Source organism: Anomaloglossus baeobatrachus, chromosome 1 (genome assembly GCF_048569485.1).
Source record: "Anomaloglossus baeobatrachus isolate aAnoBae1 chromosome 1, aAnoBae1.hap1, whole genome shotgun sequence".
In the NCBI taxonomy this organism is placed as follows: domain Eukaryota; kingdom Metazoa; phylum Chordata; class Amphibia; order Anura; family Aromobatidae; genus Anomaloglossus; species Anomaloglossus baeobatrachus.
In genome coordinates, this window is record NC_134353.1 from 706777337 (window position 1) to 706849425 (window position 72089).

General features: G+C 42.7%; 1 protein-coding gene across 1 annotated transcript; it reads right to left on the reverse strand.

Annotated features, from left to right (window-relative positions):
- Positions 1 to 26233: 26233 nt before the first annotated feature.
- On the reverse strand, positions 26234 to 51598 carry SDF2L1 (stromal cell derived factor 2 like 1). The gene is made up of 3 exons (XM_075341782.1): positions 51373 to 51598; positions 29825 to 30021; positions 26234 to 26964 (listed from the first exon to the last, which is right to left on the reverse strand). Exons 1-3 carry the CDS (start codon positions 51536 to 51538, stop codon positions 26680 to 26682), a joined length of 648 nt encoding a protein of 215 aa, XP_075197897.1. The 5' UTR covers positions 51539 to 51598; the 3' UTR covers positions 26234 to 26679.
- Between the last annotated feature and the right edge of the window lie 20491 nt (positions 51599 to 72089).

The following is a 72089-nucleotide window of genomic DNA, read 5'->3' on the forward strand; positions in this document are numbered from 1 at the left end:
CTTGACAGCATATAATCTTGTATAAACAGTGCTGCAAAAATCATGTGCAAAGAATGATCTTTTACTGATCTATTACAGATCATACTGTGCTGTGAAAACAGGTTATTAAATGACCACTGATTGGCTTGAATGTAGTTGATCAGTAGTCACTTAACACCGCAAGTTGTACGGTACAACCCTGCCCTGTTGCTAATATTATGTGTTTTACTTTCTTTATGCCATTTACACATTTCTTTTTAATAGTATAGTAAAGGGAGACAAAAAACAAACAAAAAAAAATGAGCTAGACCATATGTTGGTATACGTGCAAAGTGTAGGTGCATGTTCACACTGTGGCCAATTATCATAGAAAACCTGAGATAAAATCAAAATAAAAAAATACCCCATTGTAAGAAAATAAATAATAATAGTAAATGTAAAAATAATAGGGTACTTAGTTAATACCATTTTGATCTAAAGCATAAAAGCCATCCTACCACGACAAGGTGTACCCAATCGGGACAGTAATATCTCTAATATTAAATCTGGAAAAATAGGAAAACCAGCTCAACTGTTTAACTGCTCTAGATCAACACCCGACAGCAAAGTCCAATCCAAAGAAAAAACAATCCAGCCCTATACAGTGCTGGCCAAAAGTATTGGCACCCCTGCAAGTCTGTCAGATAATAATCAGTTTCTTCTTGAAAATGATTGCATTCACAAATTCTTTGGTATTATTATCTTCATTTAATTTGTCTTCAATCAAAAAAAAATAAAATTGTCATAAAGCCAAATTGGATATAATTCCACACCAAACATAAAAGGGGTGGACAAAAGTATTGGCACTGTTTGAAAAATCATGTGATGCTTCTCTAATTTGTGTAATTAACAGCACCTGTAACTTACCTGTGGCACCTAAAAGGTGTTGGCAATAACTAAATCACACTTGCAGCCAGTTGACATGGATTAAAGTTGACTCAACCTCTGTCCTGTGTCCTTGTGTGTACAACATTGAGCATGGAGAAAAGAAAGAAGACCAAAGAAGTGTCTGAGGACTTGAGAATCCAAATTGTGAGGAAGCATGAGCAATCTCAAGGCTACAAGTCCATCTCCAAAGACCTGAAAGTTCCTGTGTCTACGGTGCGCAGTGTCATCAAGAAGTTTAAAGCCCATGGCACTGTGGCTAACCTACCTAGATGTGGAAGGAAAAGAAAAATTGACGAGATATTTCAACGTAAGATTGTGCGGATGGTGGATAAAGAACCTCGACTAACATCCAAACAAGTTCAAGCTGCCCTGCAGTCCAACGGTACAACAGTGTCAACCCATACTATCCGTCGGCATCTGAATAAAAAGGGACTGTATGGTAGGATACCCAGGAAGACCCCACTTCTTACCCCGAGACATAAAAAATCCAGGCTGGAGTTTGCCAAAACTTACCTGAGAAAGCCTAAAACGTTTTGGAAGAATGTTCTCTGGGCAGATGAGACAAAAGTAGAGCTTTTTGGGAAAAGCCATCAACATAGAGTTTACAGGAAAAAAAAAGAGGCATTCAAAGAAAAGAACACGGTCCCTAGAGTCAAACATGGTGGAGGTTCCCTGATGTTTTGGGGTTGCTTTGCTGCCTCTGGCATTGGACTGCTTGACCGTGTGCATGGCATTATGAAGTCTGAAGACTACCAACACATTTTGCAGCATAATGTAGGGCCCAGTGTAAGAAAGCTGGGTCTTCCTCAGAGGTCATGGGTCTTCCAGCAGGACAATGACCCAAAACACACTTCAAAAAGCACTAGAAAATGGTTTGATAGAAAGCACTGGAGACTACTAAAGTGGCCAGCAATGAGTCCAGACCTGAATCCCATAGAACACCTGTGGAGAGATCTCAAAATGGCAGTTTGGAGAAGGCTCCCTTCAAATCTCAGGGACCTGGAGCAGTTTGACAAAGAAGAATGGTCTAAAATTCCAGCAGAGCATTTTAAGAAACTCATTGATGGTTACCGGAAGCGGTTGTTCGCAGTTATTTTGGCTAAAGGTTGTGCAACCAAGTATTAGGCTAAGGGTGCCAATACTTTTGTTTGGCCCATTTTTGAAGTTTTGTGTGAAATGATCAATGATTTGGTTTTTGTTTCATTCTCTTTTGTGTTTTTTCATTGCAAGCAAAATAAATGAAGATAATAATACCAAAGAATTTGTGATTGCAATCATTTTCAAGAAGAAACTGAGTATTATCTGACAGAATTGCAGGGGTGCCAATACTTTTGGCCAGCACTGTAAAAGGCTCATTTAATTTTTTCATTACAAAAAATGCCTACAAGGAGAGTACAAAAAAGTTCATATTGTGGTTTACGCGTTTTGAGGTGTTGTCCTCTTAATCATTACCTGAAACAATTAACATGGCATCATCAGAATTTAAGAACACACTCCTATCACATGATCATATACATCATAATCTTTCATAAAAATGCATAATAAAAAAACAGACAATATATGAAAAACATGACAAATATCACAATCAATAATACCATACAGATCACATGTTTATTTAATCCTTTTGGATATGATTTTTTTAACAAAAGGATTCAATACACTTCCTGGTAGAGAAGGACACACCTCTGATCCCCACCTCTTTTAGGTAAAAACAAAAAATCTTTCCAGAGCAAAAAATTCGAATCCACTACGGTTTCCCCCGTGCTCCTGGAGAAAATGCTTGGACACATTAGATGGGTTGTTAGCTTCATTTAGCTTCATGGTTATGAGAATCTCTCAAATGCTCACCTATCCTTTGTCTTAATTTTCTTGTAGTGCAACCCATATATCTATTATTACACAGTTTACAATAAATACAGTAAAGTACAAAATTGCTACTGCAATTAATTAATTGTATTTAATTAATTGTAATTATTTATAGGAACCACATTTCTCTCCTCTACGTTTGTGGAAATCTGAAGATGCGAGCCATGTCCTATTTGTTTCTCGTTTATCCTGATACATCAAACTTGGGGATAAAATTTGAAATGGGGTAGGACATTTTTTTTGCTGTAAAAAGGCACCTTTTTTATGATATCCAACAGATAATTATCATTTTGTAGTGTAGGTAAGAATTTATTAATTACATTTTTATATTTAATTTTATTAAACTCTTTACTGCTAAGAAGTTACAAACATTAGTTTATCTATTTTTTTTATAGTTATGTTTGCCATGGAATAATTTTTCTCTAGGTTTTTTATCCACTAATTTCATAGCTCTATTCAAAATGTGGTTATTGTAGCCCCTCTTAGACAACCTATTACAAATATCCTCTTTCTTTAATAAAGTGAATTTGAGATGAACAATTATGTTTAGATCGTCTTATTTCACCGGCTGGGATGTTCATTTTAATGTGTTTAGGGTGACATGAGCCCACTCTTTGAATTGTATTCCCTGCTTTAGCTTTGTAATATGTTTGTGTAACGATCCTTCATTTTTCTTCATCAGTACTGAGAGACAAATCAAGAAAATTAACCGAAAATCTATCCCAACTAAAAGTGAAAAACAAATAATATGAATTGTCATTAAAAGAAGTAATCAAGGATGATATGGCAGATACAAAGGATAACCAGATAATCAAGATATCATCCATGTATCTTCCATACCATAAAATAGACCCCAGAAAGGATTAGACGATGAAAAAATATTTAAATCCTCCCACCAAAAAAAATAAATGGACAAAAGACGGGAACACGTTAGTCCACATGGAAGCTCCCTTTCGCTGTAAATAATACCTATCATCAAACATAAAAAAATATGTTTAAGCAGGTAGCTTACTGCCAATAAAATGAAAGAACACAAATCACTACTATAACATGTATATTTCTTTAACATGTCAGTCAACGCCCCCAAACCTAAATTGTGTGGGATGCAGGTGTAGAACGATGTTGCATGTGATCCAAAAACACCTGTCATCCCACACGACCAATTCCAGTGTCTAGTGTCCTTCAAAAACCAGGGCACTTACCATTGGATGAAACAATGAGTTTACCCATGCAAAAAGATGTTCATTAAGAGAACTGTTTCCGGCAACTGTCCATCTTGTGGGCTGGGGAAATTTATTTTTATGTAGTTTGAGTAATGAGTGAAAGATAGGCTTGACTTCCTTTTTAGACAAAATATTCATGGACAAAACATAATCTAAAAGATCCAGAAGAACAGGTTTAAATTTAATGGTGGGATTCAGTGCAATTATTTCATATGTAGATACATCCTTAGGGTCTTCTGATTTTCTTGGAGATATAGGGTTTTATTGAGCAAGACAACACTTCCTCCTTTACCTTCCTTTCAACGCTTTACTTCCTGTAAGTTATTCAATGATTTTTCAAAAACTATCATTTTGACTATTTGAGTATTAATTTCTGACATTCATCATGTAAAACTTTTAGTTCCATCTGCACTTTTTCTTGAAATTTATCTAACACTGGAACCCTCACTTTTATAGTGTAAACAAATTGGTTATGCATGACAAAATGATCAGCTTTACTCATATTATTAGATACATGCTCTGATTCTACCTGTAACTGTAGCGGATCCTTATAGGCAATTTATTCTTTTAACATAGTTAGAGGAGTATTAAAAACAGCACATTCTGCGAGAAAATCTGAATCATCAACATCATTAGAGCCCATAGAAAAATTTCTCTTTACTGTTAAAGATCTAACGAACTCATTAACACCCAAAGTGGTTTGGAAAAAATAAAAATGAAAATCAGGGAAAAAAGCTCAAACTTGTAGATAACTAGATAACAATGACATTTGATCTTTACTAAGAACAAAAAGTAAAAAGGTTGACGACATCTAGGAAAGTGTTCAGAACTTTCGATTCCTCTTGGTCCTCCACCGTCATCCTATTTATGTTCCATACCTTCTTTGATCACTTCTTTTAATGATAACCCATATGATTTGTTTTTCACTTTTAGTTGGGATAGAATTTCAGTTAATTTTCTTGATATGACTCTTAAGCCGATGTAGAAAATGGAAGGATCGTTCGTTACACAAACATATCGCAAAGCAACAGCAGGGAATACAATTCATAGAGCGGGCTCATGTCACCCCAAGCACATTAAAATGAACATCCTAGCAGGTGAAATAAGAAGATCTAAACATAATTGTTAATCTAATATTCACTTTATTAAAGAAAGAGAGGATATTCGTAATAGTTTGTCTAAGAGAGGATACAATAACTAAATTTTGAATAGAGCTATTCAATTAGTGGATAAAGAACCTAGAGAAAAATAAATTCATGGCAAACTCAACTATAAAGACAATAGAGATAAACCTATTTTTGTAACTACTTACATTAAAGAGATTAATAAAATAAAAAATATAATTAACAAATTCTTACCTATATTACAAAATGATAATTATTTGTAGGATATCATAAAAAGGGTGCCTTTTTCAGCAAAAAAATCCCCTACTCTATTTCAAATTTTATCTCCACGTTTGATATATCAGGATAAACGAGAATCAAGTAGGACATGGCTTACACCTTGAGGTTTCCACAATATGGAGGAGAGAAATATGGTTCCTGTAAATATGCTAAAAAAAAGCAAATAAAGTAAAAATGGATACTCAAGATAAACAATATGAGATTAAACAATTACTTGCAGTAGCAATTTTGTAGTTTGCTGTATTTGTTGCAACTTGTGTAATATGATATATGTGGGTTGTACTACGAGAAACTTAAAACAAAGGAAAGGTGAGCATTTGACAGATTAAAACAAACATGAAGCTAACACAACCCATCTAATGTGTCCAAGCATTTTCACAGGGGAAACCTTAGTGGATTTGAATTTTTTTCTCTGGAAAGGTGTTTTTTTTTTGTCTAAAAAAGGTGGGGATCAGAGGCATGCCCTTCTCACCGGGAAGCTTATTAGAGCCTTATGTTAGAACCATCATAACCACAGAGATTAAATAAACATATGAATCTAATTTTGCATTATTGATTTTGATATTTGTCTTGTTTTTGATATTTTCTCTGTTTTATGAAAGATTATGATGTTTTAAGGGTTAAAAAAAAATTCTGATCATGTGATAGAGGGTGTACCTTCTGTAAGTTCTTAAATTCTGTTGATTCCATATTAGTTTTCAGGTTATGATTAACAGGGCAAAATTTTGAAAAGTGTATGGCCTTTTTTTGTACTCTCCTTGTAGGCATTTTTTTAATGAAAAAATAAAATGAGCCTTTTGTAGTGCTGGATTGTTTTTTTTTTCTAATATTAAACCTATCTATGTGTCAACAGACCTCAATATATATATCTAGCTATATGGATTAAATGCCAACTCAGAAAATGGGAGCCATGCCCCGGTTTGTACAAAGTACAAGAAATTGAAGCGAAAGCTAAGAAATGAACCAGACCATCTGAAGGCATCTTCTCAAGGCTTCAGCGTCTTCCATCTTACAGGCCGCCAGTGTTGTAATATTGTTGATGCACTGCAGAGCTGTGAGAGCTGCAGCACGTGTGTAAGAAGACACAGTTCAGTTCTACCGTTCTTTGCTAGATACACACACTGGTAACGCCCCCTTTTATTAAAAATAATTACCGGACGCAAATTCTCATGCAGATCAGTCTCTGATCCATAGCCTGGAACAGGTCATTTACTTATGAGAAATATATGGATTAATCTGGAATAAGATATTGGATTGTAGATATCAAGGAATCATTATATCCAGCTTCCTATGACCTGTGTGCACATATAGGCGGCTTAGTAGGGTTGATTCAATGTAAAATTTCACTCAAATAATCTGTTCTACGAAATGTTTCAAGATCTCTCCTAATAGAAAATTGCATTGGTAATGCATGTAAAATGTATGTATTTTTTATTATTACAGAGAAGTGCCTGGGGTTTTAGAACAATCCTGCATGCTCATATCTGCAAAACTGAAGCGAAGCAAACTACAGTGTTTAAATGGAAAGGTTGGTGCTTGATAGTTTCTGAATAAATTAGACCTAAAATTACATCAGGTTGTCACTCAAGTCCTAAAAATAGAGGAAAAAGAGACAAATAAAGCATATGAGTCAAAAATACTTGTCATAGTCAGTTTTTTTTAAATAAGGAAAATGATCCAATAAAATTCTGTCAGTGACAAAAGTATGTGAACCCTTGCTTTCAGTATCTGGTGTGACCCCTTGTGCAGCAATAACTGCATCTAAATGTTTCTGGAAATTGATAATTAGTCCTGCACATCGGCTTGGAGGAATTTTAGACCATTCCTCCGTACAAAACAGCTTCAACTCTGATATGTTGATGTTTTTTCTCCCATGAACAGTGTCTTCCACAACATTTCTATAGGATTAAAGTCAGGACTTTGACTTGGCCTGGATTTAGTTTTTTTATGCATTTTTACAGGACTGAATACACAAGACAGGAGAAATATCAGTCTTTCCTTTATACATTTTCTTGTATTTGCATCTGCTCCTGGCTTTGGTGAAAAGAAACTACATTAAAAAGTACATCAAAAGCTACAATTGTAAATGCTGCCTTATAACACTTTTGGATGGGTGGATTTTTGGTTAGTCTTTTACATTAGTTTTTGTATGTCAAATCTAGTAATCTAATTTTTTTCAGTATTTCATACCCACTCCTGGCGGCTTAGGCTGGTTTCAGATTAGATGCAAACTGCATGTGACTGGATCCTGTTGAATTTGAGTTGAACGCATGCAAACGCAAGTGTTATTTACTGGATCCTGTGACTTGCAGTTTATGAGTCATGTGGTCGGGAATGAGCTGAAAGGGGCTGGGCGGGCATTAAAGTTATGGGATCGAGAGTGAGCTGAATCTGCCCTGACAGCGTGGATGCAGCTCTGGAAGAGAGAGAGCGTGAGTGAGAGTGTGTGTGAGTAAGAGTGTGTGTGAGTCTGTGTGTGTGTGAGAGTGATATTCAGGCCATGTTCTGTACAGCAAACAGGATCCTTCCTGCCGCAACTGTTAAAACCGCATCTGGCGCCCATTGAAATACATTGCAGCTACTGCCACAATGTCCAGGATCCGGTGACATGCAGTTTGTGGACGGAGGTGAAAAGCGCAACAAGTTGCGTTTTTGATAAAAGGTAAAAAACTGCAACTCACGGATCCTGACACTACCACATGCAAACGCATGCAAACACATGTTGCCGCAAGTCCATTGACATTGCATTGTTCTCTTTCTCTCTCTCGCTTTCTCTCTCTTTCTCTCTCTTTTTCTCCTCATAAACTGCAAGTCACAGGATCCAGTAAATAACACTTGAGTTTGCATGCGTTCAAGTCAAATTCAACAGGATCCGCTAACATGCGTTTTGCATTTTTTTGCCAACCGGCAGAAAAACGCTGATGTGAAACCAGCCTTAGGCATACAAATAATGAACAAAATGTGAAACGTGCCTTTAAAATAATGACTTAACACCAAAATAATGATTATTCAAATTATTTCTAAATATATTCGTACAGGTAAATGAGAATTTCGCATAGTGTATGGACATATTTTGTAGGTGAACCTAAACCATTGTGAATGATTTTCCTTCCCAAGTGTTAAATTATTCAATTTATAACAACATAAAAAAAGAAACTATTTCAGATAAAATGACTATGGAGTCACCATGGAGGATCTGGGCTAAAAAGAAGACACAAAAGGTACAGATTATACTGAAACAAGGTAGAAGGGGTAGCCAGCTCACCACAATAACCTGCAATCCTCCGAAGCTTGGAACAGCATCACTGCCAGAGACAGAAGAAAATGCGGGAGAGTAAAGAGTTCATCTGGCTCCATGGAGTTAAATCTTTCATTTTTAATGGTTTATAATAAAATCTCAATAAACATTAGGATAATGTCCATGTAGATAAACACCAACATGTTTCTGGTGCATGTAGCACCATAAAGAGGTTGGCCACTACTTTATCATTGATGGTCTATCCTGAGGATAGGTCATCAATGTCTGATCGACTGGGGTCCGACACCTGGCACCCCCGACAATCAGCTGTTCTCGGTGATCACTGGCGGTAGCAGGCAGCCGGAAATGCTCAATACTGAAGCGGCCCTTCTTTAGATAGCAGCGGCAGCCAGGTAATGCACATCCGCCTCCTATTGATTTGAATGGGACGCAGATGTGCGGTTCATTTCCGTCACCACTATCAGTTGATGGGGCAGTTCTGCAACTGAGCATTTCCAGATGCCTGCTTACGCCGGCACCAAGAACAGCTGATCGGCTCGGGTGAGGGGTGTTGGACCCCGTCGATCAGACATTGATGATCTATTCTAAGTATAGGTTATCAGTGTAATAATAGTGGATAACCTCTTTAATTATTGGTGTCTACTACAAACATTTGGTGTTTTTCCACAAGGACATTATCTGGATCTTTATCTTGATTTTAATATGATCCAATAAAAAGCTAACCCGCAAACTAGTCTAACCCTATTCTGTTAGGTGGTCCTATCCACCCTATATCTTTGTCATGCATTCACCGAGGGCAGGAAACTTGGATGGTTTATTCTTGGCAGATGGAATGCCTTCTTTATTTTGCTACATAAAGGGAGAGTGAAAACTTCCAACTCAACACTTCCTTTCATAGAATTACATTTATACGGTCTCATAAACACAGGAAAAATGCCTTTTATGATCCGCATGTTAAATTATTTTATTGGAAAAGAAAGTTGTGACTAGAACATCCGCTGTCAGTTTTTGAAAACTAAAGACTTAACAGAGATGAATAAAACTCATATTGTTACATCAAATATCAAAGTATGAAAGGGTTACTGCTTGCGCAGCAGGTAAACAATATAAAATAAATACTGCAAAATATCTGTTCTTAGTTTATCCATCCAGTTGTTAGAAGTGTTGATAAACACTGTGCTGTCTGCCCTGTTTCGGAGTCCTTACAACCGCTGACCCCATGTATGTTCCACTGCTCCCTGGATCAGATTAGAATTCTCTACATTCTAGTGTCTGTCCTATAAAGTGTTTGCATGTGCTTGGCAGTATATAAATACAAATGTACATTACCTAAAAAGGACACTGCTATAAATCACAGCAGACTGAATGTGAACATACGTTTTCAATACAATGTTAACTCTATTCAAAAACATTTTATATTGTTCATTTTCACCATCAGATGTAAGAATGAATGACTTTGCCTCCAAATCCTGGATTTTCCACTTTATCTGATGCTTCTGATGTCACTGAATTTAAAGGAAAAAAAATACCAAGCCAATGGAATAAAAATAATTAAAAAATCTAAAGTGTTGTGTCTTGTTCATTCTATAGAACTAAGATTATTTGTTTGCAATAAGTACATTTGTTTTATCATATGTGGATTACTATATAATTATAGCCTTTTGGATAGTTTATCACTGACATACAGGAATTCCAGAATAAGTCTAATATGTAATACATACAATTGTATTCGGCTATTAACCACAAAGCAATTTATATGAATCTAATTTTAAATTTTTATGTGACGGTTATATTTTCATTGGCAGAAGACAGAAAATGGTTATAGCCCTTGGGATGCCTGTGTCGTAACGATTATATTTGGATATCGTTTCATATATTCATATTAAACTTCTTATAAATTGTTACCTAGATGGTGAAAAGATACTGCCCACTCAGGATATGGTCACACTTGACACATTTGTTTCAGAAATGTTTGTGGCTGTTCCCTACATTCCCTAAATCCATGCACGTTCTGCAGAATCAACCCCATTAAGATTTGTGGAATTCATTTTCTAGGTTGCAGAAAAATCTGACGCATATGAAGATATGATTCAGCTTTTCAGGAAAAGACATAGAGAGTATAGAGTACAAGATTGTGGGCTGTGTCAGCACTAAATAAATAATGGGCAATAGATGTATAGATGTTTCAGGCTGAATATTTCCACTGTGCTCTCTAAGCAAGGTGGTTCTGTAAACAAGGTAAAATAACAGAACATAAATAGTGTGTGTGTATATATATATATATATATATATATATATACATATACTGTATATGCAGTATATATATATACATATATATATATAGATATAGATACTGTATATGCAGTAGTTGTCACCATCAACAACCAGACAACCTAGAGATAAAGTTCTGAAAGTGTGTGTGTGTATATATATATATATATATATATATATATATACACACACACACATATGTATATACCGTATATATCATTTCAGAAATTTAATTTAGCTCCAGGTTGCTGATAATGTCCACTACTGCAGAGGAGGATTGTTTTGTTTACAAGGTTTGCTGCATTCCAATATAAGCTGCTTAATCAATACATCCATAAAGCAGTCTGTGGAGAAGGCATTTGTATAGAAAGCATGATTTCACCTGCCATAGCGATCTTACTATTCTGTATACCAGAGCACAAAAAAATGCAATAGAATTCAAGCTCTGAATTGAAAAGGATATATAGCACCTATGCATTGTATTACAGAAGCCTTATGGTTTTCTCTGATTATATTTTAGATGTTCTGTTATACAGGTGTGATCACAAAAGACAATTCTGTATGAGGTTATTGTGGATTGTGAAACACAGTTTAGAGGATTGGAAACTCAGGAAATATTGGGAAAGGAAGATAATCATGTGTGTAAAGAGCTGTGGAATTAATAGCACTATATAAGTGTGTAAAATAAATAAAAAAAATAAAAAGGAAGGTAGAATTTTCAAGGGCATCCAGCTGTCTTCCATAATAGGGATAAAAAGCCGAATATCTAGAAAAGCCTTGTGTATAAAAATGTGTGTATATATATATATATATATATATATATATATATATTAATAATTTTATTCATTTATATAGCGCTATTAATTCCACAGCGCTTTATATATATATATATATATATATATATATATATGTATATGTATATATATATATATATATATATATATATGTATATATATACTTTTCTAGATATTCATCTTTTTATATTTAATATGGACCTATATATATATATATTGAGAGGTCATGTACAGTAAACTCATGCCTTGCGTCTCTGTGAATCTGAGTTACCCTGGATGTGTGGCAGACAACTAATTAGAGATCCTAATGCTCCCTGGCCGGGCAGGCAGGCAGGTCCCTCTTCTTGTTCTGGAACAAAGCGTGTGTGGGGCAGGAGTAATGTGCTGCTCAGAGCATCCTCTGCCTGGGAGGAGGGGGAGGAGTGATAGGAAGGGAGGGGGCGATTGGGAGGGGGTTGTAGACTGGTCCTGCAGGAGGAATTCCTTTCCCAGGAGCTTTATGTTGGGGGAAGGGGTCCCTGAGCAGGGAACTCTGGGAAATCCCACTCTCTAGTCATATGATATGTGATGGACGGATTGTATGGCCAATGTATATGTTAACATTCCACATGCAATACATAACTGCATGTTTTGTTCCCTCTAGTGTCTGCACAGCTTGTTTCATAATATAGACACACATAGCACGTCATTGTGTATCTATAGACATATTCAGCATCAATACATATTACACAAAATGCCGATTGTTCTTTGTCATTCCACAAAACCCATAGAAGCAATGTTCAGCAATGGCAATAAATAAAAGGAGAACAAGCGATCCATCAGTTTGCCCATTTTTGTTATTTTCTATATGTAACAGTGATGAATTAATTTATTTGTAAGATTTATAATATTGGGGCTCATGAGAACTTACGAATATAATAAATGTTTAGAATACATTATTTCTCTTATCCTAAAACTTCAATCATAAGAAAATATTCCCTTGGTAGCCCGTCAGGATGACACACTATCCCAGATGTGGAGCAATGTTATATGATGGCTGATGAAGAGATCTTAGTTTGGAAAGTTGGCTATTGGCGATCCTTCCGGCTTTTTTTTGTTAACCTTTATAACTTATTCATGACTAGTTTTTATTTTTATAATTTTATATATTTACAATATACATTTAAAACACATGTAAATACCCATGACACATTATTCTGCAGGAGACCGTTCTCTGCCTTTCAACCACACCTAGTTATATTGTTTTGATTTCAGGATTACTGTTAAATTACCGTAAAATATAATGTTCTTATAACTCGCTGGTTTTTTTTGGTCTCGATGGCATTTTTAATTTACGGATCTATAAACTACAAATGCTATCTTCGTCTTCTCTGAGATGCAGAGTTACAGTTTGTCTAATCTTGTGTTGGAAGATCGCACCTCACCAAACAGGGTGTTCCCAAGACGGGATGGGAACTTTTCAGGACACACAGGTGTGACAGACCGGCCATGTGGTCACTATTTACAAGCAGAGAGCACTGGCTAGTGGGCGAAAATGGAATTGCAGTGGTACATAGGGTAAGAGCGATACAAAAATTGGGATGGAGAGGAGAAGGACGTGGTATCGGTGGATTACATGTACGGAGTTCATTAGAATGGAATTAGTAATGAACTGAAACCGACTTTCTTAAATAGACAAAAGATTTTATATAAAACAAGCAAAAATAACTATACTAGTTGTACTTCCCGGCTTCGCCCGGGTTAATAACTGCTGTTAATAAAATAGAATGTATTAACAAAAATTTATTCTGCACACAAAAACCACAAAACAAATAGAAATGCAATTATTAAAAGGCAAAAACTAAGCTAATAGAAGCATTTCACAACATATATTTCAACACCACAGATATTCCACACAGATTTAACTAAATTGGCCAAGTAATGTGCTCCGTCTGTCTCTTTCCAGGTCTGTTTCTTTCCAGGTCTGTCTCTTTCCCCGTCTGTCTCTTTCCAGGTCTGTCTCTTTCCCCATCTGTCTCTCCCTGACTGATTCTTTCCCCGTCTGTTTCTCTTCAGGTGTCTCTTTCCAGGTCTGTCTCTTTCCAGGTCTGCCTCTTTCCAGGTCTGCCTCTTTCCCCGTCTGTCTCTTTCCCCGTCTGTCTCTTTCCCCATCTGTCTCTGTCTGTCTCCTTCCCCGTCTGTCTGTTTCTCCATCTGTCTCTTTCCCCGTCTGCCTGTCTCTTTCTTTGTCTGTCTCTATCTCTCTGTTTCTTTTCCCGTCTGTCTCTTTCCCAAGTCTGTCTCTTTCCCCGTCTGTCTCCCCATCTCTTTGTCTGTGTCTTTCCCTGTCTGCCTGTCTCTGTCTGTCTCTATTTCTCTGTCTCTTTCCCCGTCTGTCTCTATCAAGGTCTGTGTCTTTCTCCATCTATCTTTGTCTGTCTCTCTGGCTGTCTCCTCCTTCCCTGTCTGCCTGTCTCTGTCCCTGTCTGCATGTCTGTCTGTCTCTTTCCCCATCTGTCTCTTTCCAGGTCTGTCTCTTTCTGTCTCTTTCACTGTCTGTCTGTCTCTTTCTCTGTCTGTCTCTCTCTGTCTCCCTCTATCCATCTCCCTACCAACATCTTATTACCTCACATATAAGCTTCTTATACTATGAATGTCATTTGTTCCTATAGCAACCAATCACAGCTCCTACTAATAACCTGTAGTTCCAGGCTCCATTTACTTTAATGGAGGCATGTTTTTTGGAGAGTAACTGTAAAGCACAGGGTTAAATTTTCCTGTCAAAACATAGTCTATGACGTTCCCTGGGTCACATGTGGTGTCTGTGCAAAATTTCGTGATTGAAAATGCGACGGTGCGGATACACTTTTCGTTTCACTTTTTCCCCATTATGTAGATAGGGGAAAATTGATTGGTAAATTGGAACGCGCGGGGTTAAAATTTCGCCTCACAACATAGCCTATGATGCTCTCGGGGTCCAGACGTGTGAGTGTGCAACATTTTGTGATTGTAAATGTGACGTTGCGAATGCACTTTTCATTTAACTTTTTCCCCATTATGTAGATAGGGGCAAAATTGATTGGTAAATTGGAACGCGCAGGGTTAAAATTTCGGCTCACAACATAGCCTATGACGCTCTCGGGGTCCAGATGTGTGAGTGTGCAAAATTGTGTGGCTGTAGCTGCGACGGTGCAGATGCCAATCCCGGACACACACACACACACACACACACATTCAGCTTTATATATTAGATGTATACATAGAGTAACAATAAAGATGACCGCAATGCAATCATGTGTTGACAAGTCTGTATAAGACCACATGCACAAGTTGAGTATTGGATTTACCTAGTTATTTGTAAGCCAAAATCAGGAGTGGGTGAAAAATGCAGAAATGGTGAAGTGTACATATTATACTTTTTATCTGATTGTTCCATTCCTGGTTTTGACTTACAAATACTCAACGTGTGTACATGGCCTGAGGGGTAAAATGGGGAAATAACATTCAGTATGTATATTATAGTACTAGAACTTAGGAGTTTTACAGTTTTGGAAAACCCCTGTACCGTAGCTGTAGTTTGTTGCAGTATTCCAGGATCAAGTCTCCACCGCTGCTCCTTGTGTCTGTTAGTGACTGCGGCATTGAGTCCAGCAGATTTGCACAAATTGACGGCATAAACCGAGCAAAACCATTGAGCTCACTGATTGGCGGCTGGGCTGTCAACATGACCTGAGCGCTGGGGGCATCAGGTCTGGTGACTATACATGGCAAATGTATTATCACATTTTAGTGCCAGGGTGGATGGTCGCTTTAGTTTACCTGGCATTCAAAGAATTAAAGTCCTACAAAAAATTGCATTTTTTTCAGCAATTTTCAGAAGTCATGACAAAACTGCATGTGATCGCAGTATAATTCAACCTAATAGTAAATTACAATATGTTATCTAAGGAGTTCAGACTGCAAGGAGGGGTTGTGCCTTTTTTGCTCTCAGTTCACAACCTGGGAGCTTGTGGAAGGCGAGTTTGGCCAGCTCCTTTCACATGGTGTTTTGGCCATGTGGCGGCCATTGTTTTGGTGGTTTTGTGTCAGTGGGGCGGCATGGCCTGAAGTCTTGGAGACTCAGCGTTGCAGCATGGTTGTTGTGAGCCACCAGGTCACCTGCCCTGCTGATGCACTGTCACTGCAGCGGTGGTTGGCACGCGGCGCCGCCCCTTTTAAGGCTTCAGCTAAGTTTGGGACCCACTCAGAGGTTCGCCGTGACGTGTTAGTGGGCTTCATACAGTCTGATCAGAATGTTAAACTAAGAACCTGATGTTGAGGTACATAAATTTTTGCCTAGCGGCATTAGATCAACTGATGATTTTTAGATGTCTAATGTCTAATTCTCCAGTTATGCTATATTACAATATGCTATCTAAGGAGTTTAACCTCTCAAGGTGTTGTGCTTACACTAATCTACCCAGGAATTTATCTAAGATCACAAGTTCTGAGGGTTAAGACTTATGACATACAAACACGATTACAAAACATTTTTCACATTTTTTCTTAACTGCATGAAAAAGTCTACAGAGGTGTTACATTTCTCAGAAGGCAACACAACTCTTTAGCTCGCCATGCCCTTCTGTTTGGCTGATAGAGAGTTCACTTTACTTCACCATTATAAAATAAACATTGTATTAACGGCCACATGAAGAGCCAAAATAAAATAAATAGCATAATGCGGCTGTGTGGTGTCTTCTGACAGTCTCCTTGCTGCCTCTTTTGGACAAGGCAGTCAGGTGACCACTGCAACTAATCACAGACATGAGGCAGGGGGCTTACAGGTAGAATATTTTTTATTTTCTAATCGACTAATATTGCCATTTGTTGCGTCTATAGTTGCAAAGGAACAAAATTACCTAACTTTCTACAAAAAACAATAAAATTAAAATTTTCATCACCTTTGTCATAATTTTCTACGAATTTGTCCAGAATCATCCATCTCAGGTCAGATATTCTCTGTCTACATTTCCAGGAATGTCTCTCGACATTAGTTTCACCAATCGTCTTGTCGAATGTTTCACTATTTTTCTTTCTTAAGCCTTCCTCCTTCTGTGATTTTTTAATTTTCTCTACAAATAATCTAATAGTCGATGTTGTGTAAGACGAACTGTAAAGGATCTTGAGGTCAGACCCACATATCCCATAGCACAGGTACATTGGAACCATTACACATATAAAAACCACATAAGTACCATTGTGGTATGGGATATGTGGGTCGGATCTCGAGATCCTTTACAGAATATCATTCGACTATTACATTATTTGAAGAGAAAAGTAAAAAAAATCACAGAGGGAGGAAGGCTTAAACGGGCTTTACACGCTACGATATATCTAAGGAGATGTCGACTGGGTCACATCGTAAGTGACGCACATCCGGCATCGTTAGTGATATCGTAGCGTGTGACAGCTATGAATGAGCAGAAATACTCACCTTCTCGTTCATCGTTGACACGTCGCTCATTTTCAAAAAATCGAACGTCCTGTTGTTCATTGTTCCCGAGGCAGCACACATTGCTCCGTGTGACACCCCGGGAACGATGAACTGCAGCTTATCTGCGGCCACCGGCAATGCTGAAGGAAGGAGGTGGGCAGGATGTCTGCGTCCCGCTCATCTCCGCCCCTCTGCTTGTATTGGCCAGCCACTGTGTGACGTCGCTGTGACGCCGAACGTCCCTCCTCCTTCAGGAAGTGGATGTTCGCCTCCCACAGCGAGGTTGTTTGGAAGGTAAGTACGTGTGACGGGGTTTACAACATTGTGCGACACGGGCAACAAATTGCCCGTGCCGCACAAACAATGGGGGCGGGTGCGATCGCAAATGCGATCGCACGAGAAATCGACACATGTAAAGCAGTCTTTAGGAATGAAAATTGTTGACAAACCTGTCAAGAATTTTGGTGAATCTAGTGTAGCTAGACATTTCTGGAAATGCAGACATAGAATATCTGACCTCAAATGGATGATTCTGGAGGAAATCATCAATGATGACTCTAGACAGATTCATAGAGAATGATTACAAAGAGATGTTTACTGGATATAATCTTTATCACTCCAATGGGGATGAATGAAAGTTGTAATCTTTGTAGAACCCTGTGTAGATGGTGCGGCAATTTCATGTCTGTGTAACTATAGATGGAACAATTGATGGGATTAGGTCAATTAGACCATATTATGATATAGAAAATGGAAGCATATAAAATAACGATTGGAGTATTTATTATCATGAATGTAAATTTACAGCCTTTTTATATTAAGCCTGATGATTATTATGTGTTCAATTTTGGTGCTGGGTATCACATGGAGATGTGACAAGTTACATGCTTGAGAAAGGGGGAAGACCCCTTAAAAATCACAGCAAGTGTGGACGTCTTGCCTATTATGCAGCATCTCGTTCCCTGCTAATTAGAAGTTACTTTTTACGCATTGTCCACACCTCCTTTCTAAAGACTCCTTACACCACAGTGAGAATGGTGATGCTCCTTGTTGTTTACAGGGAACCTGTCGTGTAAATAAAATGCTATTAACCTGCAGATATGGATATCTGCAGGATAATAGCGTTCCGACACTGCCCGGCCGCTGCACTAAGAGTCCCCGCTGCCGAGAGGAAATAGTAACCACCCCCTCACACTGACTGACAGCTGACTCTGTACTGATGCACTGAGCCGGCTGTCAGTCAGTGACAGTGACGTATTGACAGCTGCCACTCACAATGCACAGAGCAGCGACTGAAACCATACCGGCCACATGCCCATGATTGAAAGCCCGAGGCTGCCAGAAGGGATAAAGATAATTTCCTCCCGGCAGCGATCTCTCATTGCAGCTGCCATTCAAACCTGAATGTTCAGATTTCACTGGAAATGTATTTCTTTATTTTTTTAACAGGTTGTACAAATGAACAGATGTAGAATGGACTACAAGCCATAATACTTCCTGAGTTGTTTTTTTTTGTTTGTTTTTTAAAAAGGCATGTTTTGTTACAGACTGATAGCAATCATCTGACCGCAATGTTTTACGCTTTGAAAAACACCCCAAAATGCAGATTAAAACACAGCAAAAAAGCTCAACTATATTCTGTTTGTGAATCCAGTCTGAATCATATTGTTCATATTATTCTAAAAAAAATAATTTAAGGTTGAGAATCTCTTTAAAGGTGACTTGTCAGGCTATTCATTCTGCCAAATCCACGGTCATCATGAATTGCAGCCAGGTACTTTATTCTCTGAAACGCTCCAGAGTTTCAGAGAAAATATATTTGAAGTTCTGGTCAAGGACCATAGCAGGATACAGGACAACTCCAGCTCCGCACATCACTGACTCTTCCCAGCGCCGCTCTAGGTGATTGACAGGTCTCGTCTTATGTACACCCAAGGGAGAGACCAGTAAATCACCTGAAGTGACGCCGAACTAGTCTGGTTTCCTCCAGCCGGATTTTCAAGGTACATCTTCACCTAAACACTGGAGCATTTCAGAGATGAACAAAACTGGCTGAAATTGATTTGGGCAGTCTGAGTCCCCTGATTATCTTTAAAGATATTATGCAATAAACTGTAATACTTCCATTACCCAGTGGGTGTCACTATTTTAAATTACAACTTTAATAATCTTGAAATGACTCTGAATACTTTGCTCACACTAAAGTATAACCGCTCCAATACTCACTACCGGTGTCATGTGTATGTTATTGCATATGTGATGAGAGTGCTATGCGAGTGGGTGATTTCTTTTCTTGCCTAGGCTCCATATGACATACATATGACATCTATATGCAATGCGTTTTTAACATCAGAATACTCTATGTACATTAGATATCCTGCTGCTACGTCAAACCTCCCCTGTTATATATTTGCAGCCTTTAGCGCCTTTCATGTGGCACTAAAGGGTGTTTAACCTGACTTAACCAGCATAGTGGCTCAGTGGTTAGTTCTGCAGTCTTACAGTGCTGGGGTACTGGGTTCTCTTTGAATGAGTTTGCATATTCTCCCTGTGTTTATGTGGGTTTCCTCCAACACTTCAAAGACATACCGATAAGGGATATAGATTGTGATCCTCAATGGGGACAGTGATGATCACATCTGTAAAGCGCTGTGGAATTAATAGCACTTTATAACTGAGTAAAATAAACCAAATAAAAAATGAAGTGGTGTCCCCCTTATTTCTGGCAACAAACAAAGGTGAAGCAGACAACTGAAGGCTGGTATTATCAGGCTGGGTAGGTCCACATGTATTGGACCCTTCCCAGCCTACAAAATACAAGCCCGCAGCCACCTCAGAAGTGACGCATCATATTTGATGCTCCAATTCTGGTGCTTTGCTTCTTTCGGATTACCCTGGTGAGGTGGCAATTGGGGTAATGGTTTATGTGGTTGAGCTGTGTAGTATCAGCTGACATCAAGCCCTGGTGTTAGTAATGGGGAGACATCTATCAAGCACCACCCGAATTGTACACGGCACAGAGACATTATACTGAAACCCTCTAAGTAACCATCTTCAGACCAGGTCCACCTGAACTGTACATTGCACAGAGACATTATACTGAAACCCTCTAAGTAACGGACTTCAGACCAGGTTTACGTGAACTGTACACGGCACAGAGACATTATACTGAAACCCTCTAAGTAACCATCTTCAGACCAGGTCCACCTGAACTGTACATTGCACAGAGACATTATACTGAAACCCTCTAAGTAACAGACTTCAGACCAGGTTCACGTGAACTGTACACGGCACAGAGACATTATACTGAAACCCTCTAAGTAACGGACTTTAGACCAGGTAACTCGCACAGGGCTCCTGCTACAGGTGCTTGGTGTATTGTCGCATCCCTAATCTACTCCGTATTATCTGTGCTAGATCAAATAGGAGTGTGGGGAGGTCTGATATCACAGGGGATTTCTATCCAAGCCGTTCATTTTTGGGCAGCAATCGCTAAGCGGGGCTAATTATGTTCAAACCATAAGCTTACCCTGATAAAAGATAACCAACCACCAATAACTTTCCAACAAAGCACTTGAACAACGATCTAACTCTTCAAAGGGTCTAGAATTTGATATTTATGGAATTTGATTGGACTTTGGACTGCTAAAAACAAAAGTTTATTCAAAAGTTTTTTTCAAAAAATGTTTTAAATTATTTTTTGATAAAGTTTTTTATACAAAAAATTGTTTAGCTTTGCAGGCAAGCCTGCGAGTGTGGGGAAAAAGCTAAAACAAATGCACATATATGTACATATATCTTTTATTGTGAATTATAGTTGGTAGCAGCCGGCCAGGGCTCTAAGGTTATTGTATTGGTTTTCGAACAATTTTTAAAGCTGTATATTGATAAATGTGCTAATATTGGTACTGATTTATTCAAATTTATCAAATAGTTTTTTATGACTGTCCATCAGAGGTAAAAAAAATTATAAATAAAAATAAAAAAAATTAAAATCTTTCCTTTGGTCTAGTATATCTACTATTACCTTCCTGACTATTAATATTAATAACCTGAGGTGGCGCAGATTTTTATAAAATTTTCTTAAATATAAAATTTTCATTATATATCTATCAGGCACCCCCATTATTGACCAAGTGAGCCAAAAAAAAAAAAAGCACTGACACTTTCCATGGTTCACCAACTATAAAAAGAAAACATGCAGGTCCGACGTAGCCAAAGAATTGAACTTAGTCCAGGGAGCGAAACCTGAAAGATATAAAAACAAGAGACTGTCCCTCGTTCATCAGTTTATTAGAAAGCAGAGTTCCCAGGTCCGATGTAGTCCACCTGTTCCCACCATGATTACGGAGATCAAGGCTATGGAGTTTCAGAACGAGACTCCACAGGCTTTGAGTAGCAGTTAGTCTCGGTGACTGTGATTAGTACCAACGTCTTTATGTCTTTCAGCTTAAGTTCCATGGATGACGTTGGATTGCTTGGGACTACATCAGACCTGAAGGGGTTGGGTTTTTTTTGTTTTAGAATATATTGGTGAACACTTTCCCTTCTATGTAGAGTGTACACATAAGGCTGGACTCGCACGAGCGTATGGCATCCAATGCGAGCATGAGTCGAGTGTCATGCGACTGTGACTCGATCTTGCGATCGGGTCACAGCTGCGTAGCGGAGGGCGGGCGCTGCGGAGGAGAGGGAGGGGTTAATCCTCCCATCTCATCCATTGTCAGCCTGTGCGTGTATCGCACTGCACTGGGATAACATCCGACTGCAGTCCGATGTATGCATGCTGCTACTTTTCTTGCATCCAGAATCTGGATCCGAGAAAAGCTGACCAACTGCTCTCCCTCATTGACTAACATTGGAGAGAGTGCAATGCAAGATTTTCTCGCATTGCACTTGTCCGATTTCAACGCTCGTGTGAGCGTACCCTAAAGCTGCCAATCAGTGGTGGGAGTGGGGTTATACAGAGTTCATGAATATCCTTGATTATCTGGCAACAGGTTTACTAATCCTCTATTGATAATCTCCTGCTGATAAAACAGCAATTTTTATCAAAGCTGCACTAAGCAGTTCAGTAAGTGACATATTTCTGGAATTGGGGTCTCTGACACTACATTTTTCTGCCTTCAGATTAGGTGACAAAAACCTGGTGACAGATTCCCTTTAACTACCTGAGATAATAAATTTATAGTTCATGATTTCTTTTATAATAAGGCGCTCTCTACAGTCAATATGCTCCCCTGGTGATAATTCCAAGTATCATATTAAACTAAGATACTGTTCACCTCTGACCTAAACAAAACAAACACCAACAATACACAAAAGACCACAAATAAATTATTTATATTTAAGAACAATAAAAACGTATACATATATAAAGTGAGGGGGATAAATGACCCTATTCATCCTATTTCTGGTCACTACCTAAGTACAGATGTTGGCACGCTAGATGTAGACAGGAATGGTGCCCCCTATTGGCCAACATCTCTATGATGACCCCGATATCCTAGATCATCCTTAAAAGTTTCAAGGAAAAAAAAAATATGAATAAATATAAGAACCAAGTCATTATCTAAATGCACTTGTCTGTTCATCATCACCAGCCCACAAGTGATGCATTGTGTAACGGCCCCATCGGTAGTCCGAGAAAGCGCACTCATGCACAAAATGGCTGCCTTCTGTCTAGCAGCACCTGCTATACCTCTCCCTACCTGCATGTTTGAAAGCCTTCTAATAAAGCAGTGATTTTATTCAGCTAATGCCGCTAATCTTTTTTCACTGGACATTGCAGTTCTGCTTTCCCAATATTAGGACTTTTATCCAAGCACCACCATATCTACTGGCTTTTCATAAGTGTAATTTAGCATTTAGGCCTCAACCCAGGCTCTTGAACGACAGCTATGGAATACCAACATGAATGCTGGTCCAGGCTCCTGCAAATCTTTTCATTCATTCTTAAACAGGATACGTGTTGCATGTTGCCATTTTGGGAGAATGGGCACATTCCACATGCCTTGCACTCATCCCTAATCACACCACCCTCTTCTGGGGGTGCGCAGGATAAGGCCAGAATCACACTTGCTAGTGCCTCGCGTGTAACTCGCATGAGTCTCTCATGGTAGAACCCGGCATGGCGGCACACTATGCATACAGGAGCGTCTGAGCTGCATAGAGATACCTGCAACCGACCCATTCCTGTCAGGGGAGTGTGCGGCCAGGCCGGGTTCTACCATGAGAGACTCGCGCGAGTTACACGCGAGACACTAGCAAGTGTGATTCTGGCCTAAGAGTCCAGGTCACAGCAGACACCTTCTCTAATGTTACTAAATGGGGTCAGAGCCCGACTATCAGAGTCTATGCCCAGGGGGCTGCCATAAAGGAGGTGAGAAACTCGTTACAAACAACAAATCCAAGATGGCAGCCCCCAGTGCCTTCAGTAAAATTAGAATTAAATAAAAACCAAATAAGCAGTGATTTTAATTTTGTATTAAAAATACTTTATTTAATTATCACGATTATTAATACAAAAATAAAATAACGCAACACCCTGTAAGTGCAGCTGTAATAGGGGCCCTGATGAAAGACCTGCAGGATACTATTACCAGCCACTGTGGATGTATATAATGACTGGTTTCTCAATGGCTTCAGCTCCCAGGAGGGAGATTCCCTCACCTTCCATGCAACATCTTATCTTTCTACTATGTAGGTTTCTCTTTGTTGGATCACTTATTGACGGCAACAACTCAGGGTAGGGAGACTCTCAACATGACAACTCTATTTCTGCAGCAGTGATAGTGTCCATGAGCACCACTGTGACCTGGCACAATGATGCCTCTTCATCAAGTGGTGAGCCTCTCTCTACCATGCGCTGCGATTGCCTTTGTTCCTCTTGTTTGGGCCCCTCAGCTAGGTCCCACTTCCAACAAGTGCAAAATCAGAGAAGTTCCAGCACTCCCAGAAGGAATAACAGATATATTTTTTACTGCCGTGGAAAGTTTGGGATGGGCTGAAACGTTCAGTTAGATCAGTGTAATGTAATAAACATATAAGGTTATACTTTCTGTGACTTCTCTGAGTTTGCTGTATTCCTCATTCTCATGTACCACCGCATAAGTGGAGTGCCAATTTCTATGGAATTCCACTTCCAACACAGGTCTATTGTGTTCAGCCACATGGGATATTGTGGGGGGGAAAGTGCAGGCAATTGCTCTCCTATTATAAACACACAGGCACTTATAGCAGGAGAAAATGTATGAAAGAAACTAAAGTTCAGAGCTCATAGAAGCCCACAGGACCATCAGGATTTGAAGAGTGTTTGTGTGGAAGAATGGACCTAAATCCCACATGTGCAATGCATGCAACTAGTATCTCCATATAGGAGGCATCTTGAAGCAGTCATCACCAACAAAGGCTTTTGTACAAAGTATTAGATAACTTTTAGTATGTTCAATACATTTTCCTTGTGTTCCTTTCCTCATTATTACACATGATTTATGCACATCTATGGTTTGATTATTTTTTTACTGTGTGGATTGGATGGGTTGATACCAACACCTTGTGAGAAATATGTCACCTGCTGTCATACGCTTCAGCCTCACCAAAGAGTGACAGGCTTGTATAGCTTAATACCCAGGATTAGAAGTATGTAGTGCCTTTGCATTGGCTTAAAGGGAACCTCACAGTTTTTAGTAATAAAAATATAAGCATCAATTTAAAAACAAAAAGTACTGTTTTATGTATTTTTTTTATATTTCATTTTTTTTTGCTCACCTACTTGGGGTTGCCATATTCATTTACTTGCCACAAATATGGCAATTTAAAGTTTTAGGCACATTCTGTGCCTAGGGTTGGCTAAGCTCCTCTTCAGCTGCCTCACGTGTAAACTGGTCACTCCCATTGCACTGTTCCATTCGCTGCTGTGGATGGAGCCAGACATCATGTTTTTGCCAGTCGTCCTCTGTGACATTGTCCACATGTCAGTATCACATTGCAGTCACCAACACAAAAAGCAGTGCTATCCAAAGCCTTATATTTCCTCCTCCTTTATCAAACGACCAGGAGTGTGGGGAAGAGTGATAGACACAGCCGAGCAGATCCTGCCCAGTTACTGCAGTCGTAATGTAAGCTAGCACTACACTAGCTTGTCATGAGCAGCTGCGCCCCTAGTTTAATAGTTTAAAATTTCAAACATCTACAAAATGTTTAATATATTTAAAATAAAAAATGTAAAAAGGAAAAATAGCTGCATAGTCTTAAGGCAGGTGCAATACCATGAAAAAGCCTCCAAATTATATAAGAATGAAAGTCGTACTCCAATGGAAATGAGTGAAAAAGATAACCACTGAGCCACCGTGATGCCCTGTCTAACACTACAGTCTTGCAGCGCTGGGGTCCTGGGTTCAAATCCCACCAAGGACAACATCTGCAAGGAGTTTGTATGTTCTCCCCGTGTTTGCGTGGGTTTCCTACGGGTTCTCCGGTTTCCTCCCACATTCTGAAAACATACTGATAGGGAACTTAGATTGTGAGCCCCAATGGGGACAGTGTTGCCATTGTATGTAAAGCGCAGTGGAATTAAAAGCGCTATATAAATGAATAAATAATTATATTATTTTATTCAGTCAGCAGATCAGCACTGGGGGCAGTGATCTGCTGAAGGGAAAATAGCTACACCTTCAATTAGAAAGTCATATACTTAAAAATGTATTAACTTGCACATTATAATTGTTTGTTTATTTTTATATTTTTTAGGCTGGCAAGTTCCTTTCTAAATAAATGGGTCATCATTCCTGTCATGCAGATATATGTATTTCTCAAAATAACCCTAGGGCCTTTTCAATATATATGTTGTATAATCCTTTTACTATAAATTTATGAAGAAAAGAAGATAAAAAAAAACCAAAACATCTAGGATCTGTGCTGCTGACTCACTATACGAACACGCCTTTTTGACAAAGTAAATGTCAATATATTCACATATTTCCTAGAGGGATAAAATTGAAGACATTTCTTATTAATGTGTAGTAAAATATAGTATACGACAAAGAGGAAGGAGCGAATGAAGAGAACACACACATTTATTGTTACATCTTTATAGAGAAATCAACATCTGGTACAGCTAAAGACTGCCACAATAGATTATACAGCTTCAACCCAAAAAGTAGTGAACACCCTGTACCCGTCGACTGACAAACCTTCATATTTGTATCCTAAGATGTCCTTTAGCATCTTACAGATGTCAAGTGCAAACAAAGGTTTCTAACCCTAAAAGTCAAAAGCTTGATAAGCTTAGGAAGTGCTCTTATTTTACACATGGACCAGGTATGGAAAATGTTCCCAGACTGTCCCTGCTGATCCAAACGATTAAGAATGTAACAAAGCCAAGACTGATCCCACTGATCTGCAGAAAGAAAACCCGAAGTGCCACCTTTTTTTATTCTTAACTTAAGAAACAATTTTTATTTACTTTGCTGAACACAATTCCTGTATGATACTCCATATTCTTTCACAGTTCATCATGTCTGCCTGCACCAGGAGGAAGGCTTGGTTTGAGGAACACCCCTTCCATTGTTTTCCAGTAGTTATGGGCATTGGCACTTGTTATACCATGCACTTCTTTTTGCCCTCGGATTGGGTGGCTGTACTGCTCACCGGTAACAGTCAGGTAAACACTGGTCCCAACGTGCTTGAAGCGCACGGTGTCTTCACGCTCCCATAGCGAGTCACTGCACTGCACGGTCCATGTGTCTAGGTCATCTCCTTCACCGTTGTCCCCAAAGGCACTCACTTCCTGAAGAATGAGAAATTATCGTTAAATTCAGACTTACAGAAGATCGTCGTGTGCCCACTAATATGGCAATCATTACAACCCAATAAGATGACATCTTTAGCCCTGAGCAGCATTTCAACACAAGTTACAATGTTTTTTTATCTTCCGCATCTCTACAAGATATCAGTTCAGGTGTTTTGTTTTTATGCTTTGGTACACCCCACCCCTTCCATGAGCCATAACATTTATCTTTCCATTAGCATGTATTTGTGGAAAAATGAACATTTTTTGAGTGATACCATTCAATGTACTAAAAAGCAACAGAAATAAAAAAATAAAATAAATATAATTGTGTAATTTTCTTGTGTAATTTTCTCTTCCTTTTTTTTTTTTATAAACAGACCTGCAGCATTTTTTAATATTACACCGACTGAGCTGTCTAATGGCTAATTTTATTGTGAGGTTTATAAATTGTTTACTGGATATCAATTTGGCACACCCACAAAAAAAAAAATAAAAATAAAAAATAGGTTTTTGTATGATATTTTTTTTTTAAAGGGGGTGGGGGGGTCGCACACGTGACAAAAGCAAGCAAACAACCATAAGGCTATGTGCCCACACTGCTTTTTGTTTTAAGCAAATGACAGAAAAAAAAAATAAAAAAAAAAAATGCTTTTTTGCTTCTCTTCAAGCTTCTTATCTATTGAGATTGGGGGGGAGCAGAAGACAATTGACATGCTGCTTCTTTTTTCAGCAACAAAAAAAAACAAGGAAAAAAGAAGCAACATGGGCACAGGAAGTAATGATTCTCATAGACTTTGCTGGGATGCGTTTTCCTTGCTTGTTAATTGATCAAATAAAAAAAAAAAAAAACAAACAAACAAACATGAAAAAAAAAGCCCTGTGGGCACAAGGCCTAATACTGCAATATTTATTTTTCTCTTGTTATGTGGCATTCCAATCAGAGTGGTCATACAGCTTCATAAACCCGACTTTTACAGAAAATAGCAAAATATCTTTATTTTTAATGGGAGAAATAGGTAGTACAGTGGAGCCTTGGATTACGAGCATAATTGGTTCCGGGAGTGAGCTCTTAAACCAAGTTACTCTTATATTAAAGCAAATTTTCCCATAGTAAATAACTGAAACGCAGACAATTCGTTCCACAACCCAAAAATATATGCTGTATTTATACAAACGTATTACAGTAATAAAGAATAATGTCCTGTTCATATAAAAGTATTACAGTGCACATACAAAATACTGTACAGTACAGTGAAAAACAAACAAATTAAACTGCACTTTAGCTTCCAATAGAATTGTTGGTGTGCGGGAGATACAATACAAGCAATGTGCTGTACTGGATAGCAGAAAGAGTATAATACTGTATCCACAAATGTAAATTGATAGACAGATGCTGTATAGTATATACTGTACTGTATAATGGTATACTGTGTACAGTATACAGTGCATATGGACAGAAAGTTACCGCCACTGTGGGTCAGAGCACGATGAAAGGACAGACCGGATGTGTATACAGTGAGTATTTGCTCTTCTTGCAAAATAATTAATTAAACCAAGTTACAAATTTGTAAATAGCTCTGCTTGTCTTGCAAAACACTCTCAAAGGCCAGAATCACACTTGCTAGTGCCTCGCGTGTAACTCGCACGAGTCTCTCATGGTAGAACCCGGCATGGCCGCACACTATGCATACAGGAGCGTCTGAGCTGCATAGAGATACATGCAACCGACCCGCTCCTGTCAGGGGAGTGTGCTGCCAAGCCGGGTTCTACCATGGATAAGACCAAGGTAAAAGCCTGTTAAGTAGTTCAGGGTAAGACCGGTCAAGCCCATACTCACAATCGTACAGAAATAAACCAGGTATATGGCTAAAGTGCAGAGAGGGTGGGTTTTGGCGTGGTTACCCAATGTGTATCACCACTATGAAAGCGGCTTCCTCGGGGGGGGGGGGAGGGAAAAAAAAAAAAAGTTACAGTCTTTTTTCCCTGAGGAAGCCACTTTCATAGTGGCGATACGCATTGGGTAACCATGCCAAAACCCACCCTCTCTTAGCCATATACCTGGTTTATTTCTGTACGATTGTGAGTATGGGCTTGACCGGTCTTACCCTGAACTAAACAGGCTTTTACCTTGGTCTTATCCATTTCAGTATGAATCGCCATAGAGCTCAAGGTCTGTGAAGCTGCCCTATAGCTATATATGATTCTCTGCATTATAGCTCACAGACTTTTATCAAAGGCGATTTTTGCTCATTTCTATTCTGAAAACCTTGGTTATTTTCTAGCGACTATTTGGGTTCAGTTACTATATTTGGTGCATGGACAGTACTATAATTGAAACGGTTGCTTGTGACCCTTGAATTGATGTGACCTGTGGATGTAGCACTGTGATATTTTGTGCTACACCTGTAAGATGTAGGATTTGTCCGCTTCACAATTCAGCTCCTATATGTCCTAAAATACTGCTAGGACTACTCATCTGATTAGCGAGCCTTCAATAACCTGCCCATACTGTTTATCAAACTGATTAGAGAGGGGTATACACGATTTTTGTACTTAATTGTTACATGATTATCTACTAGATAAGGTTTTGGCGTGTGGGGAATGATGCCTTTGGCCTTTTAAATGTTTTTAACCAGTATCTTTGTGTGTGCTCTGTTCCTCCATTGTGGAGAAAAGTGTGTTTTTTGCTTTTGTAATAAAGATTTCTATATTTCTAAAATAACAGTTTCTTGGTGATCTATGCATAGTATACTCTTCTCTTTTGTACACACAGGCACGCCCACAATCATGTGCATGTATGAGATTTTCCATGAAAGTGACTCCATACAAGCTGTGGACTTCTGAAGCATATCCATACCTGATTGTTTGATAGAGGGGAGGAGAAATGATGCGAGTGGAGGTTCTTCCCTGTGTTCACATGGGTAAGGCGAATAGTCTCTCCACATTTTATAGGTTCCCCACGGGTACAAGCTCCATCTTTTTTGCCTCTTATCCTCCAGTAGCTGTTTGCATCATCAGAAACCTCCACACCAGTTACAGACTGTTGGCCACTTCCTAAGAGATAAAAATGACATTACAGTAAATATCCCAAGTCACATTCATGTCAGGAATAACATAGGATCTGAATATTTCTTCAAACATTTTCTTACTTTAATAAATAAAGTAAATAGTCTTCACTAAAAGCATAATAAAGTTTTGTATATACAGATCCTACACAAATCAGTATATCACCATGGTTACAGACTACCAAAAATTCCACTGTAGTCCGACCCTGCAACGAGTAAGGGTATGTGCGCACGTTGCTTTTTACCTGCTTTTTACCTGCTTTTTTGCTGCTTTTTCTTCTGCGCTGTTTAATGCCAAAATGGATGTGTTCTTCTATTCAAGCAAAGTCTATGGGAATTTGGGTTTCTTGTTCACACTATGTTGTTCAAAATGCTGCCTTTTTGTGGCAGAACTTTGGTCAAAAACTCAGCTTTTCAAAGAAGCAATATGACAATTGTTTTTGCCATTTGGGTTTTGCACTGCAAAGCTGAGTTTTTGACCAAAGTTCTGCCACAAAAAGGCAGCATTTTGAACAACATAGTGTGAACAAGAAACCCAAATTCCCATAGACTTTGCTTGAATAGAAGAACACATCCATTTTGGCATTAAACAGCGCAGAAGAAAAAGCAGCAAAAAAAGCAGGTAAAAAGCAACATGCGCACATACCCTAAGGGTCTGTGCACACATTGCATTTTACTTGTGGTTTTTTTTGCATAGTAAGGCTATATGCGCGCAGAGTGTTTTTTGCAGCGTTTTTTGCGCATTTTTCAGGTGCCTTTTTGGCTTCAAAACTGCATGACTTTGCTTCCCCAGCAAAGTATGAGTTTATTTTTGCTGTCCGCACACAACTTTTTTTTTTAAGCTGCGTTTTTTAGCTTTAAAAAAAAAAAAAAATTTACATGTCAATTCTTTCCTGCGTTTTCCCACCATGCAATGCATTGGAGAAACGCAGAGATCAAAAACGCAGCAAAACGCACCAAAACGCGGTGAAAGCGCATATGTTTTTACCGATGCGTTTTTAGCGCATTTGTCGCGGGTACGTTTTTAGCAGCCAAAAACGCACAAAAACACAGCGTGAAAGAAACACTGTGTGCGCACATAGCCTTACCTGAATGATTTCCTAGTGCCAGCAAAATGGATGTGATTCCTGAAGTCTCTGTACACGTTGCTTATTTTTTTCCTTGCAGCAGATGTCAATTCTTTCACTAATGTTGCTGCAGATTTTACCCATAGTAATGAGTGAGGGAAAAATCTTCAACAAAAATGCAAGTATTTTAAGCCCTTCGTCACTTGAGATACATGTACCTTCAAAGCCCCTAAGGGGAACTATTAACCCCTTCAGCCCCCGGGCACTTTCCGTTTTTGCGTTTTTGTTTTTTGCTCCCCTTCTTCTGAGAGGCGTAATATTTTTATTTTTCCATCAATCTTGCCATATGAGGGCTTGTTTTTTGCGGGACGAGTTGTACTTTTAAATGAAACCATAAGTTTTACCATATAGTGTACTGGAAAACGGCAAAAAAAATTCCAAGTGCGGAAAAATTGCAAAAAAAGTGTGATCGTACAATAGTTTTTGGGATATTTTATTCACTGTGTTCACTATATGGTAAAACTGAGGTATCTATGTGATGCCTCAGGTCGGTGCGAGTTTGTAGACACCAAACATGTATAGGTTTACTTGTATCTAAGGGGTTAAAAAAATTCACAAGTTTGTCCAATAAAAGTGGTGCACGTTTTGCGCCATTTTCCGAAACACGTAGCGTTCTTATTTTTAAGGATCTATGGCTCAGTGATGGCTTATTTTTTGCGTCTCGAGCTGACGTTTATAATGGTACCATTTTTGCGCAGATGCTACGTTTTGATCGCCTGTTATTGCATTTTGCGTAAAACTTGCGGCGACCAAAAAACGTAATTTTGGCGTTTGGAATTTTTTTGCGACTACGCCGTTTACCAATCAGATTAATTGATTTTATATTTTGATAGATCGGGCATTTCTGAACGCGGCGATACCAAATATGTGTATATTTATTTATTTTTTAACCCTTTAATTTTTAATGGGGGGGAAAGGGGGGTGATTTGAACTTTTAGGTTTTTTGTTTTTTTTTTATTTTTTAAAACTTTTTTTTTTACTTTTTTTTTTATTTTACTAGTCCCCCTAGGGGGCTATAGCGATCAGCAATCCGATTGCTGATCGCTATCTGCTGATCACAGCTATACCGCTGTAATCAGCAGATTCAGTCACTTTGGTTTTCCCTCTGCTCTCGGCCGAGGGAAAATGAAAGTGAAACATCGTAGCAGTAGGCGTCATCACATGACCCTGTGCTACGATGGCAACCACCGATAGTCACGTGATAACACACATGACTTCCGGTGGGGGCGGCGGTGAGTAACAAACATGGCCGCGCGCATTTAAATCTTGCTGCCAGACTTTGGCAGCAAGATTTAAGGGGTTAATGGCCGCGGGTGGAAGCAATTCCACCCGCGGCTAGCAGGCACACATGTCAGCTGTTGAAAACAGCGGATATGTGTGCCGATCCACGCCGCCTGCCCGCGGCAGGGGGCGGGGCTTAACGGGACACGATCCTGGACGGATAGATCCGTCCAGGGTCGTGAAGGGGTTAAGTACAGTACAAAATGTTTTTTGTTTAAAAGTAGGAAATTAAAAAACAAAAACCACAACAACAAATGCCAAAATCATCCCCCTTTTGGCCCGAAGAATTAAAAAGCAAACAAAAAAAAAAAAAAACAAAAAAACAAACACCTATTTGACATCATTGCATTCGTAAAACTCTGATCTATCAAAATATAAAATAAATTAATCCAATCGGTTAACAGCGTAACGAGAGAAAAAGAAATCAGAAATGCAGAATTAAGGTTTTTTGACACTGCAACATTGCAAAAAAATACAAGGTTTTGAGCGCCTTTTACCCCGAAAAGGTATCTCAGGGCGCAAAAAATAAGCCGTTACTTAGCCTCATATCTAGAAAATTGAGAGCGTTAATTGTCTCAGGAAATGGCAATGCAAGCTAATTTTTATTTGTCGCTCCACAAATTTCAGAATTTTTTTTCACCACTTTAAAAAAACAAAAAAAAAAAACAAAAAACAAAACAAAAGCCCCAAAATTATACATATTTGGTATCTGGTAATTGTACCGACCTGGAGGATCGCATTACTAGGTCAGCTTTAAATTCTGATGAAGACACTCAAGTAGTCTTGAAAGCTGCTATTTGTAACCATTTCTTCAGTTAGCCATTAAAAGCACTGTGGGGTCCTGGGTTCATATCCCACCAAGGACAACATCTGCAGGGAGTTTGTGTGTTCTCCCTGTGTTTGCATGGGTTTCCTCCCACACTACAAAGACTTATACTGATAGGGAATTGAGATTTTGAGCTCCAGTGGGGACAGTGATGATCACATCTGTAAACCGCTATATAAGTGAGTAAAATAAATACTGGGGACTCAGTTTTGATATATTGGAGAAATACAAGTCAAAGAGTATAACATAGGAGTACAAAGATGGCAGATCTGGGGCCACCGGCATCCTGCGATAGTGTTGCAGATGGCGTTCCCTCCCTGTCTAAGCTTATGCTCACACTTGTTTTTTTTGAGATGTCCAGAAACAAATATAGTTTTCCACACTAACACAGCTTCAGAACATTCTCCATTTTTTTAAACTTTTCTTTTCCTGAAGACCTTTTGAAGGGTTCTAGAACTGCCCTCCCCCCCCCGACCCCTCCCAAATGACATTTGGCAAAATTTTGATTTCACAGTACAGAGTTGGGAGGGTATAAAATTAATGTTTATGTTTTTGGTTTTTTTTTTTCACGATTCGCTTCAGAAAACATTTCTATGGGGAATCCACCTTGGTGTTCATATGAGGAGTTTGTGTGCGTTTTTTTCCTGATGGGAAAGAGAAAGCCAGACCTCCATGAACATTGCCTAACAGCTTAGATCCTGCTTAGTAAGGCACCTAAAGGATTAAACTTAACATTGTTATATGAGAGGAATGCCACATAATTTTTTTTTTTTGTTTAATCTTTCTTTATTGAATAATTCACAACAAAAAGACAAAGAACAGAAAGAGAAAAAGATCATCAGTATCATCAACATGACGTATACATCTTGTTACAGACTTAGATTGATTTTCATCCTGTATTCCTCATATTATTGCCACAATTATGCCCTATATTAACTAACAACTTATTGTAGCTAAAACTACTATATATTCTTACATTTGAAACAGAAGGAATACTTATATGTCAGTTGTTGTAAAACAGTTTTTCACATCATGTGGGGAATCTCTTCTGTGTCCACACCTTTACATTGAAAAAATTCTAATACCCCACTGAGGTTATATGCTCTTCCAAACTTGAATTTTTTGATCAAAAGAAAAAAGTAAGAACGAGATAAGAAAGAGTAAGAACTGAAGAAAAGAAGGGTAGTATTAGAAGGGTGCACAAGAAGGGCCAAGGGGAAGGGAAGGAGAGCTAGGAGTGACGGGTGTCAAAAAGGGTTCGATCATCATTAGTATCCTTATATAATATCCATGGCGTCCATATTTTCAGGAACCTTTCCGTATTGCCCTCTGCTTCTGCTGACAGATCCTCCATATGATGGATATATGCAAATTCCTGCTGCCACTCCCCCAAGGACGGAACCTCTATTGATCGCCAATGTCTGGGTATCACTGCCCTTGCTGCCGTTAGACAAAACCGTAATAGGCCCCCCTTTTGGGCTTTGAAGGACCCAGGAAGCATGGATAATAATGCTATTTGAGGGGACTGTGGCACCACCTCTCCAGTTATTTTCGTGTATGTCTGAAAAACTGCCTCCCAAAACGGTTTGATTTTAGAACAGTCCCACCACACATGTAACATTATACCACGTTCAGTTTCACAGCGCCAACACATCTCAGAAACCGATGGAAAAATCCTGTGGAGCCTCACCGGGTATTGATACCACCTTGTCAAAATCTTATAGTTTTTCTCTTTTGCGTGTCCAGCAGTAGACATTTTGTGAGTAAATATATATGCTTTCTGTTTTTGCTCGTCTGTGAAGGTCGTCCCCATCTCCTCCTCCCAGTTGGTCATAAAATTAGGATCTGAGTCCGCAGAGGGAACAGCCCGCCCCAACAACTTATAAATAATTGATATCAGATGGGGGGGCAACGATTCCTGCATGAACAATTTCTCAAAGGGTAAAGCTGAAGCAATTGCCAAATGTCGTCCTCCCTTTGATCGAGCACTAACAAATGAGAGTAATTGCCTATACTCAATCCACGATAGGGTCTGGGGGGGGATCCATATTCTGCATGTCTACAAAAGACATCAAATTGGACCCAGCCATGGCGTGGTATAACCTGTCCTCCCGCCGCACGCTCCATCTCAGAAAATTGGAACGGCCGATTCCCGGAGGGAATTCTGGATTGGACAAAATTGGTGCAAGGAGGAAAGGACACCCCACCAACCCGCCTTTCTGTTTTATTTGATCCCATACCTTCAATGTAGCACGAATCAAAAAATCTGCAGAAGTTAATCCCACCCCCTCCCGGGACTCTATCCATGGTAAATATTTTAAGGGGACTGATGAGCTCTCCTGTTCCAATGTGATCCATTTTTTAGAATTTGCATTGAAATGCCAGTCAAATAATCGAACCAGCAGGGCCGCCCGATGATATCCACGGAGGTCTGGAAGTCCAGCACCCCCCGTAGAAGTGCAACGAGTAAGCGTTTGATATTTTACTCTAGCTCTGGAGTGTCCCCAGACAAATTGAATCAGTGCGGACCTGAGGGTTCGAAAAAAGCTCGCTGGAGGGAGTATCGGGACCGCCTGAAAAATGTACAGAAATCGAGGGAGTATGTCCATCTTAAACGTATCTATACGTCCAAACCAGGAAATGGGTTTTTTATGATAAGTTAATAGATCTTTGACCGTTCGTGACAAAAGCGTCTGATAATTCATGGAATAAAGGGATTCCAAATCAGCAGGGACATTTATTCCCAAATATTTTATTGCTTTAGGCTGCCATTTAAATGTAAAGTTACTTTTGGCCATTGACACCTCCTGAGATTGTAAAGTGACATTTAGAGCTTCCGATTTGGAGTGATTGACCCTAAAATTGCTTAGGTCCCCGAACCTTTCAAATTCCACCAACAGAGAGGGAAATGTGATGTGTGGTTGGGAAACATATAGTAATAAATCATCAGCATACAATGCCGCCTTATATGTTCGTCCTCCTATGCGCAGACCGTGTACACTGGGATTTCCTCTAATCGCATTAGCAAGATGTTCCATTGTTATAACATACAATAGCGGGGAAAGAGGGCATCCCTGCCTTGTTCCATTTTGAATGTTAATAGGTTTTGATAGTGAGCCATTTGCTTTAATGCGGGCTGATGGGCATGTGTATAAGGACAAAATTTTATTTAAGAAACATGGACCTATTCCTATTTGTTTTAAAGCTGCCCTCAGGAAATCCCAATGCACACGGTCGAATGCTTTTTCTGCATCTATGGATAGCAGGCCGAGCGGCTGGGACTTTGATCTAGCGTGCGCTATGAGCAACAAAGTTTTATTAACATTGTCTCGTGCTTCCCTACCCTGTATGAACCCCACCTGATCTGCATCGATTATAGAGGGGAGGAGGGGGGCCAGCCTATTAGCCAGTACCTTAGAAAATAGCTTTATATCAATGTTTAGTAATGATATTGGTCTATAATTAGACACCATAGTAGGGTCCTTGCCGGGTTTCGGAAGGACCGTAATATGGGCCTCTAATGACTGAGCTGCAAATGGGGTTGTCTCAGAGATTGCATTAAAGACTTTTGTGAGGAATGGAGTAAGCAACTCTTGAAAAATTTTATAAAATGCTGGAGAGAAGCCGTCAGGGCCTGGACTCTTTCCAGCCGGGGTATTCTTAATGACCGTACCCACCTCCTCCTCTGTAAACCGAACCTCTAGTTGTTGAACATCATCATTTTCCAAAATCGGTAAGGCAGTGTCCATCATGTACTCCTCCATTCGTTTAGTCCGAGTCTGTGACTCCAAATCGGAGAATTTCCCTTGGATTTTATATAAATCAGAATAGAACACCCTCAGCTCTTCCAAGATTTCTGTTGGGTTACTCACTTCCCCCCCTCCTCTCCGCTTCAGACAAGGAATGAACGTTGTATTATTTCGCGGGTGCAGGAGACGGGATAGGGGCCTGCCACACTTATCTGAATGCTGGTAGAGGAAACGTTTATAATGATTGCAATACCGAAGGTATTTTTCATTTAAAAGGGTCCTAAGCTCCTCCCTACATCTCGTGAGCTCTGCCAACGTCTCCGTCGTTTGGTTACGTTTATGCATTGTCTCTAGCCTGTGTATCCGATCTAACAGCTCCTTTGTTTGAATGACTTTCAGTTTCTTGATACGTGCCCAGTGCTTTATCAGCACCCGTCTGATCACACACTTGAAAGCCTCCCATTGTAGAGGCAATGAAGTGGAATCCAATTCGTGAGTAGACAGGAAGGCCCCAATAGAATTTTTAATATCATTCATGCAAATTGAATCCTTAAGCAAATTGTCATTGAGCCTCCATGTCCACTCCCGTCTCAAGCTATCCGGGGGTGAAAAAACCAAAAAGATCGGGGCATGATCGGACCACACAATGTTACCGATCGTGGGGTTCGGTCGCCAAGCTAACACACAGTGGCTAACTAGAAACAAGTCTATACGACTATATGAGTCATGGGGGCTGGAATAAAAGGTATAGTCCCTACCCGTAGGATGTATACCACGCCATATGTCGATCAATTGCATTTGATGAATATCCCGCTTCAGAGATGTCAGGCGCTTCAAAGGCACGGCGCTCCTTCCAGATGAAGTATCCACTGAGGGATTCAAAGACAAATTAAAATCTCCTCCTAGTATCACTATTCCCTCTGCGAACCCAGAAACCACTTGCAGAAAGTCCCTACACGCCTGTGCCTGACCCACATTGGGGGCGTACCATCCTGCAACTGTATACACTGTATTAGATATCCGGAGTTTGATAAGCACATATCTGCCCTCTGCGTCTAGTTTTGTGTCTATAATAGAGTGTGGCACGCTCCTATGTATAGCCAGCGATACACCCCTGGAACGAGATTCAGTGTTGGCACTGTGAAACCATGTCACGTAATTGCGATCTCTCAGGTTTGGGACATGACCCACTTTGAAGTGTGTTTCCTGAAGTAACAGGATATGGACCCTCTGATTGTGCATTTCGTTTAATATTTTTTGACCGTTTTTGTGGAGTATTAAACCCCTTCGTATTTAAGGACCCAAATTTCAACTCTGCCATAGTTACACTCCTAGCTGCTTAAAGGACAAGGAAGGAACACGGGGAACGGGAAGATGAATATCAGATAAGGGGTAGACAATAGAAGAAAAAAAAAAAAAAAAGTATAGAAATAGGTCAGAAAAGGAAGAAAAAAAGAATTAGAGAGAAGACAATAACCAAGAAAACAATTCAAAAGGATAACTCCTAAGGACCTCTGTCCACGCTGCTGGGGAAAACTGTATACAGCTATACCTTGGCCAGCACGGTATAGCACCCCCTATGGGGAAGTGGACTTTCCAGGGAGATACGCTCCCACCTGCACGGATCTGCACCACCTTTCTTAAACTTGTATGTTACTAGCTATAATATACCAGAAAGTAAACCATAACATTTCCCATCCTATAACCCAATATGAGATAATACCAAACTCATCAAATAATGAACGTCGGATCGTCTCCGTAGGTCGGGACCCACACTTCTCAAGTAACTGTAAATGGAAATATAGGTTACAATGCCGACTTTTAAACCCATCTAACTGCTGCGACGGGGCACACACCCCCTGTTACCAGAGTGATTCGACATATCCTCTCTGAACGGCCCCCCGGCAATCTCAGCCGAGATCCACAGGTGCCCCTCTCCGATTCCTCCGGAGGGCGGCTGCAGGTGGCTCACCTCCCGGGATTCCCGGGGGTAAGAATGGCCAGTCCTGGATTGTTACTGAAGGTATTTGGAGAGCCGCTGTAAATGCTGGAATTCCGCCAGGGTGGCTAAGAACATGCATCCTTCCTGCCCTCCGGACTCTCAGGCGAAAGGGAAACCCCCATGTATATGGAATATTTCGCTGACGCAATAGCTCCAGCAGGGGTCTCAGAGCCTTTCTCTTCTGCAGAGTCCATCTGGACAGGTCCGGTAAAATCTGGATCTTTCGACCTTGATAAAGTAGGTTCTCAGATTGGCGGGCATGAGCCATGATATTATCTTTAAGTCGGTATTTGTGCACTTTGCAGATAACATCTCTGGGATAATCTGGATCCTGCGCTTTAGGGCCCAGTGCTCTGTGTACCCGATCCAGGTCCAAGGGAGAGTCCACAGGAACTTGCAAAATTTTATTGAAAATATGGCATAAAGTCTCATCCAAAGCTGCGGGTTCAATTGACTCGGAGAGGCCGCGCACCCTTATGTTGTTGCGCCTATTTCTGTTTTCTATATCATCCAGCATATCCGCCAGGTATTGAAGCTGCATAGTATGGGATGCAATTCCAGCCTCTTGGTCTGTCGCCCTGGACGATAATGACTGTACAGAAGATTCCACTGCGGTGACCCTTTCTCCCATCTGCAGCACTTCATCTCTGAGCCCAGAGAGCTCTGCTTTATAAGAGCTCTCCAGTCTGGATACATACTGCTCCATGTCTTCCTTTGTGGGGATATTTTTAATATGTGCACTTAACCACCAGGATATCAGCCAGGTATGGCGGGCCATTGGGGAATTTTGTGATCCCTCCTGACTGTTGGTCTGTGGAGCACTAGTGCTCAGACTGCCCCTGCTGTGATTATCTGAGCCCGGGCAGCTGGAGAATAGAGCCTTGGTTATGTGAGGCTGCACACTCTTCTCTTTATCTTTACTGGGCTCTCTGGCTGTCACAACACTGTCTGTGCCTCCCATCCCCCTCACCTCAGCGTCTGCATGGCACTGCACTGTGTGGCCTGCCTGGACACCGGCTCCTGCAGACCCAGCATTATCTTGCTCTTTTATCTCAGATGAGGATGTCATCCCCCTCTCACTGGGGCAATCAGCACTCACTGCTCCACGGACTTCTGTTTCTTTCACTTTCACTGCAGGCTCTGCCTCCAATGCTGCTGCTGCCTCTCTGCACATAGCACGGCTGCTCCTGGTGTTTATGGACACGTCGGCCATCTTAAGTGTATCTCCTGCTGGAGCTGTCCTCACCATGTAGCGCCTGATGCTTGGAACTGGTGCTTTTGGCTGGGCTGAGGTGGGCTGGGGGTCTTCTTTCTTTTTTCTATTACCCATTCGCCCAGAATGGGCTCTGTGGTGGTACTCTGGAGTGGTGATTCACTGCACAGATGCTGGAGCTGATCAGACACACGTCCTCATCCCTCCATGGTCAGGCCACACCCCCATGCCACATAATTTTAAATGATTTTTAAGAGAAATCATTAATACAGGGCCAAGTAACAGGTCCTCCAAGCCAGCCTTTTATGTGCCTGTGCTGCCCCTCAGATGGCTCCTTTTTGTGTCCTGTATGTAGATCTAAAGTCACCTTCACACATACTTGTTTCCAGTACGTGTGGGGTCCAATTTCCCACATACTGGAGATGTGTGATCCATACAGAGAGAAACAAATTGGTAAACCAGGGAAAGAATTCTTGTGTTTCTTTCTGTTGACTTCCTGGGTTAGTAATGGTGGTGTCTAAGGCTACTTTCATACATCAGTTTTTTGCCATCAGGCACAATCTGGTTTGTGACTGATGCAATGGATCCGTCGCACATTGTAGTAAAACTGATGAGAAGATCTGGTAAAAACACGGATCCGTTGTAGCAGTTTGTACAGAGACTACAGCGGTGGCCGCGGGTAGCTGAGTGACGTCACCGCTAACAGCGCAACTCACTTCAATTGCTCCGTGAAGCTCACAGCGAGCGGTGGTGTTCTACGGCCTCTCCTGTCAGCTTCCAATGTAGCAGAGCTGAAAGTGTCATGGGACCTTGTGTGAATTACGTCGGACCTGGAGGAGTATTTGGGGATCAATAAAGTGGTGAAAGAGGGTGTTTTTGTGTCTTATTTCAAATAAAGGATTTTTCGATGTATGTGTTTATTTACTTTCACTACAGTTTAGTGATGAGGAGGTGTCTCATAGACACCTTTCATCACTAGGCTAGGACTTAGTGGCAGCTATGGGCTGCTGCCATTAACTCCTTATTACCCCGATTGCCACTGCACCAGAGCAATTCGAGATGAGCCGGGTAGAGTACCAGGACTGTTGCATCTAATGGATGCAGCAATTCCAGGCGACTGCTGGCTGATTTTTAGGCTGAGGGCTCCCGATAACGTGGGGCTCTCCATCCTGAGAAAACCAGCCCTCAGCCGTGTGGCTTTACCTTGGCTGGTATCAAAATTGAGGGGGACTGCACGCAGTTTTCTTAAATTATTTATTGTACTGCACGATATAGATGCGCCCACCGGTGACTATGATTGGCTGCAGTGAGACAGCTGTCACTCAGTGTGGGGGCGCGTTTGACTGCAACCAATCATAGGCGCCGGTGGGCTGGGGAAGCAGGAAATACGAGATGGAATAATGAGCGGCCGTCATTTTAAAAGCAGGAGCCGCTGGAGCTTTGTTACAGCTGTGCAGCACCACGCCGGTGAGTATGAGAGAGGGGCAGAGAGACAGGCAGAGGTAGGCACAGATTTTCTAACCAGAAAGGAATTTACACATCTGAGCATGCTCAGTTAAAAAAAAAAAACCAAATCAGTCGGTGGAATGCGGTTTTTGCCGCATTACGATGGATCCGGCGCCCATAGGCTTTCATTTTAATCCGATGCTTTTTATTCCCGGTAACAAAAAAAAACGTTCCCTTGTGCGTCCTTTCTGGCAGCCAGACACAGAAATTTTGCCAGATCCGGCGCATGCCGAATAAAACGCGATGACATGCGACACAATCCGACGCAAATACAGGTCTATGACGAAAATACGTAATTACTTACCGGTAATGTGTTTTTTCTGAACCCATGACGGCACCACGAGAGAGGGGATCCGCCCTTCAAGGACAGGAAACCTCCAGAATAAAAAGGGGCGGCACCTCTCCCCGCATCAGTTGATTACCGAGCATGACAGGACCTCCGAAACAAGGAACATCGTTAAAACATATCCCGCCACCATAACCGCCCAGTGAAGAGGAGCGAAAAAGGAAGCAAACTAGCAACCCCTAAGTGCAGGGAGGGAATGTAAGGGTGCCGTCATGGGTTCAGAAAAAACATTACCGGTAAGTAATTACGTATTTTTCCAGCACCCATGACGGCACCACGAGAGAATTACAGAGAGGAAAACCTAGGGAGGGACAACAGTTTGCAGAACCCATCTCCCAAAAGGTGATGTTGGTGAACGACCAATCAAGGCGATAGTGATTAAAAAAGGTGGACGGAGAAGACCAGGTTGCCGCCTTACATATTTCCTCGATGGAGACCTCTGACCTCTCCGCCCAGGAAGATGCCATCGCTCGCGTGGAGTGCGCCTTCAGACCAGGAGGTACGGCTTCACCCACGGCCGTGTAAGCAACAGAGATGGCATCCCTGATCCACCTGGCCAAGGTGGATTTAGAAGCCTTAAGCCCCTTCCTACAACCCTGGAAGACTACAAACAGAGACTTATCCCTCCTCCCTCTGAGGTGACCAACAGATACCGTTGAAGACAACGCCTAACATCCAGGCAGTGCCATCCCATCTCCTCTGGAGTAGAAGGGTTGGCATAAAAAGAGGGGAGCACTATTTCTTGTGATCTATGGAAGTGGGAATGCACCTTCGGCAAATAGGCAGGGTCAGTTCTTAAAACCACTCTGTCATCAAAAAACTGGGTATACGGAGGAGAAATGGATAAGGCCTGAAGGTCACTAACCCTACGGGCGGAAGGGAGTGTGACCAGGAGAATCGTTTTGAGGGACAGATGCTTGAGTGAGATAGAATCTAAGGGCTCAAACGGCGGCCGTGTTAAAGCTGAAAGGACCAAGTTAAGGTCCCAGGACGGCAGTGGCATGTTGCCCCGAGGCCTAGATCTAGTACAGGACCTAACGAACCTTGACACCCAGGGATCTCCGGCCAGGGCATGGTTATACAAGGCGCTCAGTGCGGAGATTTGCACCTTTAGGGTACTAACCGACAGACCCAGTTCCCAACCCCTCTGGAGGAATTCTAGGACAACCAGGACAGAGGGTGGCTTAGTAGGATCCGCACCCATAGAGGCCAGAAATTTGGCCCAAATGCGCCCATAAATACGGAGTAGTGACAGGCTTTCGACACTGCATCAAGGTGGAGATCAGACCCGGAGAAAACCCCTTGTTGCCCAACAGTGACCGCTCAAGCGCCACGCCGTCAGGTGTAACCTGGGGTTCTGCGGGTGGAAGGCTGGACCCTGGGATAGGAGATCCGGTAGGTCCGGGAGAACCCACGGATTGGTGATTGACAGATGCGTCAGCCAATAAAACCAAGGTCTCTTTGGCTAAAAGGGTGCTATGAGAATCACGGCTGCTTGATCCTCCCGTATCTTCCTGAGCACTGCAGGGAGGAGGATGATCGGAGGGAAGGCATATGCGAGGCGGAAGTCCCATCTGAGTAATAGGGCGTCCACCGAGTGGGGATGATCCCTCGGATCCAGGGAACAGAATCGGGGAACCTTCCGGTTGGTTCGGGTTGCAAAGAGGTCTAATCTCGGGAACCCCCCACATCTCCGTTATCTGGTCGAAAACGGACTGATTTAGAGACCATTCGCCTTGGTGAAACTGGGTGCGACTGAGAAAGTCCGCCAAAATGTTCTCCTTCCCTCGGATGTGCACTGCCGACATGGAGCCCAGATGAGCTTCTGCCTGAGACATGATCCTGCTTGTGATGGACATGAGGTGCCTGGAGCGAGTACCCACCTGGTGGTTGAGATACGCTACTGTCGCTTGGTTGTCCGACAGAACTTTCACATGGCGACCCCGCAATAACGGCAGGAAACGACCTAACGCCTTTTCCACCGCCAGCAATTCCCTTGTATTCGAGGAAATTTGAGCTTCTCCTCCAGACCATCGTCCCTGAATGAACTGAGTGTCCAAGTGTGCACCCCAACCGTAGAGACTGGCGTCGGTGGTTACCACCACGGGCTCCGGCACCATCCAAGGCACCCCTCTGCCCAAGTGGACCGGATCTAGCCACCAATAGAGGGACTGCAATGTGCGATGGTCAAGAATGACGAGTCTGTCCAGATGGTCTCCGTGAGCGGTCTGATGCTGCAAGATATTCCACTGCAGGACCCTGGTGCGTGCCTGAGCCCATCGGACGGCCGGGATGGCCGCAGTCAGGGAGCCCAGGAGGGACATCGCACCCCGGAGACATGCGCTGGTGCCGCAGAGTCCGGTCTATCTGGGTCTGGAGGGCTTCCACTTTGGAAGGAGGCAACCGACATAGTTGAGTGTTGGAGTCCCAAGTGAGTCCCAGAAACAGCTGAACCTTGGATGGGATTAATCTGGACTTCTCCTCGTTGATCAACCAGCCCAACTCCCGCAGGGAAACTTGCACCTGCCGTAGAAGGGCCGCACAATGGCGAGCTGAGGCGCCCACAATCAAGAAGTCGTCCAGATAAGGAATCAGAAGGACCTCTCTCTGACGCAGATATGCTGACATTTCTGCTATTATCTTCGTAAAAATTCTCGGGGCGATGGCCAGACCGAAGGGGAGGGCTTTGTATTGAAAATGGCAGACCCGACCGTCCATGTGGAGGGCTATTCTGAGGAAGCATTGGAAGAGGGAGTGGATTGGGACATGATAATATGCATCGCGCAAGTCTATGACAGCCATGTGACAATGGGGATACAGATATTTCACGATGGACCGCACGGACTCCATCTTGAAGCTATTTGAAGGAACCGGTTGAGGGCTTTCAGGTTGATGATTGTGCGATAGGAACCGTCGGGCTTCCCCACCAGAAAGAGGGTTGAGTAGAATCCTTCTCCTTGTTCCCGTGCGGGAACTTCCATTAGAACCCCCTTGAAGAGGAGGTGACGGACCTCTGCTTCCAAAGCCAGCTGTTCTGCCGGAGAACGACGCAGAGGGGTAACCAGGAATCGGGGAGGAGGAGGGTGATGGAAGGGGAGCCGGAGGCCTGAGTGTATGAGGCCCAGGATCCATGCACTGGATGAAATCCTTTCCCAAGCCGGAAGGAACTGAGAGAGCCTCCCTCCGACCTGGGAAAGCGAGTCACTTGGACGACTTATTCTGATCTTTTGAGGGGCCCTTGAACATGAACCCCTTTCCCGGATTCTTTCTATCGGACCAGGTATTCCGATCCTGTGGCCGGGTGGGGCGGCGAAATGGCTTCCTCCGAAAGGACCGCCGTGAAGAAGGGAAAGCCGCCTTTCTTGTCGCTAGCTTTTTCCAGGATGTCATCCAGGACCGGCCAGAACAGATATTCACCTTGACAAGGGATATTGCAAAGTTTAGACTTAGTTTGCAGATCCCCCGGCCAGCATTTCAGCCAGAGAGCTCTTCTAGCCGCATTGGAGAGGGACGCTGACTTTGCAGCCAACTTAGTGGAGTCCGCCGAGTCGTCCGCAAGGAAGGCCGCCGCCCCCCGCAATTTGGAGAGGGATGAAGCAATCTCCTCCTTAGGTGCCCGTGATCTAAACTGGTCTTCCAGTTCGTCAATCCATACAGTCAGGGATCTAGCCGTACATGTAGCCGCAATGGCGGGTCTCAGTCCTCCGGCAGAAGCTTCCCAGGTATTCTTCAGGAAGTGATCAGCTTTCTTATCCAACGGGTCTTTCAAGGAGCCCTTGTCCTCAAATGGCAAGGCAAACTTTTTGGACGCCTTAGCGACAGCCACATCCAATTTTGGCGCCTTATCCCATGTGGAGCAGGAGGCCTCCTCAAACGGATATTTTCTCTTAAAGGCGCCTGGAAGGGAATGCTTCTTATCAGGTCTCTTCCATTCCCGGGCAATTAAGGCCTGTACTTTATCCACCACCGGGAAGGAGCGTCGTTTTTTCTGCTCCATGCCCCCGAACATCCTATCCTGGATAGATTTTTCAGGTTTCTCATCCGGGATGCCCATAGTGGTCCGCATCGCCTTAACCAACTTCTTCATATTTTCGATTGGGAAGCACTGGCGACCCCCCGAGTTGCTATCTGAAGAGGAGCAGGAAGTAGAGACAGAGGGATCCCATTCCCCATCAGACCTATCAGAGTCCTCGAGGGTAGGCGAAGGGGGCCTAGAACCCCCAGCACTCTGCGCCCCAGACAGGGATCGGAGGGAGTCCCTGACCTCTTCCCGTATGATGGACCGGAGATCGGAGGCAAATCCCGGCTGTTCCTCCGACAAAGTCTGCTGAATGCAGCCTTTGCACAGCCTCTTAGTCGAGGAACCAGAAAGTTCCTTACAGCACAAGGCACATTCCTTATGTCTGGATTTAGATAAACACTTCTTAGGTTTACTGCGATCCTATAAAAAACACAGACAAGACGACTGCCGGTTAGAAGCGGAACTCATGAGGTAGCACTCACCCACAGATGCAAGAGGCTATACCGGGTCAGCAGGGACATCATCTGACTTCCCTCCTTTAGAGGGCCTTTTTCTGTCAGGAGAGTCAGGCTCCTTCCGCTTGGAGGACCGGTCGTCAGTCATCCCACGCTTGACCCCCGAGCCGGTGACACTGTCATCCTTGCCACCTCTCTGCTGCCGCTTCAGGGAGGCAGTATCATGATCAGAGGGAGGCTTTGGGGAGGAAGGAGGCGAAGGAGACGTAGCTGACTGCTTATCAGCCATGGTAACCGAGCACAGGCACCATAGAGAAGATTGCCGCTCTTATTTTCAAAAAAACCTTGGCAACTCCGCCCCCTATTTCCGGGAGATGACGACCCATCCGCGCGTCCAATAGGAAAGGGCGCGCTGCGCATGTGCACCGCCCGGACATCCCCGCCGCCACACACAACATGGCGCTCAGTCACCCAGAAGCGCCATAGCATCTGCTGCCATGAGGACAACCCACAGGGAGCGCAGCAGCCGCCACTTATCCCAGCCCCTGGTGCCGGGACGAGGAGGGAAGAGCCCGCGCGCAGACAGGACCCCCGTGGGTATGCTGCGTCGGGAGAGCCCTGCAGTCGACCGGACTTACCTGGTCCCCGCAGGCTCATGGCGCTCCTATCCTGACCCCCATGGGTCCGCTGCGGCAGCTCCACAGCACCTCGGCCGACCGCAGCAGGACCCGTGCCGCTGCCAGAGTCGGCCGGCCGGGCGCCGGACTTGAATCTTCGGCCCATCAGGACCTTCTTGGATCCACTGGATCCCTGGAGGCTCCCTGTTCAAGGACAGGAAACCAACTGATGCGGGGAGAGGTGCCGCCCCTTTTTATTCTGGAGGTGTCCTGTCCTTGAAGGGCGGATCCCCTCTCTCGTGGTGCCGTCATGGGTGCTGGAAAAAATCATTTTTTCCGCAAATCGCTGGCAAAAATCGGATGTGTGAATGAGGCCTTATAGATGCCTCTCTATTACTTACACCAGGGCTTTATGCCAGCTGACATCAACCCCATGAAACATTACCCCGATTGCCACCGCACCAGGGCAATCGGGGAGAGCCAAGACAAAGTGCTAAAATCGGCGCATTTTGTGTGATGCACCACTTCTGGGGTGGCTGCAGGTTGGTATTTTTAGGCTGGGAGGAGCCCAATAACCATGGATCTTCCCAGCTTGGTAATCAGCGCGCAGATGTTGGCATTACCTTGGCTGGTTATCGAAAATGAGGGGGGGAATCCCCACATTTCCATTTTATTTATTTATTTGGCTAAATAGCTGTACGATTAATCTATCCATCTTTGTCCACATCAAAAAGTATCAATTTCAGTGTCATGTGTTTTTTACAGTACCTGTCACACTGACGGACGTCTTTTTTTTTTTCCTTTTTTTATGTGCACGTGTGAGGGGGGGCCTAATGTTAATTTATCCTTGCTAGCCAGCGAAGTGTGATCTTTAAATCTTCATTGTGGGCGTCTTTCTGGGGATATCATCCTTTTGCCTAACAAGATTAGATTTACATACACTTACACTACACGAATTACACTAATACCACCTTTGCTACACGAGTAAGAAAGAAAAAAAAAAGGTAATATTTTTGGTCATGACTGTATAGCCCATCATTGTACAGCACACTACTGACTCACATCTCCATGTACTTGACCAGGTCTAACTGGGTAGACAGAATCCAGCTTAGGCCGGAGTAGTCACCATCGCACGTACCTCGCATCACCTGGCACGGCCCGATGCTCTCCAGACAAAAGGAGTCTAAGCTGCATAGAAATACATGCAGCTGATCCACTCCTGTCAGGAGTGTGCGGCCGTGCGGGTGATGCGAGTTACTCGCAAGTGTGGCTCTGGCCTTAATCCACTACTTTCACATTGATGACCGATGCTGAGGATAGACCATCAATCTCTGATCGGCCGGGGTCCGACACCCCACCGATCAGCTGTACTCTGAGCAGGCGGATGGTAATGCTCTGTTCCGATGCTGCCCCATCAGCTAATAGTGGCCAGGTACTCCACATCCTATTGAGTTGAATAGGAGGCTGATGTGCAGTACCCGGCTGCTATCATCTGACAGGGCAGCTCTGGAATGGGGCATTTCTGGCCGCATGCTCAGAGTACAGCTGTTTGGCAGGGGTGCTGGGTGTTGGAACTTGGCCAATCAAAAATTGATGAACTATCCTAAGGCGGGCTTTGCAAGCTGCGACATCGGTAACAATGTGTTACCGATGCTGCAGCGATAGTCCCGCCCCCGTCGCACGTGCAATAACTAGTGAAAGCTGCCGTAGCGATTATTATCGCTACGGCAGTTTCACACGCACATACCTGCCGTGCGACGTCCCTCTGGCCGGCGACCCGCCTCCTTCCTAAGGGGGCGGGTCGTGTGGCGTCACAGCGACGTCACACGGCAGGCGGCCAATTGAAGTGCAGGGGCGGAGATGAGCAGGATGTAAACATCCCGCCCACCTAAGTCCTTCTCATTGCAGCCGGCGGCAGGTAAGGTGAAGTTCCTCGCTCCTGCGGCTTCACACACAGCGATGTGTGCTGCCACAGGAGCGAGGAACAACATCGCACCTGTCGCTGCACCGGCATTATGGAAATGTCGGAGACTGCAGCGATGATACGATAACGACGCTTTTGCGCTCGTTCATCGTATCAAAAAGGATTTGCACGTTGCGATATCGACTGCGACGCCGGATGTGCGTCACTTTCGATTTGACCCCATCGACATCGCACGTGCAATGTCGCAACGTGCAAAGCCGCCCTAAGGATAGGCCATCAATATAAAAGTAGTGGACAACCCCTTTGAGTGCTCATTCAGATGTCAATTTTATAAGTGATTTTCTTTGGATTTTCATCCGCATTTCATCAGCCTTTCTTGGAGGAGGTAGGGGGGCAGGGTTTCTCCACCTTTTCCTATCTAGTAGTCAGTGATAAAATGGAAAGCATTCAGATGGCATCAGAGTGCTGTCTGATTCTTTCACAGACCCATAGGTTTGCATTCCCGATTTAGATCGGACAGGGCTATTATTGAACCAAGTCATCTCAGCCACATAATAAAAATAAATAAGTTCACACCTGTGACCATCTTTAGACATTACTAGGCACAAAGATGGAGAGAACTTGAAAAACGGACATCTGAATGAGACCTAATTCTAATCAGAACCCTTCTCAAAAAGGCAGAAGGCCAGAGGGCACAGCACAAGCTGGGTCACACCAACCATTACTAGACCAGCCTATAGTAATGTACAGGCGCACCAATACACATACAGGGAAGAGGGGGCCACATCCCAGGAACAAAGGCTAAAGCTGGGTTTACACACTGCAACATCGCAAAGGACATCGCTGTAACGTCACCGGTTTTGTGACGTAACAGCGACCTCCCTAAGTCTCTGTTGAGTCGCTGGTGAGCTGTCAAACAGGCAAACCTGGCCAACAACGCAACAGTGATCCGGACCTGCAGAGCGACTTAGCTGGTTGTTGGGGACGTTGATAAGCAGCTTTTTGAAAGGGAAGTTGCTAACAAAGTCGCTGCAAAGTCTTTCACACATAAAACTTTCCAGCGATGCATGCTGCACAGCGGGAAACAAAGGACCTAGGAATGGTCCTGAACGATTTGTAGCGATCAGCAACTTCACAGCAGGGGCCAGGTCGCTGATGTGTTTCACACACTGCAACATCGCAAACAACATCGCTATTGCGTCACAAAACCGGTGACGTTACAGCGATGTCCTTTGCGATGTTGCAGTGTGTAAACCCAGCTTTAGGGAAGAAAGTTACCTAATTTAGGGGGCAGCATTTAGAACCGTACATATTAGAGGACAGGCACGGTGGTGTACAGTGCAAGGGGCTGTCCAGTCAGATATGATATTCAGGATAGGAAATCAATATCAGATCAGGGGAGGTGCCACACCCTGCACCCCATGATGAGATCTGTGCTCTGACAATGGCTACATGTAAACAATAAAATTTACTACATTTATTGTGTAGTAGCTGGGGCCGAGTACTGCAGAACGGATCCTAGAAGAGAACGAGCTGTGTGCTGTACTGTCCAACCCACAGAGATCCATAACGTGATCTCAGGATGTTCTACATTCAGGGGGCGGCCATTAGTAGTGGTCACTGCACAGCTTTATTTATTGCTGTGAAGAACAGAAAACAGGACTGAGGGGGAAAAGGACAGCAATAATGGACGATGTGAGCCCCGGCCAGGGCCAACGGCTAGGGACCTGCAGTCCCCCGGCCAGGGCCAACGGCTAGGGACCTGCAGTCCCCCGGCCAGGGCCAACGGCTAGGGACCTGCAGTCCCCCGGCCAGGGCCAACGGCTAGGGACCTGCAGTCCCCCGGCCAGGGCCAACGGCTAGGGACCTGCAGTCCCCCGGCCAGGGCCAACGGCTAGGGACCTGCAGTCCCCCGGCCAGGGCCAACGGCTAGGGACCTGCAGTCCCCCGGCCAGGGCCAACGGCTAGGGACCTGCAGTCCCCCGGCCAGGGCCAAAGGCCAGGGACCTGCAGTCCCCCAGATAGGTCTTATCCCAAAGCTCAGCTACGGATGAGGCCGTGTGTCTCTGATCTCAGTCAGTGGTGGGGGGTCCGCAGTGCACAGCCCCCTGTAGCGCCCCCTCTGCCCCGCGTGCACTGCCCCGGCTCCGCTGCAGGTGTTGCCCCGTTCGCGGTGGTGCAGGAGCGGGGTTCGGGCTGCTGGTACTGTCACTCTCCCCCTGCTGTAGGACACATGCTGCAGTCAGTACTTGCAGCCGGGTCACGTCACTCACCCGAGCCGTACTTCACATCGTGGGAGTGGAGCCGCACATTGTGGCGGGTGTTTAGCAGCTTCACCACGGACCCGCACGTCACGTACTCCGCATCCTCGCTCCCCAGCGCCGGACACCAGGCGCAGCACAGACTGAGCAGTAAGAGCCGGAATCCCGTCCGCAGCATTGCTCCACCGGCGCCTCAGCCCGGCCTCTCTACAACTTCCCTCAACATGTGAAAGGAGCCAATGAACAGCCGCCAGCAGGCCAGGGCGGGGCTTCTTTGGTGTTCAACCAATCATACAAATGAAGGGACTGTGTGGGCGGAGTCTAAAGAAACCTCCTGATTGGTAGCTGCGGGCGGAGTACAAGTTGTAGACACGAGGGAGAGGGGGATTGGTCCACGCCACATAGGTGCCGCCAGATACGAGGAAGCCCGAGCCGCACCTGCAGAGCCGTCAGCGGTGCTGCCCTGTAGTTCCGCGGTGTACCTGAGGGGCGCTGTGATGACCCCCGGATAACACCTGATGAGAGCGAGGACCCCAGCACTGACTGGCAGGCGAGGTCCCAAACGTCATGTTATTGCCCTCAGACTTCTCATTACTTACATTGCAGCTATAACAAGATCTTATCAACTTCAAGATAGTTGCTTTTTTCTGTAAGGCTTTTATTAAAGGGAACCTGTCAGGTGCAATATGCGAGCAGTTCTGGGTGTATATTGATAATCCCTGCCTAACCGTCCCTGTATCTAGTAGCATACATAAAGAGAGCTTTAGAAAACGTATTTCTAAAGATCCTCTATGATATGCTAACGAGCGGAGGGACTAGTCGCAAGGCCATTATTCTCCCTAGTCCGTCCTCTAGCATGTTAGTACTACCATGCTACTCAATGCCCATTGCAAAGCATCATGCAGTCATGCACATTATGGAGCCGGGTGTACGCGTCCTGGCTTCAGAGAGGTCTAGTGCGTATGACCGGAAGTGCTGTGGACTTCTGATCATGTGCAGTGCCCAGTGTCTGAGGCTGTGGACAGGTACGTGCGTCACGGCTGATGATGCTGGGCAGTGGGCATTGGACAGCATATTAGTGTGCCCCTTTGGGTGTGTTAACATGCTAAGAGGGTGGAATAAGTGGAGGAACGAACGCCCTATGCTACTATATGCTGGGACACTTAAGGTGGTGTCACACACAGCGACAACAACGCTGCTCACCATTTTCTGTGACGTAGCAGCGATGTCCCGTCGCTGTCGCTCTGTGTGACATCCAGCAACAACCTGGCCCCTGCTGTGAGGTCGCCGCTCGTTGCTGAATGTCCTGCTTCATTTTTTGCTCGTCGCTCTCCCGCTGTGAAGCACACATCGCTGTGTGTGATAGCAAGAGAGCGACGAACTGAAGCGAGCAGGGAGCCAGCTTCTGGCAGCCTGCGGTAAGCTGTAACCAAGGTAAACATCGGGTAACCAAAGTAAGCCCTTTCCTTGGTTACCCGATATTTACCTTCGTTACCAGCGTCCGCCGCTCTCACGCTGCCTGTGCTGCTGGCTCCCTGCACACCAGAGTTCACATCGGGTAAATAAGCAAGGGTTTGCTTATTAACCCGATGTGTACTCTAGCGTGCAGGGAGCCAGCGCTAAGTGGTGTGCGCTGGTAACCAATGTAAATATCGGGTAACCAAGCCCTTGGTTACCCGATATTTACCTTAGTTACCAAGCGCAGCACCGCTTCCACCCGTCGCTGCTGGCTGGGGGCTGGTCACTGGTCGCTGGTGAGAACTGCCTGTTTGACAGCTCACCAGCGACCATGTAACGACGCAGCAGTGATCCTGATAAGGTCAGGTCGCCCGTCGTGATCGCTGCTGCGTCGCTATGTGTGAACCCAGCATTAGGCAGGGATTAGCAATATTTATCTAGAACTGCTCGTGGTTCTTGGTACTTATTGCACCTGACAGGTTCCCTTTAATTTTTGACTTTTCAATGTTCATAAAATCTCTTTTCTGGTCCATTTTGCCTAAAGAAAATAAGCTGCTTAATAATTCTGCACACCATGATATAGGTTGTTGATGTCCTTAGACTACATCCTCCTCATTACACAAATACACATTATCTGATCTCCTTCATCCAATTCAGCATTCAAGTTTATAAAGCTGCAAAATCTGCAATATGGTTAAAATACGTCTATCAAAGTTAGGGACAAAGCCCGGGAATATTTATAAACAGTAAAAGTAGATTATTCCCATTAACAAATTTTTATTAAAGATATAAAAACACACCATCAGTGTAAAAATAGACCATCAGGTCACAGTGAATTGAATACAGTAAACACATGAAAGATTTTTAGTCTCTGTGGAACCAGAGGGCTCAAGACTTAACTTGAAGACAGAGATACATTCAGGCAGCGCCACAAATAGAAAATTTTGAATGCTTGCTGTCCATGAGTGTCCGCATAGATATAAGTCAGTCCTCTCCAAGCGTCCACTTGTTTCTTGTAATATCAAGGAATGGCAATTATTTCATTCAGTTTAGCAGAAGTGAGACATTAGATTCAAGATTTACAACAGTCTCCACCTCGACGCGTTTCCCCACATAATAAATACGTGGTTCATCAGGAGGCTACAAAACAGATAAGCTCTATCAGCAACAGATTGAAAAAGGTTCACCTAAATTGCACATTCGTACATTATATCACAGATAGGCATGTAAGATAACAAAGTAATACAAGACAATAATATAAAAGTACTTGCCCAGGGAGAAAAGGTACTAGATGTGCAGATCCATGGCGCCCATCACAAAAGATCCACGGCTAGTCAGACAATGCTGGAGGAAATTCACTGCCATAGTCCAGAGAGGCGTCATGGAACTGCACATCACTCAGGGATTTAAATAGCCCACAGTCTCCTGATCAGCTGTAGGCGATCAAGGCAATCATGCTGATGCCGATATCGCCACATGTGCGCATGCCTAATGTGATGCGCACACCTGAGGAAAACCCAGGAGACTGGTGTAATGGAGGCGCCCCCGTCCGCATCGCAACTGCGCCTGCCCAGAATCTTATTGGCAGCATGCATGTGCGGACGGAGGCCCTCACGTGCCAAAAGTAGGTAGATATAAACAAGGGGAGAGCGCATGCCTGAGGGTCATGGATATCGTGACGCCCACAGGAGCGCCGCCGTCCACATCACCACCGCGCCTTGCCAATCAAAGGCAGCGTGCACACGTGGACGGAGGCCTCAATATGCCAAACTTAGGTATAAGTAAATAAAGGCACAGCGCATGCGCAAAGAACAAACGGGGTCTGCATATAGATAATAGAATAGTGCAGATCACCGTATATATGCGCAAGCGTAGTTAAAAACTTAGTGCCTCCTCCATAAATACAAGATTAGCATATTAACCCCCATATATAAAGATATACCTATAATTTGCATGCGCAAAAACCAGCGGAGTCTGCATACAGATAATAAAATAATGCAGATCACCGTATAAAGGCGCAAACGCAATTAGAAAGGTGCTTAGTTTCTCCTCCATAAATATAATATTAACCTAGTAACCCCCATTGGTATAGATATACCTATAATTATATTAAATATCGATAATAATAATTAGGGGGTCCCTTTTTAGGGGAATATAGATAAAAAAGGCTAGTAGAAGGAACACCACGACAGACATGACCCTCATTTATAGCAGTATATACCACATAGACGTCCATGATCATAAATAGACGCCATGTTAGATCGAACCCCTAGTAGGCACTAGTTAACAAGGGCATTGAAAGAAACTTAATAAACAGGCTGATAAGATGTTACATCACCGGAAACCCACAGCGACCAATTCCCTTTTGAAATGGGACAGCCACCACCCCATTCCCCTTAAGAGGGGTATTCCTAAAGGGCAGTTTCTGCGAATACGTAGAAACTGCTCAAGGGAAGAAGATTTTAAGGTACAGGCCACGGACCTTTTTGGTCGATTTCTAGACCGTGGCTACCCTAAAAAGATCATCCAGCAATCCTATGCCTTTGCCAAGAACACCAAGAGGCATAATATCATGGCCCCTCGTGTACGTGATAATGATCATAACATCACACGTATTATTGGTACCTATGATGTACAGTCCGAAAGAGTCTTTTCAGTGATTAAAAAGCACTGGAAGATTCTGAGGGCTGACCCTGATCTGGTGAAGCATATTAATAAGTTTCCAAGTATCACTTACAGGCGGGGTCGTACCATAGGTGACAAGTTAGTACATAGCATGTACCAGGGACCTAGACCACAGGGGACTTGGTTGGATAGACGCATCTGTGGTATGTTCCGCTGTGGGAACTGTAAATACTGTGGATCTATGGAACAATGTAAAAGGGTGATTAGTGCAGCTACAGGAAAAATTTTCCCTTTACGTGATTTTGGCAACTGCAAAACCTCCGGAGTTGTCTATAGGGCTACCTGTACTTGTCCCCTTGACTATATAGGTAAGACCCTAAGAGAACTCCGGAGGCGGGTAGGTGAACATCTTGCGGACATTAGGAATGGACGAGACACTTCAATTTCCCGCCACATTAATATGATACATGGGGGGGATGTGGCCCAAATTCGATTTTCCATTTTAGAGGTGGTGAAACCCAACCCTAGGGGAGGGGATTTTGATAGGACATTATTGCAGAAGGAATCCGCCTGGATATTCAAAATGGGATCTTTAACCCCAGGGGGGCTGAATGAACAGCTCTCCTTTGGCTGCTTCCTTCCCACTTAGCTTTGAAGCGGTGTCAAAATTTGTTTAGTTTAAATCTGTTTTTGCTCTACTTTGCAAACTTCCTTTCCTTTCAGGAATGGACCATATTGATGGTTAACATCTATGTATTTTAGTCCTTGTTATGGGAGCCTGGCTACAGATGTACCCTCACATTGTGGGGGATATGTCTGACTAGGAATGATTGTACCTCTGTGGGAATTTTTTTGACAGTATTTGATGTAACATCTTATCAGCCTGTTTATTAAGTTTCTTTCAATGCCCTTGTTAACTATGTGCCTACTAGGGGTTCGATCTAACATGGCGTCTATTTATGATCATGGACGTCTATGTGGTATATACTGCTATAAATGAGGGTCATGTCTGTCGTGGTGTTCCTTCTACTAGCCTTTTTTATCTATATTCCCCTAAAAAGGGACCCCCTAATTATTATTATCGATATTTAATATAATTATAGGTATATCTATACCAATGGGGGTTACTAGGTTAATATTATATTTATGGAGGAGAAACTAAGCACCTTTCTAATTGCGTTTGCGCCTTTATACGGTGATCTGCATTATTTTATTATCTGTATGCAGACTCCGCTGGTTTTTGCGCATGCAAATTATAGGTATATCTTTATATATGGGGGTTAATATGCTAATCTTGTATTTATGGAGGAGGCACTAAGTTTTTAACTACGCTTGCGCATATATACGGTGATCTGCACTATTCTATTATCTATATGCAGACCCCGTTTGTTCTTTGCGCATGCGCTGTGCCTTTATTTACTTATACCTAAGTTTGGCATATTGAGGCCTCCGTCCACGTGTGCACGCTGCCTTTGATTGGCAAGGCGCGGTGGTGATGTGGACGGCGGCGCTCCTGTGGGCGTCACGATATCCATGACCCTCAGGCATGCGCTCTCCCCTTGTTTATATCTACCTACTTTTGGCACGTGAGGGCCTCCGTCCGCACATGCATGCTGCCAATAAGATTCTGGGCAGGCGCAGTTGCGATGCGGACGGGGGCGCCTCCATTACACCAGTCTCCTGGGTTTTCCTCAGGTGTGCGCATCACATTAGGCATGCGCACATGTGGCGATATCGGCATCAGCATGATTGCCTTGATCGCCTACAGCTGATCAGGAGACTGTGGGCTATTTAAATCCCTGAGTGATGTGCAGTTCCATGACGCCTCTCTGGACTATGGCAGTGAATTTCCTCCAGCATTGTCTGACTAGCCGTGGATCTTTTGTGATGGGCGCCATGGATCTGCACATCTAGTACCTTTTCTCCCTGGGCAAGTACTTTTATATTATTGTCTTGTATTACTTTGTTATCTTACATGCCTATCTGTGATATAATGTACGAATGTGCAATTTAGGTGAACCTTTTTCAATCTGTTGCTGATAGAGCTTATCTGTTTTGTAGCCTCCTGATGAACCACGTATTTATTATGTGGGGAAACGCGTCGAGGTGGAGACTGTTGTAAATCTTGAATCTAATGGCTCACTTCTGCTAAACTGAATGAAATAATTGCCATTCCTTGATATTACAAGAAACAAGTGGACGCTTGGAGAGGACTGACTTATATCTATGCGGACACTCATGGACAGCAAGCATTCAAAATTTTCTATTTGTGGCGCTGCCTGAATGTATCTCTGTCTTCAAGTTAAGTCTTGAGCCCTCTGGTTCCACAGAGACTAAAAATCTTTCATGTGTTTACTGTATTCAATTCACTGTGACCTGATGGTCTATTATTACACTGATGGTGTGTTTTTATATCTTTAATAAAAATTTGTTAATGGGAATAATCTACTTTTAATGGTTAAAATACGTGCCTAATAATTCTGCACACAGTGTGCACACACACTACAGTTCAAAAGTAGGGCTGAGTGGGTCCGAGCTGTAAAAGTCCAGATCCGCACGGTTTCAAAGATTTCCGGGTGCCGGATCCGGGATAACGGGTGCACGATCTGGATCCAAAACAGAAATAAAACAGCATTTCATACTTACTGAGACTCGGTGTCATGGCGGTACACTGCTTCCGGGTCGCACATTCACTTACTGTACTGTGCATCGAATACACACAGCTTTCCGTGTTTTCCCCGCCCACCGGCCGTCCTCTCGTCTGTGATTGGTTGTAGGCCGACGCGCCCCCAGCCTATGACAGTATCTGCTTGCCGTGCAGTCATCGCAGCTGTCATTGTCTGCACAGTCAGCAGTCGTGCTCTATGGCCGCTGGCTGTGTAGCAGAGCTGAGGCTGCGTGGGACCTCGTGTGGATTACGCCGGACCTGCAGGGTGTTGGGCGTTAATAAAGAGGTGAAGGAGGCTGTGTGTTTTGTACTTTATTCCAAATAAAGGATTTTTCTCTGTGTCTGTGTTTATTTACTTTCACTTACAGGTTAGTGTGATGCAGGTATCTCATAGACGCCTGTGCTATCACAAACCTAGGGCTTAGTAGCAGCTGTGCGCTGCTATTAACTCCCTATTACCCCGATTGCCACCGCACCAGGGCAATCGAAAAGAGCCGGTATTGCATCGGGATTGTCACATCTAATAGATGCGACAATACCGGGCGGCTGCGGGTTGAGACTACCAGCCCCCATCATGGCTGAGGATGAAAATTAGGGAAAACCGCACGTCAGTTTTTTTTTATTATTTATTTAAATAATAAAAAAAACCCGCATCACCGACACAGCCACACACTTCTGACAAGAATGTGCATATGTTTCTAGGTACATGCACGCTCATGGTCAGAGCACGGCAGACTTCTAAGAGTCTGACAGCGCATCATCGGCACAACCGCACACACTTCTGACAGGAACGTGCATGTGTTTCTAGGTACATACACGCTCATGGTCAGAGCGCGGCAGACTTGTACGAGACTGACATCGCATCACCGGCACAGCCGCACACTTCTGACAGGAACGTGCAGGTGTTTCACCATACTGACCCACAGACACTTGCACTGCTTTCCCCGCCCACCGACCATCCTGCCGCCTGTGATTGGTTGCAGTCAACTGACACGCTGACACTCATGGTGGGGGCGCATCTAGCTGCAATCGTTTACACGCGCCGGTGGGCGGGTAAAACAATGAATATTGAATTGTCGGCTCTGGGAAGGAAAAGCATGACCTGGAAGGAGTTTGCTGCCATGACACAGTCTCAGGTGAGTACACCGCACACGCTCCTACCCCCGTATCCCTTCCACAAACATTTTTAATCTGGTCCCCATACACTTATACAGTGCCTACAAGTAGTATTCAACCCCCTGCAGATTTAGCAGGTTTGATAAGATGCAAATAAGTTAGAGCCTGCAAACTTCAAACAAGAGCAGGATTTATTAACAGATGCATAAATCTTACAAACCAACAAGTTATGTTGCTCAGTTAAATTTTAATAAATTTTCAACATAAAAGTGTGGGTCAATTATTATTCAACCCCTAGGTTTAATATTTTGTGGAATAACCCTTGTTTGCAATTACAGCTAATAATCATCTTTTATAAGACCTGATCAGGCCGGCACAGGTCTCTGGAGTTATCTTGGCCCACTCCTCCATGCAGATCTTCTCCAAGTTATCTAGGTTCTTTGGGTGTCTCATGTGGACTTTAATCTTGAGCTCCTTCCACAAGTTTTCAGTTGGGTTAAGGTCAGGAGACTGACTAGGCCACTGCAACACCTTGATTTTTTTCCCTCTTGAACCAGGCCTTGGTTTTCTTGGCTGTGTGCATTGGGTCGTTGCCTTGTTGGAAGATGAAATGACGACCCATCTTAAGATCTTTGATGGAGGAGCGCAGGTTCGTGGCCAAAATCTCCAGGTAGGCCGTGCTATCCATCTTCCCATGGATGCGGACCAGATGGCCAGGCCCCTTGGCTGAGAAACAGCCCCACAGCATGATGCTGCCACCACCATGCTTGACTGTAGGGATGGTATTCTTGGGGTCGTATGCAGTGCCATCCAGTCTCCAAACGTCACGTGTGTGGTTGGCACCAAAGATCTTGATCTTGGTCTCATCGGCTGTCCAGGCCGTGGAAGGCTAACAGTAGTTCCATAAGCCTTCCACTTCCGGATGATGCTCCCAACAGTGGAGACAGGTAGGCCCAACTCCTTGGAAAGGGTTTTGTACCCCTTGCCAGCCTTGTGACCCTCCACGATCTTGTCTCTGATGGCCTTGGAATGCTCCTTTGTCTTTCCCATGTTGACCAAGTATGAGTGCTGTTCACAAGTTTTGGGAGGGTCTTAATTAGTCAGAAAAGGCTGGAAAAAGAGATAATTAATCCAAACATGTGAAGCTCATTGTTCTTTGTGCCTGAAATACTTCTTAATACTTTAGGGGAACCAAACAGAATTCTTGTGGTTTGAGGGGTTGAATAATAAATGACCCTCTGAATAAACTTTTCACAATTTAAAAAAAAAATAAAAAAAGAAATAACATTATTTTTTGCTGCAGTGCATTTTACACTTCCAGGCTGATCTACAGTCCAAATGTCACAATGCCAAGTTAATTCCGAATGTGTAAACCTGCTAAATCTGCAGGGGGTTGAATACTACTTGTAGGCACTGTATGGGCACCGGAATCCGGAGCGGATTCGGATTTTTTGTTCAATCCGGCAGGGATCCGCCGGTTCCAGATTTTGGCAGATTCAATCAGCCCTATTCAAACGTTTAGGGTCACTTAGATATTTCCTTATTTTTGAAAGAAAAGCATATTTTATTTCAATCAGACTAACAAATGAAACTGAGATACACTCTATACATTGTTAATGTGGTAAATGACTATTCTAGCTGCAAACGTCTGGTTTTGAATGCAATATCTACATAGGTGTATAGAGGCCCATTTCCAACAATCACCACTCGTGTTCTAATGGTACATTGTGTTTGCTAACTGTGTTAGAAGGGTAATGGATGTTTAGAAATCCCTTGAAAACCCTTGTGCAAGTATGTTAGCACAGCTGAAAAAAGGTTTGCTGATTAGGGAAGGTATAAAACTGACCTTCCTTTGAGCTAGTTGAGAATCTGGAGCACTACATTTGTTGGTTCCATTAAACTCTCAAAATGGCCAGAAATAGAGAACTTTCATGTGAAACTCAACAGTCTATTCTTGTTCTTGAAATTAAGGATATTCAATGTGAGAAATTGAAAAGAAACTGAAGATTTCCTACAATGGTGTGTACTACTCCCTTCATAGGAGAGCACAAACAGGCTCTAACCAGAGTAGAAAGAGAAGTGGGAGGCCCCGCTTCAGAAGTGAGCAAACATCAGAAGTACATTAGAGTCTCTAGTTTGAGAAATCAACGCCCCACAGTTTCTCAACTGGCAGCTTCTTTAAATGGTACCCACAAACCACCAGTGTCAACGTCTACAGTGAAGAGGTGACTCCGGGATGCTGGCCTTCAAGGCAGAGTGGCAAAGAAAAAGCCAATATCTGAGACTGGCTAATAAAAGGAAAAGATTAATATAGGCAAAAGAACACAGACATTGGACAGAGGAAGATTGGAAAAAAGTGTTATGGACAGACGAATCGAACTTTGAGATGTTTGGTTCACACAGAAGAACATTTGTGAGAAGCATAACTACTGAAAAGATGCTGGAAGAGTGCCTGACGCCATCTGTCAAGCATGGTGGAGGTAATGTGATGGTCTGGGGTTGCTTTGGTGCTGGTAAAGTGGGAGATTTGTACAATGTAAAAGGGATTTTGTATACTTTATTAAATTTTAAGGGGTTTACAATAACAGGGGAGGGGGTAATTGAAGTATTTAAAATGCATTCTTAAAAATATTGTTGAAATAACAAAGAAGGGGAAGAGGAAGGGAAGAAAGGATAGGCTAAAAGTGGATGGGAAGGGGTATTGGAGGGGAAGTGGGAATGGAAGGAGTTAGGGAATATAAAGGGGGAGGAGAAAGGGAAGGAGGAAGACGTTGAGGTAATTCGTTAAGTTTCAAAGTCAAGCAAGATTATCAACTCATATTCATTTAGCACAGTATATAAACACATTCGGAAATAACATATTACATTTATATTATTTAGATAATGTCAAGGAACTAATTCAAAACAAGGTTTGGCATGTATTTCTGGGACCAAAGAGACCATCTTATTTTATATCTTTGATAGTTTTTTTCTTTTAACGCAATATTATACTCATATAAATTATGAAAATATCAGCAATCCTCAAACGGAGGGAGGCCACTTATCAAATAAGTAGTGAATATAGCAATAAGAGGCTAAAATTTAACTTTTAATTCTAATATATTAAAAGCCCAAGAGGGGTACATGTAACCATAAAACTCCCCAGTGCTCTGATATCTCAGATATTACCTATCGTAGCACAGGGAGTCAGTGATGTATAACAAACATAACAAAAAAACACAAAATACATAAAGAATAAATTGAGTAGATTGTATCCACCCAAGGGACAGTGGTCCACCTACTAGGGAAGAAAAAAACAATCAAACAAACTCAATATACATAAATCAAGAGCTGATGTTGGTCCTCAGTGGAAAGACCAGCACAAAATCCTATTGCTCAATATGCAAATAAATGGGAACAATCTCACCCATGTTCAGTGGTCTGGGGCAACTCAGGATCTCCTCCGTGTGGGTCCTCTTTATATCATCAGATTGTCGCTGACCCTACACAAGCCTAGGAGATTAACTTAACCTGTTGCCCATACTTCTGTCCTGACAAGGACAGACCACAGCTGGCCCTCTCTATATACCCCTACACCGATTCTAGCCACGTCCCGACGCGTTTCGTCATACAAGACTCATCAGGGGACTCCGGTGTTTAGATAGAGGCCAGAGGTCCTAATGCCCTCGCTCCCAGAATAACACAGGGGAACCAGAGCCACAGTGATAGAGGGTATATAAATGGTATCAATCCAATAAGATTTGGAGACCAATTAAGAGACTCACCAGTGGTGATTCAGTTGCACAGGTGAATCCATATCCAGTATATTACAAGGAAGCACCCCATGAAGACGCCCCTTCATGCGCCGATCTCATATTCACGTGGAACGCAAACAGCGTTACTTCCACAATGAGATCCCATAAAGCACATCCGGGTCTCGCATAGCGATAAACCGGAAGTGCGTCACATCGAGGGCGGGACCCTTACTTCATGCTAGCGCGCAGGCTCCATTACTGGAGCACAAAGCAGCGTTCAATTCGTGTACCGGAAAAGAGGAGGGGGAATAAAGAGGCGGTGGGAGTGGCAGGTGCGTCACGCATACATCAATCCACCCACCGCCCAGCCAGTGAGGTCGCGGCTAGTAATAACACGCCTCATATTCCCAGTGCCTAGAATGCACATAGGGAAACGGACCCCCGCCAACCACACGCCCCATTCGCCGGATCAAGCCCCAGTCCCGCGCATCAGGCGATGAGAGGCACGAACAACACCATCATCAAGAAGGGGGGCACTATGTAAACACAATGCACACGTCCCAAGAACAAAACCCACAAAATGATGGGCACCTCATTAGCACACAGAGGGGAAAGAGACCACGAGGCAGGATCACATTACTGGACGCATCTGTAAATCACCACAAATCTTACTAAGAGCCATCTTAAAGATCCTATTCAGTGTATTCAGATTTCATTACACATAATAAATATATAGTCATGTTACCCAGATATTGCAGAAGTATACATATCCCAGGGTTCCACATATATAGAGGGATTGATTCATGTATTCCCTATCCCTCTAAGACTATATAGGTTACATTTACTTCAAATATATGGTCAAGGTTATCATTGGCTGGTAATTCTCCTACTGTCTAGATAAAACTGGCAAATTGAAGCTGTTCATTTAGGCCCCCGGGGACGAGGTACCCAATCTGAATATCCATTTCGTTTCCTGTTGGAGTACCCGCCTGTCCCAGTCGCCACCTCTCTTTGGTCTAGGGACGACATCAATACCCATAAAACGGATCGCTGTAGGATTACCACCATGTTTTGCCCAAATGTGTCTGGCTAGTGGTTTGTGCCTCTTGTGCTCGATGTCGCCAAGATGGTCTCCAATTCTTCGCCTAAATTCGCGGATCGTTTTCCCCACATACTCTAAGCCGCAGTTGCAGGTAGCTTTGTAGATCACTCCTTGAGTGCGACAATTTATGAAATGACGTATTTCAAAATTCCTGTCCAGCACCATACTCCTGAAAGTTTTCCCGACTTCTAGGTAGGGGCATGCTATACACTTAGAACATCTATAGCAGCCTTTCACTTCCCTAGATAACCAATTAGTCTCTTGGTGTCGTTCAAAATGGCTATGCACAAGCCTGTCACCAAGAGATCTCCCTTTTTTGTAGGTAATCATTGGTCGTTCAGGCAAAGAGGGGCCCACATCTCTATCCATTAAAAGAATAGGCCAATGGCTCTCTAGGATTTTGCGGATTTCAGTAGCTCCATTATTAAAAGTTGTGATGAAGCGAGAGAAACCATTCTCCTCCAATGGCCTCTCCCAGTCCATCAACAATTCCATTCTAGGGGTATTCTTTGCTTCATTGTAGGCTCTCTTAAGAATCTCCCCAGGGTAACCCCTCTCCTTAAAGCGATCACAGAGCTCTCTTGATTGGCTTTCAAAGACCCTTTTATCCGAACAGTTCCTGTCCTTTAGGAATCCCCTTCTTCATGTGGAAGGGATGACAGCTCTCCCACCTGAGGAGAGAATTGGTGGCTGTGGGTTTACGGTAGGTTGAGGTGGAAATTTCACCATTTCCACTTTTCTGGATGAGGATATCCAGAAACGGGAGATGATCTTCCCCAATGACATGTGTAAAGGTGAGGCCGATGTCATTTTGATTAAGGCCCGCTACATAGTTAGACAGTTCCATCCTCGAACCTGTCCATACAATCAGTATGTCATCTATGTAGCGGGCCCATACCTCAAATTTCGATGTAAACTCCTCCATCTCTTCCACAAAAATCCGCGTCTCCTCCCACCAACCCAGGAACAAATTGGCATAAGAGGGAGCACAAGGGCTCCCCATAGCCGTGCCCCTGAGTTGGTGGTAGATCCGCCCATCGAAAGTAAAGATGTTTCTCTTCAGACAAAACTCCAAAAGTTTGAGAACAAATCTGTTATGTTCCTTATACTGACAGCCCCGCGTGTTCAAAAAATAATCCACCGCCTCAAGACCCTTCGTATGGGGAATAGAAGAGTAGAGAGCCTCGACATCCACACTTCCAAGAAGTGTGCCCTCGCTCACTGATATCCCGTCTAGTTTCCTCAATAGGTCAGGTGTATCTTTCACAAATGAGGGTAGGGCTGCAACAAATGGCTTAAGAACCCTATCCAAGTATATTCCACAATTCTGGGTCAGATTGTTGATCCCAGAAACTATTGGCCTCCCCTTCAAAGGGCAGAGGCCCTTATGGACCTTTGGTAGGCAATAGAAGGTCGCCATTGTTGATTCTTTCGGGAGAAGAAACTCATACTCAGTTTTACTAATTACCTCGGACAAAAGGCCCTCATCCAGGATATCTTTAAGTTCCCCCAAATACCGTTTCGTTGGATTTGTCAGGAGTCTTTCATATCCAGTCCTGTCACTCAGGATTTTGATACAAATCTCCGCATACTGGTCAGTATCCATGACAACCACATTGCCCCCTTTATCTGAGGGTTTGATGACAATGTGGCTGTCATGTTCCAGTTCCCTCAATGTCCCCATCTCTTCCTTTGTTAGATTATATGGTGTATATAGGGAGGACTGAGAGATAGATCTAAATTCACGGGTAACAAGTTCCTCAAAGACATCAATCGCCGATTGATCACCTGAGGAGGGAGGAAATTTTGTGCTCTTATTTTTTAGATCGGTGAAGGGTCCCCTACCCTGAAGACTGGGGTCCATGGTACCGATACTTTCCAGTAAGCGTATATCCGGTAAAAGGTCAGGTGGAATATCAAGATCCTGACACAATCTGGTATCTTGACGCAAAAAGTGTTTCCTCCACCTGACCTTCCGCAGGAATAGATTCAGGTCTTTAATGGCTTCAAAGGTGTCAAAATTCGAAGTGGGGACGAAGGATAGCCCCCTCTTAAGGAGTTCAACCTCTGTATTACCCAGAGGTTTTTTTGACAGGTTAATAACCTGTACATTAGAGGTTAATTCCTGGGTTGTTGAAGCCGATTTCTGAGGGGATAGGGTTCTAAAAAAGGGCTCAATGGTAAATTGCCTCCCCTATCGCCAGATTTGGAGCCTCTTCTTCCTCTCCCTCTTCCCCTTCCTCTATTCCTGTTGTTCCTCTGTCTCCTATAATTATCACTGTCCAAAAAATCAGTATCCGTGGAGGATGGCTCACACTCCGCCACTTTGTGGGTTTTGTTTTTGGGACGTGTGCATTGTGTTTACATAGTGCCCCCCTTCTTGATGATGGTGTTGTTCGTGCCTCTCATCGCCTGATGCGCGGGACTGGGGCTTGATCCGGCGAATGGGGCGTGTGGTCGGCAGGGGTCCGTTTCCCTATGTGCATTCTAGGCACTGGGAATATGAGGCGTGTTATTACTAGCCGCGACCTCACTGGCTGGGCGGTGGGTGGATTGATGTATGCGTGACGCACCTGCCACTCCCACCGCCTCTTTATTCCCCCTCCTCTTTTCCGGTACACGAATTGAACGCTGCTTTGTGCTCCAGGAATGGAGCCTGCGCGCTAGCATGAAGTAAGGGTCCCGCCCTCGATGTGACGCACTTCCAGTTTATCGCTATGCGAGACCCGGATGTGCTTTATGGGATCTCATTGTGGAAGTAACGCTGTTTGCGTTCCACGTGAATATGAGATCAGCGCATGAAGGGGCGTCTTCATGGGGTGTTTCCTTGTAATATACTGGATATGGATTCACCTGTGCAACTGAATCACCACTGGTGAGTCTCTTAATTGGTCTCCAAATCTTATTGGATTGATACCATTTATATACCCTCTATCACTGTGGCTCTGGTTCCCCTGTGTTATTCTGGGAGCGAGGGCATTAGGACCTCTGGCCTCTATCTAAACACCGGAGTCCCCTGATGAGTCTTGTATGACGAAACGCGTCGGGACATGGCTAGAATCGGTGTAGGGGTATATAGAGAGGGCCAGCTGTGGTCTGTCCTTGTCAGGACAGAAGTATGGGCAACAGGTTAAGTTAATCTCCTAGGCTTGTGTAGGGTCAGCAACAATCTGATGATATAAAGAGGACCCACACGGAGGAGATCCTGAGTTGCCCCAGACCACTAAACATGGGTGAGATTGTTCCCATTTATTTGCATATTGAGCAATAGGATTTTGTGCTGGTCTTTCCACTGAGGACCAACATCAGCTCTTGATTTATGTATATTGAGTTTGTTTGATTGTTTTTTTCTTCCCTAGTAGGTGGACCACTGTCCCTTGGGTGGATACAATCTACTCAATTTATTATTTATGTATTTTGTGTTTTTTTGTTATGTTTGTTATACATCACTGACTCCCTGTGCTACGATAGGTAATATCTGAGATATCAGAGCACTGGGGAGTTTTATGGTTACATGCACCCCTCTTGGGCTTTTAATATATTAGAATTAAAAGTTAAATTTTAGCCTCTTATTGCTATATTCATATAAATTATGAGCTGAAACCCTGTCCGTAACTTCTGAAATAGATGGGATTCTTTCTTCTCTCCAGTTGGCTGCTAATAAATTCTTAATAACTAAGAAAATGTGACAGACAATGTATCTATACTTTTTCTCATATTCTTCTAACCCTATGGAAAGAATAACCAATTCTGGAGTAAGATTTATATCTTTTGTAGTCAATTGCTTTAAGAGGTCTCTGACTTTCTTCCATAAGGGTTTAAGTAAAGGACATCCCCAGAAAATGTGGATAAAGGATCCATTTTTCCCGCAACCTCTCCAACATAGTGGTGAGTTTTCAGCAGAAAACTTGCAAAACTTTAGAGGGGTATAGTACCATCTGGAATACACTTTATAATATGTCTCCTGTAGAGAAGCACAGGTTGCAGTTGCATAAGTTGTTTCCAGAGCTTGTTTCCATGTACTTATAGGGAATTCCTTGTGCAAATCTTTCTCCCAATTATTTAGGTTTAGCTTTTTCAAAATTCATAATCTTCATTTAGCAAGGAATATATATTACTGGTTTTCCAAAAAATTTGGTTTAATGGATTATTCAATAAATTTATTAGGGGTTTAGGAAGCTGAAATCTAGGTTTTTTGTTTGTAAGCAAATTTTCTATACGGTACCAAATTTTTTTCTCTTTATTTGGGACGTTGAATTTACTTTGTATGTTTTTGAAGGGCAAGATTTTGTTATTTTCTATTAGGTCGAGAAAATTGTTTATGTTGTATTGTTTCCATTTTATTATGTTCATTTTGGGAGTCAGAATTTGTTTTGTTTCAATTGGGCAACATTTAATATCCTCCAAAGGTACATTATCTTTCATCAATGTTTTTAATAGGGATTTCCATGCCCATAGTTCTGCTTTACTTGTTTGAAATTTAGTTAATGTTTTTTGTGTGTTTAAAAGTTGGGCCAAAATGATATCTGATTTGGGAATGTTTCGATTATAATGTTTTTCTATATGTACCCAACTATTTTTAAATTCGGTAATTAGACTATTTTGGGTCTGTTTAATGAGACTAGTTAAATAATAAGCGTAAATATTCGGTAAACCTAGGCCTCCATTCCTCTTATGTTTACATAAAATGTTTTGGGAAATTCTAGGTTTCTTATTTTGCCAGATGAATAGTGATAACTGAGATTGTAGTTTCTGGATCCAGTGCTTAGGAATTGTTGTTGTTAAACATCGGAATAGGTATAGAATTTTCGGCAAAATAATAGATTTATATGATATGACCTTTCACATCCATGAAACTTCAGTCATCTTTAAATTTTTCAATTCATTTTGGATGTTGTTTAATAATGGGGTTATGTTCATAGATACAATTTTTTTGGTTGGGTTTGTAATGTATATCCCTAAATATTTCAATTTTTCAGTTTCCCACTTGAAGGCAAATTCCTTCTGAATACAATCTTTTAAATCAGGGTCTATGTTATAACCCAAAATTTGGGACTTAGAATAATTGATTTTATAATATGATACGGCTGAGAAATCATCCAGAATATTAATTGTATTTCTAAGTGACTCTAGTGGGTCGGTTATACTAAGAATTACATCGTCAGCATATAGTGTGATTTTATACTGTTTGTGATTTGTGGAAATACCTTTTATATTTTCTCTTACTCTAATTTTTTCAGCTAGGGGTTCCATCATTAAGGCAAATAATAAAGGAGAGAGTGGGCAGCCCTGTCTGGTTCCATTGCTTATAGAAAAATTACTAGAGAGGAAGTTATTGACGTAGATTTTTGCAGTGGGTTGGGAATAAATTTCTAATATTAATTTTAATATCTGACCATTAAATCCAAATTTTTTCAAGGTTGCTATCATGTAACCCCAATGGATCCTATCGAAAGCCTTCTCTGCATCCAATGAAAGGAGCAGAGAAGGCTCCTGATTTTTCTCAACCAGATCCACAAGGTTCAAAATTTTACGCGTCGCATCAGATGACTGCCTGTCTTTAATAAACCCCACCTGATCCAAGTGGATCAAATTAGGGAGACTTTTCTGAAGCCGGTTTGCAATAAGCTTAGAGATTAACTTCATATCTGTGTCAATCAAGGATATCGGCCTATAATTTGACATGTCTAGAGGATCACCTTTATTTTTTGGGATAATAGTAATATTAGCTGTAAGCATCTCTTTTGGGATATGTCCTTCTGTAGATAAGTAGTTAATTAATCTGGTCAGATATAGGGATAATATATCTCCAAATGTTTTATAATATTCATTATTTAGCCCGTCGGGACCTGGTGATTTCTCTAATTTAAGCTGTTTGATGACCAATAAAACTTCTTCTTTTGTATATAGCTTATTTAAAGATTTTAAATCATTATTTGAAATTTTGGGAAGGTCAATTTTATCTAGAAAATCCTTTATTGATTTTTCAGTGGGTTGTATTAGGTTATCGTTATCCTTCAAGTTATATAAATCGTGGTAGTATCTGGCGAAGGAATTTGCAATATCTTTAGGATGTTTACAAAGGATACTGTCTTTATTTTTAATTGCTGGTATTCTACTTTTAACTCTTTGTTGCCTAATTCTTTTCATCATTAATTTTGTGGGTCTATTATTAGAATGGTAAAAATTTCTTTTGTTTATTAACGTCACTTTGTTGTACTCTTGGGTTAGTAAAGAATTTAGTTCTATTCTCAGATTCAGAATGTGGGAGTGATTTGCATCTGATGGGTTTATTATTTGTATGTGTTCAGCTTCCCTAATTTTGTCTGAAATTTCTTTGAATTTCTTCAATTTTTGCTTTTTATCTTTACTGTTAATTTGTATCATTATCCCTCTTATGACAGCTTTATGTGCGTTCCAAAGAGAGCTAATTGAGATATCGTTTGTGTCATTTTTCTTGAAATAATTTTTAAGGGCTTCTTCAATTACTGCAGTATGTTTTGAGTTTCTAAGCAAATACGAATTGCACCTCCATATTCTATCACTATTATCTAATTTTCCAGAACCTATCTGAAAATTTACAGGGGAATGGTCAGACCAGGTTCTTTGACCTATGCTTACAGATTTAAATTTATTTATTGTAAATAATGTAGTTAGAACCAAGTCTATTCTTGAAAAAGTCTTATGGGAGTCAGAATAATACGTATACTCTCTTGAACTCGTATTTAACCACCTGAACATATCAAACAATTCTTCGTCTTCAAGCCAATTATCTAATGTAGGTAAAAGATATCTTGTTTTAGATGTTGAATCTAGTATGCCATTTGGTACCATATTAAAATCACCAAAAAGAATCAAATCCCCCTTCTGAACTTCTCTGACAATAGTCATCAACTTATTATGGAAGTGTATCTGGCCTCTATTTGGTGCGTATACATTAACAAATGTATATATTGTGTTGTTGATTTTGCACACTATTATGCAATACCTACCTGCATTATCAGATACCTTAGTAATAAGTTCAAAGGTTACAGAATCTCTAATTAGAATAGCCACTCCAGCCTTTTTTTTTTTCATTTGAGGAAGTATATTTGTGGGGAAAACGTCTATGGTTGAATGAAGGCGGTTTGGACTTTTTAAATTTTGTCTCTTGGAGACCTACAACATCCGCCTTTGATTCATTCAGGAATTTCCATACCGCAAATCTCTTCCTTGGACTGTTTAGTCCCCTGATATTATATGTCAAGAGATTAAGTGTCATTAGCAATAGTATTGAAAAAGGTGGTTATTCCGAATGTTGTGTGGGGTAACCAAAGATTAGATTCGTATAAACATATAACTTGACTATTATTTTGTTCCTGTATGGAAAGAAAAAGGTTAAACACAAGTAATACAAACAAGAAAAACATAACTGTATAACATAAGTCCCAAAGTCTTCCTGGAGGAAGACTTTGGGACTTATGATAGTCCCAAAGTCTCCAGTGTCGCTTCCAGCGCTGCTGCATGGAGGTGACCGGAGCTGCAGAATACACCGCCGCTCCTGTCACCTCCACACAGCAACTGAAGACAGCCGCGCGATCGGCTGAGCTGTCACTGAGGTTACCCGCTGTCACTGGATCCAACGGTGGCCGCGGGTAACCTCAGTGACAGCTCAGCTGATCGCGCTACTCACCTCAGTTGGTGCGTGGAGGTGAGAGGAGTGGCGGTGAGTAGCGCGATCAGCTGAGCTGTCACTGAGGTTACCCGCGGCCACCGTTGGATCCAGTGACAGCGGGTAACCTCAGTGACAGCTCAGCTGATCGCGCGGCTGTCTTCATTTGCTGCGTGGAGGTGACAGGAGCGGCGGTGTCTTCTGCAGCTCCGGTCACCTCCATGCAGCAGAGCTGGAAGCGACGCGGGACCATCCTGGATTCCGCCGGACATGGAGGGCTTTTTGGGGCTGATTAAAGTGGTTAACCAGGGTATATGTTTGTGTTTTTTATTTCTAATAAATGATTTTTTCGGGTGTGTGTGTGTTTATTTACTG

What these genes read in the sequence shown, in the direction of transcription:
- SDF2L1 (XM_075341782.1), bottom strand. Translation starts at nt 51,538, where the DNA reads ATGCTGCGGACGGGATTCCGGCTCTTACTGCTCAGTCTGTGCTGCGCC. An exon ending in CGATGTGAAGTACGGCTCGG is followed by an intron (nt 30,022 to 51,372) that starts GTGAGTGACGTG and finishes TTTATCTCTTAG; the next exon opens with GAAGTGGCCAACAGTCTGTA. An exon ending in CCCCTCTATCAAACAATCAG is followed by an intron (nt 26,965 to 29,824) that starts GTATGGATATGC and finishes CTCATTCTTCAG; the next exon opens with GAAGTGAGTGCCTTTGGGGA.